The following is a 71,217-nucleotide window of genomic DNA, read 5'->3' as shown; positions in this document are numbered from 1 at the left end:
GAGGCTGATGAGAAACAGAGACATAGGCAGCTTGAGTTGCAGCGGAGGTGCCCCCCTCCATTTTCAATGAGGGTGCAGGCTTAAACCCTCCCAAATTCTGCCTTCCTAATACTTCTCCAAAGAGATGCCACTTACTCCAGTCACCCCTGAAAACCAGCTTGGTTTTACTGAACTACAAAGAACTGCGAAACACCACCCAGATGGTTTGACAATGCAGCGAGGGTTTCTGGCCTCGAGCAGGACAGAGAAACAACTCTGCTGGGATGAGAGCCTGGGAAGTCTGCTGGGTTGAGCTGAGCTGAGCTCACTCTGCTGCCAAGGACCATGGTCCATAATTTGGTAGCCGAGGTAGGACTTCCACCCCACTGCTTCTGCAATCACAGCACAGTCTCTCTGTCCAACTGTAGACCTAGATTACAAGAAATTGGCTCGAATAGATTTTTTTATTTTAGTGCATTTATCAATTTAAATACATATATATATATAAGTTTTTTTCCAACTTGGCCTCAGGAATAACAAACATACGAGTAGGAGAGCTGACAGCCTTAATTTGTGGTTACATTTCTACAGCTTCATCTCGATAAGGACTCTGGATACAGGGGAGGCAAATAGTATTCCTACCCTGTAAAAGAGGTACAGGGGGAAAAATGTGCTCCAGTAATTATAGAAATGGTCTGGAGTCAGAAGGACTCCGCTATGAGCAATTAAAAGGAAAATTAACTATAAGAAAAGTTTTCTTTCAGTTTTATAGCTAAACCCACAAATAGAAGAAATACTGTACACTCAAAACTCCAACAAACAAGCATGCCTGATTTTAATGAGCAAAATGAAGGGCTTGTTTTATGGGAAGTGTAACATAATAGTCCCATGGTAAGGGAGCTTATTTCTCCTCTGCTCTGCACTGCATGCAGTTATTCCAAGCAGTGTGAAGAGAGTGCAAGATGCTACTGAAACTGAATTTCTTGCTTGTGTCCTCCTCTGGTCATATTCTTCAGCCCTTGGAGCTTCCTTGTGGAATCTACAGGCTCTTGAGGTCTCCCCACACACCTTGGGTTTCCACCTGCATGAGGGCCATGCAGAACCAGCCACACAAGTCAGCAGCTACATCCCCCACCAATTCTCCCCATACGCACTGCTGTCATTTACTGAGCTCTCACTTACCAGTTGAAAATGCAAACGATGCTCACTCCACCCCCCCACCCTTTGCCCCAGAGACTAATCCATTCTTGCTTGCTCAGAAATGAAAAGGCATCTTGGTGTTTATAAATGCAAAAGAAAATACATAACTCATTTGCCAGGGAAAAGGTCTTAGGTCTATATAGCAAAAGTTATTTCTAATTGACTCCTTCCACCCCATCAGTTTCAAAGAACGAATTTGTTGGCGACTTTGTTGCTTCATACAAAGAAAAAAGACTTTTAAAAAAATTCTTGTTCTCATTTTTCATTTCATTCTTCTTGTGGGCAAGAACAGAGCAGAGACAAGAGTAGCATAGAGCAGAAGAGAGAAAGGTCTGAGCAGCAGCTGGCCGTGAGTGAAAGCAATAATATTCAAAGCTGGCTTTTGTCTCTCATAGCCTGTATGATACAAGACAGTGATCTTAGTCAGATCCACACTTCTTCATTTTCCCTCTCTTTCTCCTTCCTTCTTTTCTCTCAATTTTTGGGTATTGCCAGGAGAAGCTGTCGTGTTTAGAGAACTATATCCTGAGATTGTACCACTCAGCTTGCTATGATGCTCATGAGCATTGTGGACAAGCTCTTCCACCTCTTGTTGGAAAGATGCATTTGGCTGCACAATGAAGTGGCACAACAATACATCCAGGATCAGCTCCAAGCAGCTTACATCACAAGGTCTGAGGGCCACAAGACTTGTGGAAATGGGTTCATAACCATAATTCTTGTACCTTATTCATCCCATCATAGAATCATAGACTCATAGAATCACCAAGGTTGGATAGCCATCACCAGCAAGCATTTATAATTTTTACTGAACCATAAATCCCTCCTACCTGTGCCTGGACTCATTGCTGCTGCTGATGAAGCACATGCCGCACTGCATGCAAACCATGAGGCACCATCTGCAGAGCAGCAGCTGGCTCTGCCAGAGAGGTCCCAGCTTCTGCAAAACCCATCAAAACTCTGTAAATACATTGCACCAACAAACTTGCTGGAGTTGCTACTCCTTCATGAGATCAACCAATCATAGAATCATAGAATCATTAAGGTTGGAAAAGACCACTAAGATAATCTAGTCCAACCATCAACTCATCCCCACCATGCCCACTAACCCATGTCCCTCAGTGCCATATCTACATCAATGATCTCACTGACTGTGTCCCCCTTCCTGTATCCCTCGGGAGCTCCTGACTTGGAGCTAGTGAGCAAGATCCTACGCCCATGTAATGTGCTGGAGGCTTGGATTGCTGAGTGAGGGGACTGCAAAGCAACATCAATTTGGCATAGCAAGTATGCCAGAAATCAAAGAGTTTGGAAGATAAAATTCGGATTGCAAATTCAGGGTCATCTGAGCTAACAATTTCAGCCAGAGGGAAAAAAAGAGAAAAAAAAAAGAAAGAAAGAAAGAGAAAAAAGTAGGAGGGGAATTCTGAAAAAAAAAAAAATTGAAACATATTGTTTCAACATCTTCTAAACAAAATGGATTGTTTTCTTTCTCAAATACAAAAATGTTCCATTTCAACATCTTCACATTCATATCTCAAAACAGCTTTTTTTGTTTTAAAAAAGAATATAAATTAAAAGAAAATAAAAGAAGCTTGAATGAAAAGGTTAATAAACCCAATAAAACATTTTGGGTTTGGATTGAAGAAACTATTTGAGGTTGACCCTACAATAATCTTTTTCATTTTTTTTTAAGTTTCCCAGGAAAACTCAAATGATTGCTTTGGTTTGACCCAAATAAATTTATTTATCATTCTTGGAACCCAAAATCAACTGTTTATGTAGAACAACACATCAGCTCCCTGACACTTTTTTCTTGGGGGAATTAGGAAGACCAAGAGGGTTAAAGAAGATCACACTGAGTCGTCTGTGAAGGGGGTTGAAATCAGATCTGGATTTTCTGATCACAGTCAAGGTGGTTTAGTGCCTCTGTAGCCACAGTGCCCTCAGGACTTAAACGAGATATGGGGAGACGTGGGATCTTCTATGAGACCCAAATAAAAGATCTAATAAAAAAATAATCTGCACACACAAGACTTACTTTGCTTGGAGGATGAGACATGGTCACTGCTGAAGCACAGCTCTGTCCCAGAGGGCATCATAGCATCCTCACCAATTTTTTGGACATCCAGAAACAAAAATCAGCAGGGTCAAGTTCCTTTGCTTGCCCTCTTCTTGGGAAAACTAGGAACAAACTCCATTCCAGCCTAGCCCATTGAAGATGTCAAGCATCCCATCCCAAGTATGGTGATGATGTGGAAGCCCCAGAAATGGGATCCAGCCCTAGGTTGCACTCCTTGCTGTGCCATGCCAGGGACTCTTGCATGCATGCTATTCATTTTGATTGCGTAATGCTGAGCTGTAAGATCTCATCAGCTGCTATTCATTACACAGGCACAGCCCTTCTTGAATAGAAACCATAGCAGAAAATAGATCTTGGGATGTAAAAACTGACATCTTGAATTCATAAACGGAGCGACAGCATTCTTGTTTAGAGTCTGAGGGTGGCCTGTTCTGAACTTGCCTACCAGATGAATCTAACCTCAGAGTCAGGATGACTCCAGCAAGTATCATTAACCTCAAGCAAAGAAAAGAACATGACTCAAGTCGACATGCTAGAGTTGCTACAAAGAGCCCAAGCAGGGGACACAGAGTCTGATCTTGCCATCTATCCAGCTCCATTGCCTCAATCTCCCCAGTCTCACAACAGCAGTAACAAATGGTCTGGGCTGCAGGCAGGCTGCTTTGCTCACACATGCAGATCTTCTGACTAGGGAAGTGATTTGGAAAACCCCAGCTGCTAGGAAGAGATGGACAAATAAACCAAGAAACTGCCCACTTCCACCTACCCTACAATCAAACGAGCTCCATGTCTACTCCAGTCAACCACCTTGGAGTGGTTCCATGGTCAATGGCCCTCTCTGCTAACACAAGGCTAAAGGAAGGCAAGTTCTGAAGCAGTCTTCATCCGAACAGCAGGCCTAGAGACACAAGACCTTGCAAAGCTGCAGTATCTGTCAGCAAAGCTATGACAACTCCAGTCTCATCACTGAAGTTGCCTCTTCTTTGCTGCTATATAAAATCAGATAAAGGAGATAAATCATTCCTCCCCAGGTAGATAGAAGTCCAGTAGCAGTTTTCAGAGTGTAGTTGGAATGAAGGATGAAAGGCTGCAGGAATCGATACCCATTACCTCCTGCACCCAGAGCTGTGTAACCAGGATAATGCATATTGATAGTCCCATTCATGTTACTGAGGTACTTGGACAACTGTGCTGGAGACACACGGCAATGCAAGTCCCTTTCTCACCTACTTGGAGGGAAGAAGACAAATATACAACATAAAAACGTATCCTGTGCAGCAGCTTGGATTAAACATGTTGTCACTGACGTCTGTCTATTTATTCTTTATCGACTTTCTCTACTTGCGCCATCTTTCCTCACATATTTCAAATCTGTGTCTAATCCAAGTACTGAATCTATTTATTTTCTTAATACTTTTATTCCTCTGAACAGTGTTTTTATGGTGGGTAGCCGTTGCTGCAAGCACAGTGCTGAAATGAGGCACTTATTGGCTGCAGCTCCAGGGATTTTAACCGGATATCTGCCTTTGTTTAAAGTAAGTAAATCAGGATGTTCCCCAAACACCATATGGACAGAAGTTTAGACTTCTACTGAAATCAACTTTTTGACCTCAAGCCAGCAATGTTTCAGTCGAGGATATTCCCTGCATTATATCCAGGGAGCATGAAAATCCCCATCAGAAGGTCCCAAGAACTCTAAGGCTCCCCTGTTGGAGACACCAGCCTTGCTCCCCTTGGGGGAGATGCCTACCCTTATCAAAGTTAAAGAGACTGCTCGAAGATGAACTTGTAGCCACTCAAGACTGACTGAGATACATTCCACCCTTCAGTTTTTTATCGAATGTTTTGGTGCAAGGCTAGTTCACGTACTTAAAGACATACTCATCCATACCCCCAGATGAAAAAAACCTGCAGCACTGATGGGGTATAGCTTCAAACATTGCTATAAACCTATAAACACATCTTTGATATGGGATTTGATGGAGCTATGAGATGGCAGATATTGCCTTCACTTTTTACTTGGTGAGTAGTTTCTAATTGTTCAAAACTGGTCGTAGTAATAAGTCAAAATAAAATAGAGATTTCTGAGTCATTTCTTGCACTGGTATCTTTCCAGAAGCCCAGAAGTTAGACATGTAACTTCAATGAGGAAGAACAAATGTCAGATGGATAAATCTTCCAAGTAAACCCATGGCCTTTGGAGACTAGAGTCCCAACAACTTTACAAAGGATCTGTGCATCCTCAGACATGCAGCCTGATTTCCTTCAGAGTAGCCAACTGCAGTGGGCCAGCCATAGTCCATGGGCACCCAAATGAACCAGCTGGGGAGTTTCAGCTCACCCAAAGGAAACAGAGGCTGCTGCAAATATCGATGAATAATTCCTACCAGAAATTGGCCAAATTATTGGAAATGCTGACAAAACTAAATGCAAAATAAGCTACAGTTGTGCCCAGCACTGAGATGCTCTGAGCCAGCAGTTTTAGTGTCCTTCAGCCAGAGGCCACCGACAGAGAAAATAGAAATTGCTGATGAAATTAATCATTAATTGCCTTAATTAAACAATCAAGAAAAAGCTTTGTCATCAAAGATCCACCTTTGTATTATTAAGGAAAGCTAACATGTTTGTAATACAAGACTGGGAGAAGAACAATCTCCCAAGGGCAGATTTAGACAGGTTTCTTAAACCTATTCCCATTTGAGACTTCAAGGTGCTCAAGTCAGTTGTTTCAGTGCTTCACCCCCAAACTATTACTTGAGTTTATTCTTCCAACCACTCCTTAAAGTTGTCTGGTCTATGTAAGGTACAAGGTACTTCTCCTTATGGATGATATTAGTAAAATATGACCAGCAGTGTTTACTTTAGTGTACCTACAGAGGTCAGTTGGCTTTGAAGACCTTCTTAAACATGCTTTATTTATCTCAGCTAATATCATTGTGGTGATTCAACCTGGAACATCTCATCGGGTTCCTCCATGCCAGCAAAATGAATGAGTATCATTAATGCTTTAAGTGAAGGTGCAGAGTTAATGTAAAGTTGGGCAAATGCTTTCACACAGGCACTGACATCACAAAAGGATGTTTTCCTTTACCTCTCCTCCTTGGAACTGCCCAGGCCTTTAGTGAGAAAAAAAGGATACATAGATGCAACCCAGGCCCACTGTGGCTCCCCAGCAGTCTCTTACATTGCTAGCAGTTTTACTATATGTTTTACTAGCAGTGCAGTTTTCTAGATGAAAGCAGTACTGACATATAAGCAGAGCTCAAAATGTTGTCCAGATCAGCAAAAAAAAAAGAGGTTAAGGAATTAGCTATAAAAAGTAAACTCAGTTAGATTCCAGGTAATGCCTAACTCAATGTGATGTTAGAAAGCAAAGGAATCACAGTGAGACGATTTACATATCTTGGCAGCAATGTGCAGATCAGTAGGAATGTCTGGAAGGAAATCTCATCCACAGTCAGCACAGCACTGTTAACCAAGATGTAAGCCTCAAAAACACACAGCCGTAAGTACCATCATTCTGGCTCTGTTTTGTATGTTATCCCCATGTTAACAAATGGGTAGAAACCCAGAAAAACCCTTCACAGGTCCAGCCAGTTGGCCTGGTGACCTTGGATGCAAATGCCTTGGGAAGAATGATGTACCTGATTAACTGAATTTATTGAAGAAAGTACAAAACTTGATCAAAGGCTCTTCTATAGAGGAGATAGCCAGCAGACACACCTTTAAACATGCTAAGCACTGCATCAACAGCAGCCTAACCCAGCAACATTGTGCAGTAACTGCCCACATCCTTACTATGTTCTCTGGATGGATTCTGCTGCTATTTTCTCTGTATCTGCTGCTATGGATGCCTGATTTGAATCCAAGGCAGAAGTGTCTGCTCTGCGCTACAGCCACACCTGTAACAGCAGAGTGGACCCAGAGAATTCAGCACAGCTGAGTCTCCAGCATCATGCAGTAAGGGAAAAACATGCAGCCAATGTGTGCTAACACTGAAGGCAAAGCATCTGCAGAGGCCATCCTGCCACCAGACAACTGGAAGAAAACCCAGATGGAGGCTGCTCTAAGCCACTCAGCACAACAAGCTCGGAGGGAACGTTTATGGGGCTTGAGTAACTCAGAGGTCGTGCAAAGAGCTGATCAAGCTAGACAGGGATGACCAAGAAGTTGCCTTAAGCCTCTGATGGTGAGGGAGGCATTCAAATTCAGATTTTTCAAGTCCTGTAAGTGGGCAAGAAGAAGAACTGAAGACAGAAAGAAATAATTCACTTTTTGGCTAGTTTCCACTACTGTCCTTCAGTGTTTTCTGAGCTAAAATGACTGAAGCTCAGCTGGGTAAACACAAACCAAATCCAAAACCAGCCTGCTTTATGAAAATATCTCCACTAGCCGCTCATTTGCAACTATTCTGATGCTCAAGCCTACACTGAATTTTAAAACTTGACAGACCTGGGGACAGGGAGCAAAGGGCTTCCCCAGCTCAGCACTGCCCTGCATGATAACCCTTGAGCAAACACGCTTTCAAGGGCAAATGCCCTATCTTTTTCTTTTGCTTCTTTAATCTTATCAGTACTGCCTAAACCTGGTCTAACAGGCCATCCAGGGGACAGCAATTGCCTCAGGGGTGGACATGCAACTGGAGAGCACCAGCCAAGTATGCAGATGGTTGTTATCTACAACAGCGTTGCTGTACAACAGGCTGAGCCAGGATTCTCCGGCCACCTCCTGAGGAACAGTGTGCCCCTAGAGCACAGCATTTGTCTTCAGCTTTTCGAATTTGGCCTCCACAGAGGCTGCCTTTGATCAGAGCATCACCGAAGCATCGCCAGATGAACCTCCACCAGCCAGACCCTCAGATGTGGCAGATCAGTGCAGCTCCCCCGGGTCAGTGGAGTTATGGCGTAACCCCCTGCGGAGGATCCAGTCCTGTCTTTTATCCATCTTGAGCGCTAGTGATAAATGCAGCCCATTTTAAATGCCTTTGTCCGTTTCACTGGAAGAATGCTGATTGCGAAATGGGAATCTGCGATGCTAACAAAATCCTGAGACAGGCAGAGAAAAATAACTACAAACACACTAGGCCAAACTGTCTCCTCACTTCCAAAATCCACAGCATCCCAAGGAGGTAGAGACAGCATGTGAATCCATCTCATCTCTTTAGGAGGAAGGGCATCTGGTGCTATGGAGGCCAACTGCTGTGCTAGACTGCAGCACCGAGCCATAGCGTTGCGTTGGTGGGTGTAAATGATCCCCTGTAAAAAACATGCCTCTGTTCTTCCTCTGCCCGCTCAATTCTCTCTGCTTTATTTCGCCGCCTCTAATTTCTCAGAAACTTGCCCCAGGCTCATTTCCTCCATCTGCAATGTCTTTCACCTGGAATTAAAAATGGGGTTGATGCTGGCAATTCCTTAAATTCAGCATGAATATGAAGAGGTGAGAAGTGAAAACTAGCTTCCCATCAATTCTAGCCCAAACAGCATGGATCTTACTTGTGTTTTCTGCCTGATTGAGAGGGCTGTGCTACAGGCTTTGGTGAAAAGTCAGCTTCATTGCTTCGTCACAGAGGTACAGTCCACAGGCTCTGCCCTTTTATCATAGAATCATAGAATCACCAAGGTTGGAAAAGACCTACAAGATCATCCAGTTCAACCATCCACCTATCACCAATAGTTCTCACTAAAATAGCAACACAGACCAAGGTGAGACACATAGAAAATGACAAGAACAGATGATCCATACCTCCTCCCCCATGTCCTCTCTCATAATAGTTCTTGTGCTCCCCATAGCCATGGGGCAGGTGATGCTTTCTTGCGTTTTTTCACCCAAACAATGTTATGTCTTCTGACTTATATTTGCAAACAGATCTTTTAAGGTTTTTCAACATCATCAAGCAAAAAGATAAACATTCTTGATAGCAAACAACGTGGCAGCCATGTCATAACATGAAAGCCTCTCTGCCTGCAAAGTGTGTGGTGTGAGGTGATGAAAGACTCTACTTAATTCAGCCTTATTGGAAAGACAGACAATTAGGATGGAGTGAGGAATCCAATTGAGCTATTATTTGTTCCCTTTTAGACTCCCGTTGGCCTAAGGTCATGGCCCTATACTGTAGCTTCCAACTGGATAAGCCATTGACAATGTGGACAAACTATTTGCTTTGTGCAATTCAGGTATTTCATAGAATTATAGAATCATAGAATGATAGAATCATCATGGTAAGCCACAGCATCTTATTTTAAATTGTGCTTACATTATACTAATATTATTTTTCCAATCATTTCATGAAATCTTTCACTGATACAACAGAAACAGACATTAACTTCATGTTCAGCCCCAACAGGACCAATATTTACAAGGTTTCTGAAATCTGCCCAAGCCTATTTACATGAGGAAAACATATTTTTCAAAGCTGTGGTGAGGTAGGAGTAACATATGATATATTTCACACATTTTAAGAGACAGAGAGAATTAGAATTTAAAGCTGGAATATTACTTCACTTCCTAACACAAACCTCATGTATTCTCTTCTCCTTTATGACCCATAACTAGCCATTGGTCTGACTTCAGACCTCTCAGTAATGCATATAGTTTCCTCAACAGTCAACATTTATTTACAACTGGCTGAGTCAGGCTACAGCTAATTTATTGGCTGAAATCAAAATTTAAAGTTGGGTATTTTGAAAGATAACTCTGGATGAAATCCATAGTGCCATGATGTGTTTGTAGATGGTAATAATACTTATGACCAACAATTGTCATCATTTGTTGTGCTTATCCCTCAACTACAGGGTTAGGTCACATATCTCTGCACAGCCAAAACCCGTATTTTAATTTTAGAGCTGTCTCACAGCATACCATGAAAGAAATGTATGAGAAAAAAGTAGCATACTTTAGTCATCTAGCATGTCTCTCCATCGACTTTATCTTTCTTATCTTTAAAGAAAACTATAATTGGATAATCTTTACTTAATGTAAACTTCTGAAAGCTGGAAGCCATTTCAAGATCGCTCAGATTAACTGCAGCTACCTGTGAGAACACGCTTCCACATTTCTATGAATTCAGGGAGGATAAAACCAAGTATCTCCAGTATTTATGAAACTATTTTGGCAAAGAAGAGACTGGAAATTTGTCACAAAGCCTTCAAGAAAAAATGATAATTTCTCTGTAGTGTCCTTGTCTTTCTTATTATCTCGTGAGCTGCTCAATTTGCTGGGAGCAAATACTTGTTCTCTTTTTCCATTGGTTTGCAGATAGAGTGCTGCCTGGCTCCCAGTTTAACTCCAGCACGGAGAGGAAGATATTTTCAAACTTTGGACTGTTTGATTTGGATACACTTTTTACATCTGCAGATATCTCTTGTAGCCCGACTGCACAGCTGCCTGGAGAAATCGGGCTGGCAGTGGATTATCCATCCCCCTTGCACTGTGTAGTGAGATACAAACTATTACAAACATTTTCTTATTTCTACAGTTTGAGGCAACAACAGCCACAGAGAAAATACGCCCTTTTCAACCAACTTCTTACTTGTGTACTCAATTGTAAGAGGAGCTAATACGTTCCTGGCAATGTGCAACCCTTTTGTCTTAACTGTGGCATAGTACTAATACTATGCTTGAGTTTTGTAAAACAACACAAATTTGCTGTCCCAGTTGGGTGACTCGTGTGAACACAGTGGATGCTGCAGCTGCCCCTCGTTGCTCTTTCTGAAGTGCTCACCTCCGTATCCTCCCCCTCTCCCACACTGAAATCAAGGCTTGCGCTCCAGATCTGGGCTGGAGACATTCCTACGATCTGCACTATTTGCATGCTGCCTCCCATAAGCCTACCAAGAGCAATTAAGAAGCAATTAAGCAGCCATTTCTGGGTAAACTACATCAAGTCTTTCAACAATTACTGCTATTCTCCTGATTCATTTGAACTCTTCTCCACTCCTTGCATCTACTTTGGCAACAAATGATTAAGTGGAGCAACTTGATTTGTTCATCAGTGTTCCCAGCTAATGTCATAGTTACTGTCCACATAGGGATATCACTAAATCAATTGAAAATACCTAAATAATTTTTCGATTATGCCTTTGAGCAAACTTCTGTCCCCCTCACCACCAGGCCCACAGATTCCAGACACCTCAAAGGCTGAAGTAGACAGTCTGTATAAATGCATGGCCAAAAAAAGATCATATTTAGTTACAGAAGAATAAATATATAACAGTTTTCAATCATTTTCATTGTAGTCTGTGGGTCTCCGGGGTCCCCTGACTTCTTCTGAATGGTCTACAAAAGTTTACAAGAAAAATGAGCCTATTGTCAGTAGGCTTCAATTTAAGTATACAAGGGGCTGAACCTCTGCTGGAAAAAATGTGGATGTCTGCAAATGAAAAAGATGGAAAACCACTGACTGAAAACCACTGGTTATTCTGGCTGCATTTTTTGGTTTTATTTTTAAGGAAGACTGGGATTTTACTGTAGATATGCCTTCAGAAGTACGTATTTGCCTCTTGGTACTACTGAAGGCATGTTTGGTTATGATTCGCAAATAAATTGATATTTTTCAGATTTAAAGATTTTGCACCAATGTGAAACAGTTGTGGGCACTGAGCTTGACCTCGAGCATGTTTGGAGAACTGAAGCTTTCAGTGATAGCAGCTCAAAATCAGAGGGACAGAGGTGAAATCTGCCCCTGTCATTCCCAGCTCTTTTCCTTACTCATGGCCAGATCCTTTGGCTGTTGAGCATCCACGACCTCTCCATTACCACTATAGAGAGACAGCCACCATGAGAACCAGTTTAAGTTCAAAAAAATTATATTGAAAGCATCTCTCTCTCTCCATTGGCCATACAGATAGCCCAGGTCCATCAGGTTCCTAACTCATGCTTTGCTAATTTCACTTTTTCAGCTTACACAGAGAAGGGTGGCAAACTGTTGCAGTGGCACGAGATGTTCAAGGAGGGTGTGAAACTTCCAGAGTTATGCAGTTAATGGTAAATCTGGGAGTAAACTGTGGGTCTTCTCCACAATAAAACAAAATCCACCTTTGACCAGCTGGTCAATCGTTGACAAAGTTCTCAAGACAAGCAGTTCCTGACATCCCATGTTTCCAAATGCTCATCAATGATTCATCCGATCTATTGATTTAAACCAGAATCAGTGAGAAAAGCATGGCAAAGCCTCACGGGGCTGATCTCAGAGATACATTTGTCTCCTGGAACTTTTCTGGTCACTTTTGAATGACTCAGTGTTCCTTTTCAGAACAGATAGATGTGATCTGTGTCAGTAATACACGCAAAAAAAAAAAAAAAAAAAAAAAAAAGGGGCAAAATCCAACAGATGAAGGGGAATAACCACCATGTTCTGGACAAATGCACAATGAGCAAGTCCCTATGATCATAGAATCACAGAGTCATAGAATGGCTTGGTTGGAATGGACCTTAAATGTTATCAAGTTCCAACTCCCTCTGCCATGGGCTGGGTTGTCAGCCACTAGGTTGGGCTGCCCAGGGCTCCATCCAACCTGGCCTTGAATTCTTCCATGGATGGGGCAAATGATGGAAGGATAATCCAGAAGAGAATTCCTTGGGAGAAGCTTCCAGCATTGAGCTTACCTCTCTTCTAACATGCCTGCAGGATATTTTGTGAGGATGAAAGCAGTCCTTTATTAGAAGCAGACACCTGCCCACCTCCAGCAGTGCCACCAGGGCACCCTCAGCAGCCTCATGATGCAGCATGTGCTGCCAAGGCTGCTCATGCACAGCAAAACCCAGTACAGCTTGAGCAATCAATTACCTCCCCAAGAAACCCACTGCTAGAGCATCACAGTGTTCCTGGAATGTTTGGAAATACTTGTCAAAACATGATTCTGGTTTCATTGTTAGTTCTATTAACATTCAAACATTTCCCTTGTTGATTAAAGGCACTGACTCCACACAACATCTTAAAGTGAATACCTACCTGCCTCCTATCCAATTTCTTATGTAACTGCCACTTTCCACACTGCAAATGTTTTTCTCTTAATGATGAATGAAACGATTTCTGCCACAATTGCTACACAGAGGCCCTTCTGGGCTGGCGGAGGCCAACCCCCCCACCCCAACCACAGGTTGCATTCTTCGCTGCGTTTGATCTGGGCATCCGTGCACTGCGGGAGGGGATCACATTTCTGCAGCAGCACAGGGTCCCTGAGCTCAGTATCACTTTCATAGAATGGAGCTGGACATGGTCTCACAACCAAAAGCCACCAACCAGGAGTTGGCTTTCAGGAAGGCTGCTCACTCTCCTGTGTTCGGTAGTGATCATTTGTGATGGGGTAATGACACTCAGCCACCCCCAAGAGCAGCTGCAGGAGTTATCTCTGTTTGTAAACTATCCTGAGGCCCTCGGTTGCTTTTCCACTGCAAAGCTGCTGGATACACACATTGGAGCTCAAACACAGGCGCATGTATGAAGCCGCTCAACTCTATAGCACAACCTATATGTTGAGCGCAGCAAAGACTAGAGATAGAGCAAGAGGTAATGGCTTTAAGTTGCACCAGGGGAGATTCAGGTTGGATATTAGGAAAAATTTCTTGGAACAGGCTGCCCAGGGAAGTGACGGTGTCACCATCCCTGGAGGTGTTCAAGAACCACGGGGATGTGGCACTGAGGGACATGATGAGTGGGCATGGTGGGGATGGGTTGACGGTTGGACTAGATGATCTTAGAAGTCTTTTCCAACCTTAGGGGTTCTATGATTCTATGAAGATATGCCTGATTCAGTGTGTTTTGCTCTTTGGAAAAATAAAGCCCCGGCAGGGACTGCAAGGAGGTGGCTGTACAAGTGAGCCTGTCAGCATGGCAGGGCTGGAGGCAGGCACTGTGTCAGCTCTGCCCTGTGTAGCACACAGGCGGTATTAAGGCAATGCAAATAATGAACAATTTGTCCCCGTGTTGAAGCCTTTGCCTGCAGCGAAATGTGCCATCCCTGTCTCCTCCCCTCCAGGCTCCAAGGCATCGCTATCGTTTACTCCAAGGACTGGGAAAACCCAGTGATTGGCATCTCGGAGGAGGGGATGCTTGTTGGGGACCGGCCCTGCTGAGTCAGCAGGATTTGGGGATCAGCTGGAAATCTGTGCTTCTCACACCCTCCTCAGGCTCTCTCCAGGCTTTTTCTCACCGCTCCTCCAACTGTTTGCTCTCCAGGCTGCCAAATTACTGTACCTCTGCCAGCACCTCCCCATACACAGCTCTTGCAGCAGAGACGTGCGTTTCTCCGGCTCGCTCTTCTTACTTCACTCCAAATTTCTCATCCTGATAGGATTCAGACTCATGTGACCACATCTCTCTGTAATTCTGATCAATCATGCTCAGCACATTAAATCTTACTAAAGTTAACTAACTAAAGTTTAACCCTCCCCATTGCTCTGCTCCAGCTCAGTGTTGATTTGGGCACCGCTTTCTGCAGTATGCCCTTTGCATGCCATCCCCACCTGCATCAGCACACACAGTGTCACCAAAGAGGACTCATTAAGATCAAGGGCTTTGGGACATCTCACAGTCCATCCGGTCCCCATATTCTGGATGGAGAGGAAGAAGGGGTGGCTCCAAGCACTCACAAGGCTCCCCAAATCCCCTTCCCAGGACAGTGATGGTGACAGGCTATAACACTGAGAGCATCGCTAATATAAGGCTTATGGCATTGAAGTCCTAAAGAATGACAAAGCATACCCAGAAAATCTGCACTTCATATAGGTTCTGCCAGGTGGTCACTCAGCAGGAAACTTAAAGTGTCCCTGCTCCAAGGGAAAGTATGAACCTGAAGTCTTTCATGTAGGTGTACCCCAATCCCCCTTTGATTTCCCGCAGAGATCAGAACTCAGCCTCTTTTTTCCAAAAAGCCACCTCAGTGATGGTGTCATAACCACGTTGTATTTCTCCGTCTGCTTTTCCCTCCTTTGTCTTCCTTTAAGCCCACTGGTGTCACCGGTGAGGGTCTGTCTGCCATGGAGCATTTCCTCTCTGCACTCACACAATGCGGTGCTATTGAGATGTCAGACCCCCGCGCCTGATGAAGGTGTCAGGACAGAGTCTGGGAGCTCTGAGCCCTCCCCAGCTCCATGCGCATCGCCGGGACCCGAACAGCCTGGAGCTTAGCTGTTATGCTCAGTCTTTGGTGTATTTGGGCCCCCGATGCCAAGCGTTCCCAGCTCTGATATTTGCATCTATTTTTGGTGAGTGAGCTGCTGCGTCAGGGGATTAGAGCAGCGCTGTGATTTCTCCTAGAGCAGCGCTGTGATTTCTCCGTGAGTGGAGGCATCAAGCAGTGCACGTCGCTCAGGTGGGGCGGCTGTGGTGGTGCGGGAGATGCCCACAATATCCCACATGGGCGCTGCTCACACACCGGTGACACTGCGTCAGATTTCACCACAGCACAGAGCCCGAGTAGGCTGTGATTCCTCCTGTCCATGACAAACTTCTGGTCCTTGGTGGGTGAAGGAGCGCTGGCGGCTTCACTTTGGGGTACAGTGGACAAGTTCCCTTTCACCACGCCCAAGCGCTGCCGTCCCGGGTTGCACGGACCCACAGACCCCTCTTCAGCCCTATCCTCCCGCCTCCCTTCAGAAAGCACACTCTTGCCGTTACAGGGCCGCAAAACAAAACCAACGTGCGGACGTGTGTCCCGGCACAGAACTGCCGCGGGACCCGCAGCCAACCCACGGCCGTTCGCTTCGCTTCAACCCCGGAAAAAAAAAAAAAAAAAAAAAACGTGCGCTCCCTCTCCCTCTCCCCGCTCCCACCTCCCCCCTCGGGCCCCCGCTGGGGCCGGGCGCGGAGCGGAGCGGACGGCGGGCGCGGCCCCCCGCGGCGGCAGCGGGGCGGGGCGGGGCGGCGGGGCGGGCGGCTCGGCCCGGCGGGCGGGGACAGCGCGGCCGCCCCGCTCCGCTCCGGAGCCGCTGCGGGCAGACGCAGGAGCGCCGCGGCGGCGGGCGGGAGGCGGCGGCTCCTCCATGCGCGGTGCGCGGGCGGCCGCGGGGCTTGCGCAGGTAGGGAGGGCCCCGCCGCGCTCAGAGCCTCCCCGGGCGCTTCTTGGATCTCCCACTTTTTAATCGCTATATTTTTTTTCCTTTTATTACTTTGTTTTTTCTCTTACTACTATTTTTCTTCTGTTACTATTTTTTCTTTCTATTACCGGTTTTCTTGTATTACTTTTTAAGTACTATTTTCCCCTTTTATCACTTATTTTCCCATTTTATCATTTCTTTTCCTCTTTTATCACTTATTTTCCTCTTTTATCACTTGTTTTCCTCTTTATCACTTATTTTCTTGTTTTATCACTTATTTTCTTGTTTTTAATCACTATTTCCCCTTCATATCCCCATTTCCCTCTTCTATCCCCGTTTCCCCCTTTTATCACTTATTTTCCCCTTTTATCACTTATTTTCCCCTTTTATCGCTTATTTTCCCCTTTTATCACTTATTTTCCCCTTTTATCGCTTACTTTCCCTTTTTCTAATCCCCATTTCCCCCTTCTGCCCCCATTTCCCTCTTTTACCCCCATTTCCCCTTTCTACTCCTATTTCCCCATTTATCCCCATCTTACCTCCATTCCCCTTTCTATCCCCATTTCCCCTCTCCCCCCCCCCCTCGCCCACCGCCACTCCAAACCCGGGAGGACCGTGCGGAGCTCCTCCCGCCTTCAGCTCCTCTCTCCCTCTCCCGGCAGCGCAGCAGCGGAGCGGAGCGCTGAGCGGCGGCAGCATGCGGCCGAGGGATGTCTGAGGCGGGCGGCGGTGCGGCGGCGGCGGCCTCGCTGCCCCGGAGCCGCGCCGGAGGGATGCGGGCGGCCTGGGGCTCCGTCTGGTGCCTGTGCCTGGCGGCGGCCGTCGGAGCGCTGCCGGCAGCGCGGCGGCGCGGAGCGGAGCGGAGCGGCGGGCAGGCGGCAGGTAAGGAGGGCAGCGTTCGCGGGGCGGATGGGAACGGCCGGAGCGGGAGTTATGAATGAACACGGTGGGATCCTGCGTGGTGGTGGTGGTGCTCCGGAGGGAGAATGGTTTTTGAACGGTTGCTGAAAACGCTGTCGCGGTGCGGAGTGCCCTTCGGGGATTTGTGCCTCCTGTTCTTCGCGGACCTTGGAGGTGCGGATGCTTCTTAGCCACCAGCAGTCGCAGCTCATTGACTTAGGGACGAGGCGTTGGGGAAGGAGCCGCTAAATATCTCCTCTCGAGGAAAAGTCGGACAAAAGCTGCCTTAAGGAAAAAATCTCTTAGGGTGGGTTTGCAACTTCTCGCTGATCCGCCTCGTCTGCTCCCTGAGCCTCTGTTTGTTTTTCGAAGGCCCCTCGCAGCCCCCTGGCTCCGGGGTTGCCTGTACCCGGCAGAAAGTTTCCATTGTTCGCCATTGGGTTTTGGAGCCCCCATTGCCAAAAAAGTGACAGGGGAATAAATGGGCTTCGCGGAGGCCGGGGGTGGGGGCATTACTTTCATACTCCTTTTGGTTAAAGCCATAAATCACGCCGGGGGTTGGTTTTGTTTTCGAGAAAGTCCTAATAAAACCCCAGATTCTTAGTGTAACTCGTTTGGCTCATTTTTCACAGCCAAAAGAATTGATTTATGGGGCAAACACGGCAGTGAGCGCATCAAGGTGGGCGTCCGGGAGGAAGCGAAGGGGCAGGGAGCGTGTGTCAGACTCTGCTCTGTCATCTGTTGGACAGTTTGGAGGGGTTAACCTGGAGGGACATCACTGCTTTGAGATTTCCAGTGGAAATCATAGAACTGTAGAATCACTTGAGTTGGAAACCGTCAGGATGAGGCTCTCTTGCTGGTGTCGGTGACCATATGGGTGTCAGTATCAACCTGACAGTGGCCATGCGGGAGTCATTGTCAGTGCCTGGGAGTGGGATGAAGCTCTGAGCTCTCTGGGCTTGGTTCCCCATGGGCCAGCCAGTGATGTCCCCGAAGGTGACACAGGCCACGTGGATGGGGATGTGGGAAGCCCGGCATCGCCCATTCCGCAGCACCCACTGGAGGGGGAAAGGTTGTGCAAAAGAAACTGTAAAGAACATAAACTCTCTGAGCCGGGTAAAAACATGTTTTGCTTTTCACCTTTTGAATGGAATGGTAAAAAGCAAATTCTTTCTCCTGGTCAAATGGGCCATGGGGTGTTGGCTCATTACTGAGGGTTGTTGTTCACCGGGCTTTGCATTTACAGTCTAAGGCCTTATTTTCCATAAAGGGGCTTGGAAGGATTTTTCCCCAGTGATCTAATTCTCCACACGGGGCTGTGAAGGCTGTAACAGCTACTGCTTTGTGCCTATCCCCAGCTCCATAAAACGCACATTGAGGGGAGGCGTTCTGGAGGTATGTGTGTGTTTGCTAATACGGACGCGCGCTGCTGGCGGAGGTGGAGGGGTGCAGGTTTTAACATCTCCGCGGGGAGGTGTTGGGCTGCTGGCAGGAAGGAGGCAGATGGCGGGGCTGTTGCTGAATAGAAGCTCAACTCAAAACACCAGGGGCCTCATCTGGGCTGAGTTTCTCCCCTCTCCCTTTCTCGGGGCTGCCGCAGGAAGAACAATGTCAAAATTTTCCCCCCTCCCCGTTGTGTTTTTTCTCCTTTTTTTTATGAATGAAAGCAGAGAGGCAAGGCAGGAATGAATGTGTGTGTCATTCAGGGGCTATGGCAGAGATGATTAGGGAGGTCAGTGAACTCCTTTGCAGCCCTGAGCATGCGGTCACTCTATTCAGCAGTCACAGAATAGACATCCCTATAAAAAAGCCCGTCCAATTTGCATTAGTATTCAGATAAAGATATTACTGGGTACGATTTGTGCATGTCAAGTGACGCTGCTTGCTCTGAGAGCAGGGCTGACCAACGGCAGCGTTTCGCTTTGCAAAACTTCTGATACCCATCCCATCTCCCAGAACTGTATACAGGAAAAAAGGGAATTTCTGGGATTCCTGGTACCGGTGCTATGGAACTGTGTGTGCGCGTTGAGCTCTGAGGTTTGTGCAGAAGGCTGAGCTCTGCTGGGAGCCAGGACTGATGGTCCCCTGGCTGTGGTCACGTCACTGAGCAGAGTGTGTGAATTCAGGTTCCAGCCCGGCAAGGGCACGTAGGGGCTCTGGTGACTTTCCCACTTGGAAATGACTGGGGATGCACTGGCTGGGGCTGATTGGCTTTGTGCAGCCGATGGCAGAGGTTCAGGCTGCCCTGCTGGGCTTTGTGTACCCAAATGTTCCAAAGTTCACCCTAAACTGCCCTTGTGCTGAGTGAGTGCCACACGGCACCGGAGTGGTTCCCTTCAGGAAAGTGTTCTGAAACCCTCTACAAAAGGCCCTTTGTAAATGGGTAGTGCTGCCAATCTTGTGCCCGAGACCTGAAATCCTTCAGATTCAGAGCTGTGAGTGATACGATGCTGAGATAAAAAGTTGATCCATTTGTTCTCTAAGAATAGCTGCAAAAAAAGATAATGAAGTCCTTAATGATGAGTCTAGCATATTTTACTGAGGAATGAAATAAGAGGACAGAGGAAAAGGTGATTAAATATGGCTTTTTTTGGTTGTCCCTTACCTAGCAAATAGAGTACCAGAGAGCCAGTGGCAGTGCAGGGACTGACTCATTACGGCACCTGATAGCGGCTCTATAGCACTGCATATAGACAAGGGTCACTCCAATTAAATCCGAGGGTTTTTTTCCTTTTAATTAAGACTTTATGAACAGCCACTAGGTAGGGAACATGATGAAAGTAAATCTGAAGATTGTGTAGCAAAGTGCTGATCTGCTAATTAAATCCTGCAATTAAACTAAGCCACTCTGACCAGCACGTTCACTTTTATGACTCCCCCTGACACCGTTGGGAAGTGTCCCTGTCCAGCAGCCCCAGAACGGGTTTTGGGCTCCTGGCTGCAGCACCCACTGCCCCAGGACCGATCCCATCCGATCCTTCTGCCTGGACAGAGCTGAAATGTCACGTGAAGCTTGGAGAGTGCTTTCCCCCAATCTATAACTCTGGTAAACAATTTTTTTTCTTCTTTAGTGAGCTGCGATGGCCAACTGGGGGACATTTGAGCGGGCGGGAGCCAGTGCCACGGTTTCAAAGGAGTGGGGGATGTGGCCGCATCGTCCTCAGTGTCTTTGGCACTTTGTAGTATATGTGGGTGCAGATCAGGAATGCTACAAATTTGCAGTAGCTCTATTAAGGATACAGTGAAATCCCCTCCTAGTTTGGTGAGATTTTCCCAGCTAGCCTGAACCCAGGCGTCAATTAAACCCACTCGATTTTTATTTCCTTTCCCCATCTGAGAGGACTTCCCTTTCTCCCGGTGTGCTGCATGCTCGTAACTTTCCCCGTGCCCTGCCAGTCAGTCGGTCTGGCTCTGCATAGTGTTTTGTCGGCTTTTTGAAGCAGCCTGCTGACTCAGCACCCTCCAGAGGAGTAGTCCCACAGCACCCCCTGAGCAAACTGCCAGCTCAACCATGTCTGAAGCCATGTATGAGGTCTTTCATTTGCCTTGTGACACCCAGGCTTTTTCTCCTGGGCCTCCTCCATAACTTATCAGCTCCCTGTTGGCCACTCTTGGGGCTGTTTATCTGGTGATCTGGTGAAAAAATGGTGCTTTTTCTCTGAATTGGAGCTGTCGGCCCTGGTGCCCCCTTCCTGATAGCTCACAGCTCAGGTTGCCAAGTGCCAGAGATAGGATGTAGAACCCTGCATGAGTGGAGAAAGGCTTTTTTTCCTGCGGTGATAGCGCTGTGATCCTGATGTGCTTTCCCCTGAAGTATCAGCTCCTTGGCTCGAGTGACCAGGAAGTTTCCGTAATATCAAAAGCAAACAAAAAATGTGCGATAGCAGCGGAGTAAAACCTTTGGTAAACTTGGTAGTTAAAATGTGAAAGGTAATGAGACGTAAACCTGCCCTGTATCACCCTGACAGGGGGGTTGCAGTGCCCAGGTGGACGGGGAGGTTAGCTCTTATTTTCTTCTGCTATGACACTCAGGTTACACGGTTTAGCAAAGCTTTTTTTCTTTTTTTCTTTCCCAAGAATCATGGTGCAGCAAAGCGAGAAAACACTTCTCCAGTAACTGCTTCAGTTTCAGATGTATTCATCTAAAAAAGGTGCGGTATTCATAGCGGAGGGGGAGTCAGCTTTAGTGAGCTGGCATTGCTTTCCCAAAGCCACAGAAGGGAGGAAGATAAAGACTTGGTAGAATAAAAAGGTTCTATTAAAACTTGGAAGCGCCTTGGAGTTTCTTTATCACGCAGAACCGTATGCAAAACAATTACCATGTGCTTACACGTTCAGCATCTGTGAGAGTTTGGGGCCGTGCCATCTCCACAGGTTGCGAGGGGTTAAATGTATTAATGACTCAGAAGCAGAGGCTTCCAAGGCTGCGGGTGAGGGAAGGACGCAGGCTGGGGCTGCTCTCTGCGGCTGCAAAGCTTTGTGCACTGCCCCGCAATGGGTGCCTGCACCCGGTCCTAAGAGTTGTGTAACGCATTCTGGAATGTGCCAGCATATTTTTATTTGTACTGCTTTTGGGGTGGCATTTTCCTTGGGAAACGCCAGATACTCATGCATGGGGGCAAGGAGGTACAGGAGATAGTCCTGGATTTAGATGCTGAGATCAACTCTTACCAACTCCATGCTCTCCCCATCCAAGGGCTGAAAATCTCTCTAGAATTGGAGTTTTCTTTTTACTTGGATGCTTGGCAGAGTTTATAAAGACCCTTTGGGGCAGATTTTTCAGAAGTTTCGCTGTCCACTGCTGCTTGTTGTCCTGTAAAAGTCATACCAAGGTCCTCATCTCGTGCCTATTGAATCCCAAGCAGAAATTCCTGAGGGAGCTGGCTGTAGCCCTTCATAGATTGTGGTGGGAGCAACTGTTGAGCAGAAATAGAGATTGTTTGGAAAGTTTTCTAATGACTCAAATGAGGAAATTCAAGGGTGGGGATGTGCCTGGCTCTACCTGGCTGGGGCTGTCTGCATCCCATCCCATCCCATCCCGTCCCATGTCATCCCACCTTCACTGTGTACCAAATGAGGCTAGCTCTTGTCTCCAGCTCCATCCTGAATGCCAACGGATGGCATCACAGTGACCTGATGTCATCCTGTGGGTCTGCAGGAGAGCAGGAGCTGGTGGCATTTATGGTAAAGCAATGGCACTCAGCAGTAAACCCACTAAGAGCTCCCCTATTTCTTTGTGCAGGCATGGAAAACCACTTTTCTCAGAGGATTATTGTTGTTTTTTTTTTTCCTCCTATTCCACCCCCTTTCATGTGCAAAACTCAAGAGCAAGAAATTCCCTCCCAGCAAAATATCTCAGCAGCTTATTAGGAGACTGTAGGTCTTGAAGTAACTGGTTATTGGATTTTTTTTTCCCCCCTAAATTTTTTAACTTCTCTGAATAGATCCTGAGGGCAAGAATTGTACTGCTTGCCAATAGCAGGATCTGGGCGAGACAAGCATGCTGCTTCCCCACCGTGTGCTTGGGATATCAGAGCTAAAGATGAGGAGGGAAAGCAGTTGCAATGGGAAGATTAAGGAGTTAGGTGCACGCTGACAACTCACATGTGCAACCCAAGATAAACCCTGAATGAGCCCGTCTTTAATTAAAAGAATGATCGGAATTAAGCACAGCACCATCTCTCCTGATCTGTATCATGCGCATCCCTACGAATAAAGCATTTCTGGGGAGGGAGAAGAGAAAAACGCCAGATTCTAATCTTCCTTTGCTAGCCGATAGGTCCGCCTTTTGAAAGGGCATATTTCTCCCTGTCTTGGACTACCCGGGCATGTTGACAGTAAACAACTGTCACTTGGCAGTTTATGAAAGAGGGGGAATGTTGAAGAAAACATGTCCAGTTTAAATAGTTATGTTAATAGGCTGAGGATTCATGCAGGAGTGGGGCGGGCGGTAAATGGAGGTGCATAACTTAGCTGGTATTTACTGCATTAGACACGAGCTGCAGATGAATACTGTTGGAACAGTAGGGAACGCTTGCAAAATCAAATAAAAAATGCATTCATTTTACAGCCAGCGTGTTACGCATGCTCCCACAGCTTTGCATGAAAGCATGGGGTTTTTTTTGTTGTTTTTCCAGGGAAAACTCAGAAAGCCTCTTTTTATGCAGCGCGGTGGGTTGGGCACCTGGTGAGCGGAACCGCAGGGCTCCCAGCCCAGAGCTCCTTGGCCATCACCTTCTTTGCTCCTTGCAGCCTCCTTCTTCCTGAAGCTGAAGGAAGAGCAAGCTGCTTGGAAACTCGGCCTCTCTCTTTGCAAACCGATAAATTACAGAAAGGAAGGCAAAAAAAAAAAAAAAAAAGAAACAGCAGGTGGTGTCCTCTCTGCATCCCTTCCTGAAATTTCTCCAAATCCATCACCCACCTTCTTGCAAATGGAGTGCGTGTTGATCGAGCGTGAAGCATTCCTTCCTGGTCATCCCAAAGGCATCAGTGTCAGCAGTGTAATGGGTGAGTGCTGAGTGTCGAGCACTCAAGATCTGTAATCGGGCATAAAAAAAAGTTTCAGGCTTTCCAGGCTGCTGATTTCCCTGCCTTGGAACCAAGGGCGTAAGCCACTGTTGGAGTGTGCTGATGTTGGCTTTTGGATACCCTGTAAACGCATGTTCTTGTCTTCACCCTCCTGTACTCCTAGCTTCCAAGCCTGCTGGGATACAGTATAAATACAGTAAATACCATAGAATTTGACTGTAGATACTACGTTACAGTTACCCCATGTTTCACTTAGTGTTGGATATCTCGGAGAGGGGTACCTTGCTGCTGGAACCTTCTCTTGCCATCATTTCTCCTGTGTGACCCCACACAGCATAAACGCTTCCTAGGATGAGAGGTAATGGTGTTAAATTGTTCCAGGGAAGTTCAGGTTAGATTTTGGGAAAAAATTCTTCTCAGAAAGAGTGGTAATGCATTGGAATAGGCTGCCCAGGGGGATGGTGGAGTCACCATCCCTGGAGGTGTTCAAGAAACGTGAAGATGTGGCACTGAGGGACATGAGTTAGTGGGCAAGGTGGTTATGATTTGTCTCTTGGACTAGATGATCTTAGTGGTCTTTTCCAACCTTAATGATCCTATGATTCCATGAGCCTATGCATCTGTGTGCTGTGTAAAGGACAGGCTTCGGTGGAATGTGTTAGTCCTGGCAGAAAGCACCTGAAAGCTTCTCAGGAGCTTTCGAAACCTGTGTAAATGTTTGAAGTGAGATTTTCATCCCGTCTGCTCCCCTGCTCTCAGTGCATAGCAAATGAGGTGTGGACAAGTGATGCAGTCTTTGTTGGAATGGCTTCGCCCATTGCGTGTGCCTGGCTGTTTTGGGATGAGGAGGAGCAGCTGTAGGAGTAGCACACAGCAAGGAGGTGGACATGACTTTGAATTAGCTGCTGGTCCTCTGAAAGGGGCCAGAGTCCAGGCTTTGGGTCACTGTGCTCAGTGACCTCGCTTCTTATAGGTACATGTGTCTCCGTGGAGAAATAGGTGAAAATATGAGGTGGTTGTCCAATATTATGTCTGTGCAAGTGTTGCCGTATGGTGGTTCATCCACCCGTCACACCCATCCTGCCCAAGGCAGCCCACCTGGAGCTTGCCGCCTGTGCCTGACTTTCAGACAAGTCCAGACTGCTGGCCTTGGTTTTTATCTTCCATGTTTTTTGTCGGCAGAAGAGAAATGGCTGTTGGCTTCCTCCTTGCCCTTGCCCATTGCGATGCACAACCCTGCTGCCACAGTGGCACCCAGTGGCATCTCTCAGGGAACCTTGGGCACTCGTTGGCAGAGAGCAGGAGGTTTTAGACATGTTTTTATTGGGGAAACAGAGGAAAGCTGGGAAGGTCAGACCCAGGAACGGGGTCAGAGAGCCTGAGGAAGGTCCCACAGGCAGTCAGGACCGGCCGTGTCCCAGCACAGGACCCTCTGCAAAGCACACGTTTCCTTACAGCAGCATTAAAATAGCTGCATGTGGCGGTGTCAAACCTGCTGCTGGCATTTCTGGAGCCCAGCATGGCTCAGTACATGGAGGACAGTGATTTGGGAGCATTAAAACTGTTTGAAGGGAGTGGGAACTGAGACACGCATGACTTCCTTGAACTCTCCCTTAATTTATTACGTGCAGTCCAAAACCTGCTGTAATAGATACGGTTGCACGAGACCATTAAAAGGCCCGTTCTGCTGAACCCGATGCCCCGCTGTTGCTGCTGGAAATGATAAAACACCACACTTGGGCAGGATGGTATGCAGCCCTGTGTGAATGCCTATGCATGTATGCTGGTAAGTCCTGCTAATTTAGGGATTGTTTTCCAAGTCTGTTTTCTATAAGTCCGTAGACTTAATACAAATAAAGAGCTGAGCAAGTTTCCTGTGAGAAGCACAGAACAAACGCTAGCGTGGGATTTGAATGCAGAGAGGTGAAAACACAAATGTATACAGAAACAGCAAGTCAAACAAGCTGAAAAAATACGGTAACGTTGTTTTAACAGAGCAGTGAACTCCAAACCTCCTGCTCCCTTCAGCAGCCTTCTTTACAGAAGAGAAATAAAAGAATTTTTGACGTCCACTGTTTTTACCATCTCTGAAGGGTAGGAGTTGAGTTTAGCACAAGGACAAAGCGTTCCAGTATTAATGAGATGTGCTTTCTAAATAATAAAATCTGGGTTTGCTGCTCGTGACTTCAGATTGAACTGGCTCAGACTTCATGAGCAGGAGATTAGTGTTGGGCTCCTGCAACTTGGGTACCTGGCACCTCCATCCCGCTTGAGGCTTTGAAATAACAGGCTTGGGTTTGAAAGATGCTGAGCCAGATCAGGCTCTGCATTTCAAGCTCTTAAGCACTCTTAAAATCTGGTTATTCATTTTGATGCCTAGATATGGATTTCTGGGCTTAATCACTGACCTTTGCATTTCAAATGTTTGGCCTTTGTTTTCTTTGCTAAGTACGCAGACAGAGTGGCCCCCAATATTTTTTTTTTTTTCCTTTTACACAGCTGAAAACAGCCGTTGGAGAAGCCTGGAAGTTCTGTGTCTTATTAGTGAGAAATAGGGATCTTTGAAATAAGCCATTTTATGTAACTCAAGGGAAGCTTACAAAAAGGGGAGCATTTACTTATTCATGTAAACATGATCCGTAATATATCTAAACCCCACAATCAGTTGGAAAAAAAACCAAACCAAAACTACCCTAAACCTTTGCCCTCTCTTAATCCATGTACGAGAGGGTTTTTTTTAGATGTACTTTTTTTCCCCCTGAAATAGAGGCAATTGATAGGCTCATAAACAAATACCAAACATAAAGTCCTAATCTCCATATAGAGGGGCCTGACCCTTTTTATGGAGAGAGAGGGTAGAGGGAGGAAACAGGGCCAGGAGTTTGAGGTTTAATGCTTATTAAAGTTTTAGTGGGTGGGAAAATGCAATCAATAAATTTTGTTTAATGCCTCGAAACTGGTGTTGGTTTTCACTAGCTACGCTGCAAAGTAGTTTTCATTTTGAAACTAGGACACTCGTAGTTGGAATGACAATTAATGTGGAGTGAATATGGTCCCAGTTGGAAGCCGGTTTTTGAATAGCATGAAAACTCCCCCCACCTCCCATCGCTGGCTCAGGAGTATGGTAGCTTCCGCTTTTAATTAGCGGGCCAGGCAAAATTTAGCTCATTGTGTCATTCTGCTCTTTTGGCCAAATGGCTAGCTTGGGTTTCTCCATCTTGCTGTCATGAGGCTGTTCTTTTCATTTTTCTTCAGTTTTGGTGCGGGGAGGAAGGGGGGCTTCAGGATCCTTAGGATTAAAGTCATTGTTCTGGGGTATTTACAGCCAGCTGCCTGCATTAAATGAAGATTAGAGGAGCACACATTGGAAGTGCAAGGGAAACACGGAGGAGCTGGGATTTGGTCACTGCATAGCTGTGAACCGAAGGGGAAAGTTTGGGGCGGGCTTTATGGCAAATTTTTTCTGCTGCCGCGTGATCTCCAAGCCCACTTCAGAGACTCATTGCGTTTGACCATGCTGGGAGTTGTAGCGGGGCTCCAATTCTTTGCGTCCCATGGAAAGTTATTCTATGGTGAACCTCAACTGGTGGGTCTGGTGACTACGTAGTATGTCAAAAAACTCATCTGCAGAGGCACTGAGAAGGTGGTAAACGTTTGGCTAGAATTCACCAGATAGCTGAAAACTTGCTCCAAGCTCAAGAGCTCCAAAAATGATAAATTTTGGAAGGGTTTTAGGAAGAAAATAAGGCTGGAGAGAAGGAGCCCAGAAGAAATAACCCACTGATTTTTTAACAAAACTTAAAAATATTCCCAGAGATTCAGTTTCTCTCCTTTCTTTGTGCCTCATGGACCAGTCATCTGTGTAAAGTGTAGTTCTGGTTGCTGATTGCCTACTGCATGTCACCTGTAAAACCCAGCCAGGTGGCCTCCTCCAGGAGGGCAGCACAGCATGCTGATGCTTGCAGAGCATGAGTTTGCTCAGGACCTATGCCCCATGGGGGTTTTGGTCATTTCAGCATGTTGCTGGAAACAGATCCTGCTGCAGTGCAGGCTGGAGATGAGTTTTGCTCTAGCCACTGAGAAGCCCCAGTCTTTGCCTCAGTTTCCACAGGTTTCCATTGGTTTTAGTAGGGGGTTGTGGTGGTTGCTTCAGTACAATGATGAACTTTTTGAAATTCCTCAGGCACAAAGAGTGAAAATGTAAAACCCCAACCATTTTGTGGTGGGATTCATCTATTGACACCAGGCCAGGACAGCCTGGCCATCCTGTGCAGCCAACGATTTTATTTGGCCTCCTTTCTCCCTTACAAGTCACTCTCCATCTAAAAGCAAAGGCTGAGTTGGCCATCATTCTGGAGTGGATGAGAGGCAGACTCCAAGGGGATGGCCAGTGGTCATGGTCTCCTGTGGTCCTCCTAGAATTAGTGCAAAAAAGTGTCCCATCACTGCGCTGTGTAGGAAGCAGTCAGGATTGATGGTGTTTGGCCACCACAGTTGGGTGAGGTGGTCTGGTGGAGGACATTTCATATCAATTTTATTCAGAAAAAAGAAGAAGAAAAGCACGCAGAACTGTAGGGATAGACGTAGGTTGTAATTGGTAGTTGCTGCTTTTTTGTTTGTTTTGCATTAGAAGCTAATGAAAGTCTGGCCAAATTTTAAGGAAAATACCCATCAGTGTCTTCTCATTTAAGCCAGAAAACTCGCAGCTGAAGGTTGTTCTTGGGACAGCAACCAAAGCTTTGTGTTCCTGTTCCTGGGGTTTTGCATTCCCATGTTTGTTGGGTGTAGCCAGGAGACCCCTTTGATTTGTTCTCTTTTTTACTCCTTAGGGCTTTGCCAGAGGGAAATCCTCCTGGCTAAAGTGTTTTTGTAACTATTTCAGCTTTGTGACGATTTATTTCTCCTTCTAACTCTCGGCATCTGAATTGGGTGATTGGAGAAAACAGTCCATTAAAAGGAGGATACTGTAGAGTCCCGATGAATCCTGTTTTCTACTTGGCCGGTGGAACAGAAAGCTAATTGCCAGTAGTAAATCCATTCAAAGGAGGGCTGGAGGGAGGGAGAAAAGCTAATATTCCTCCTTGAATGCCATTTAATCTCTGAAACCTTTCATGCAGATGTAAATTAGGATTTGCACAACAGAGTCAACAGTTGCTCCGTAGATAAGGCAGATTTGCAACATCTGCTTTTCCATTTGAGAAGCCCTTCCAAAGTCGCTGTTGGGGATAGCCAAGCTAAACACTAGAGATTTTTTTTTCTCCCATAATCTCTTGCTTTTGGAAAAAAAAAAGAAAAAAGGCATATGACTTGAGAACTAACCCTGGTCATCATTCTGCAGATTCTCTAGGAAAAAAGTTTGCTTTCCTTCTAATGCACACACACATATATAGAGATATATATAAACAACCCTGGGAGGTAATGGAGTGCAGCACACTTCTTAAGGTCTTTGGAAGAAATATTGGCTGGTAACAGTTGCATAGACACTGCAGTGGTAATACTGAATAAACTGTTTACCTATTATTAGGAAAGCTATTTTAAGTTTTTCCAGGGGAACCCTCACCCCACACTGGAGCAAACATACAGAACAGGTGAAAGATAAATTGACCCTTTCAGATGACTGAGGCAAACTGTGGATATGGTTTCCTAAAGGTAATTTTCTAAATCACAGCTTAGGTTTTTACAGGAGGGACCAAGTCAGTTCACTTCCAGAATTGCCCAAACTTTGGGGAGAAAAGAGAGGTTGATTCCCATCTCTGACAACAGGGCTTGCTCTTCCTGGCACAGAAGCCCTCAGCTCCCAGTGTGAGGACACACAGGCGAAATGGCAACTACAGTTTGAACAGAGGAAAATATGAGACACCAGAGAGCCTCTTGGTCCATGTCACAGAAAAACTTCACTGGAATTTTCGGGGGGGGATCAGTATTCTACTCAGAGCTGCTACTGAAGGTGCTGAGCCTTGAGCCCTCCACCGTGGGAGTGGCAGTGGCAGTGTGGTCAGGACCATTGACTGATCAGATGCATGATGAATGGCTGTGCCCCGGTTTTGTGGTGCTCCCTTGAGAAGGTGGAGCTGAACAGGATGCTCCCAAACACTGGGTTTTTTGGAAAAGTGGAGCTGTGGGAAAATATTCCAGTGGGAACATCATAGGCGAAGAGAAATAGGGGAACAAAGTGTCCTGGAGCTGGGGGTGACTGCACTGTGCAAGGTGGTGTGGGGTCCGTGAGCATCCCACAGGCTCCATTATCCCTCACTGCCCGCAGCAGCCCTCGTGCTTCTGGCATTGCACCTACAAATGGTCCTCAGCCCTAGAGAGGGCACCAGCCAAGGTGCAGGTTGTCTTCAAACTTTTGGGGAGCCACAGGCAGTCCAGGAATACCCCCATCCACCTCCTCATCCTTTCATGCATGAAAAGCCAATCCCTTTAAGCACACCCTTGAGCACCTGGAGCTCCAAATCACACAGAAAGTGAATTATCACTGGGGTAATAATGTAAAATGAAGTATCTTACCCGTAGAAGTGAATCCACACAAAAGCATTTTAGGGTTGCTGGGCCAGCTGCTCCTCATTGTGGAAGGTACTTACCATATGCCTTTTTGCTCTGCCAAAAGGTCCAAAAATTGCCAAATTGCTGAAAATTCCCACTAACTGCAGCCCATGTGCTGCAGGGAGCAGTGGTAGTGCTGCAGGCACTGAGCTTATTCAGAAGTGTTTCTTAGTGATTCTCACTTCATTACTGCTTTGGCTAAACTAGTAAATGGTTGAATTTAAGTCATATATTGGGAGTCCACAACCTAAATTCCCTCTTCCTCACAGAGAGCCCGTTAAAGCTGCAAATCATTAATCCCATTGCTGCTGGCAAGTGGCAGAGGGGACTCTGGTAACCCATAGAGGAGCTAACCCCCAGTAATTACAACTGTGAAAACACATGCTGTCTGCTGTAGGTTTGGAAAAGATGACGTTATGGTCAGTTAGATATCCAGTGGTAGTTCCTTGTGGGCAGTGGCATGGGGTGGGCTTTTGTGACTTGACTTGCAATAGAAGTGCTTTATAGAATCATAGAATGTCTTAAGTTGAAAGGGACCTTAAAGATTATCAAGCTCCAACCCCTTGCCATGGGCTGGTTGCCCCCACCAGATCAGGCTGCCCAGGGCCCCATCCAAACCAGCCTTGAATACCTCCAAGAATGGGGCATCCACAGCTTCCCTGGGCAGTAGGGCTTTAGAAAGGTTTAAAGTGGTTTGATCCTTTCCCACAGTGTGGATAGTTTGCTTAGGACCTGGGGCAGATGCTTGGGTGATGGATGTTATAACCTCTGTCTTTGCTTTTGCATTTGTCATATTTGAAAACTGTATGAGGTGTAATAATAATAGCACATCTTCATTCTCTAAGGTCTCAGGCAAAATGCTGAAGCACATTCAACTTTGTGGAGGTTTCTGACTTGGGTCCTGTTTAGTTTTTAGCCATAGGTATGTAAACTGAAATTTGAAATGCTGTTTAAAGAATTGAAAAACATCAGTACCGTTCTCCTTTTCAAGTAGCCACTCCTTGAATCTCTGGATACTTTACTCAGTAGGAATGAAGTTAGTAGGACTGAATACAGTCAGTAGGACAAGGTGTGCATACAATGGGCATCAAGATATCTGCTAGGGACTGGCTGGGCTGACTAGGGGCAGAGATGTCAAAATGAGCAAGTAATGAGGTTCCTTTCCACAGAAGAAGCTGCATACCCCAATTGTTCTGTGTCTAAAGTGAATTTGCTCTTCACTTTGGTATTCCTTAGCGATGTTTTATAAAACTGCTTTGCTGCTTTGTCGTTAACGCAGGTTAATTATCACTTTAAAGAGTGACTTCTTTTTAAATGGCTAAACTGTGTGGTTTGGTTTGTACTCAGTCTGGGCTAGTTCCTGTTCGTAGGTTTAAGGTACAAAAGCCAAAATACACAAGTCTTGATCACTGACCAAAGAGGTCAGGTAAAAGCGTGCATGCATTTTGTATGGAGGAATGGCACAGCTGCATTGGGTTTGTCTTCCAGAAGATTAAATTAGCAACAGCTTCCATTAGAGTCAACAAAGATCAGCACCCAGCCCTGCAAGTGCAAAGCTGTATAAGGGGCTTTTAATCTAAAGCCAAAGTTGGTGCCATTGAGAAAATCCTTGTAGTACAGAGAAGGAAGGCGATATCCTGAAATCAGCAGCTGAAACAGAAAATACTTCTTTACCTGGTGCTGCAAGTTTCTTCTTTTCAACTGTGTTTTCCCAAGGAGCTCCTAGATGGGAAGAGACAGACCGTGGGCAAGCACAGAACTGCAGCAGGAGCTGCTCTGAAAGGAGGGAGATGCTGATGCTCCTTTGACTTACTTTTTTTTTTTACTAAAAGCATATGCGTTCAGGGAAAATCTTTTCATTAAAAATAATAAATATTTTTTTAAAAAAAGAAACCATTGTCTATATGAACACCACAGCATTCTGGCCAAATCCAGATATATTTGAGTTGGAATTGCTGCCAGAGTGTCAGGGAAAGGTGCTTTGTGACCTCGATGTGTGTGGGCTTTGCCTACTGTGGGATGATATCCACATGAAATACCACATTTTCAGGTCCCTAGAATTCATCAGTTTCACCAGGTAAGACTACTGACTGAAGCATTTTTAGATTTTTAAAGTTCCACGAGAATTAAAACTTGCATGGCAGGAGGAGAGAAGCAGTACATTCTTCTTTTATTAGCTGCTCCAGTTCTTTGACTTAATAGCAGAAGAACAACTTGAAGATAGTTCATCGTCAAAATACCATGCTCAGGTGTTCTGAGTTGCTGTAATCACATTGGTTTTACAGTTAAATTCTAATCTATGCATATATGTGAGCAGCAGTATTAAGATCTCTATTCATATCTGATAATTATCAGAGGTAAAATTGGGCCACCTGAGTTTGGATCATGGGAATAGGTCTGTTTTGCATTACCTGTTTGCTAATTATAAAATCATAGCACCAGAGAATCTTCACTATGAATTGGGTTCCCATAGTATACAAAACCGAGAAGACTTATGCCTGGCAGAGCATAATGTCTCAGAGCTGGCGTAAGCCGGGAGAAACAGATGGGACTTGTAAAGATGAAGTGTTGGTTGGCATAGACAAGGCAATGGTGCGCATGCTGTTGGAATAACTGGATTGAGGGCAGCTATGGATGACTGAGTCTTCTTTTTCAAAATGGTGTAAAGGAGGAATAAACTACTGGATGTCTGAAGTGAGTTTATATAGGACTGCAAAACGAGTTTGAGGACTGTCAAACCATCCTGCTTCATGTTCCTTTGTGGGAAGACTTCTGAGCTCAGACCTTTCCTCTTGTCATTGCTCTGCTGTAAAACAGAATTGTGCAGCCCATGACAGGATTTGCTGTCATCACTAGCGTGAGAGTCTCCTGCGCACGTGGAAGCATCTGTAGAGCAAATAATAGATACGTTTTAAAATATTCTTCCATTCTCTGACACATGCTCTTACTTACTCATTTCCCTGGTCTTTTTCCCTTTGCAGAATACTTGAGGAGTGAGACCGCCTTTCTGGAAGAGTTGGTGTTTGGAAGTGGAGATACCATTGAACTTTCCTGTAACACCCAGAGCTCTTCTGTGTCAGTTTTCTGGTTTAAAGACGGTATTGGGATTGCACCTTCCAACAGAACTCACATTGGACAAAAACTGTTGAAGATAATCAATGTGTCATATGATGATTCGGGGCTGTACAGTTGCAAGCCAAGGCATTCCAACGAGGTCCTGGGAAACTTTACAGTCAGAGTGACAGGTACGTGCAGAAATAGAGTTGATTTGCTGATTTTTTTTTGCATTTTTGACCCTTTTCTTGTCCAGAACACCTGGTGGTTTGCAGTTTTTTGTCCCTTCTTGGTTGGTCTGTGCCTCCCCAGCAAGTCCTGGCAGTAATCAGTCTGATAAAACAAAAAACAATCAAAGAATGCTTGTGTGTCTGTACCACGTGTTAAAGCTTGGTGTTGAGATTGAGAGAGACTTGGAAATGGTGCTGGTCAGATTAAACCCCAGATCCCCCTTAACACTCAAATAGATGCAGTGCTACGTCTGCCTTTGAAGTCTTTTATGAGTGAGTGAACTGGGGCTCAGGGATGACTTTTTCTGCTTTATGTGGCAAGTCAGTGCCAAAATTGTATGTAAAAGCCGCAGGTTTCTAAAACTGTTTCCGTATTGTAGAATGGGTTATGGAATAGCTTAGTTTGGAAGGGACCTTAAAGCTCATCGACTATCTCCTCCTTCCATCCCAGTTGTCACAAATTACTAGTCTGTTTCAAATGTAGCTTATCTGCAAACTGTCTATATGTAGAATATGTGCTTCATCAGAGGAGCTTTGCTAACCATGTGTTACAGACAAGTGGTGCATTAGCAAAGCACTTGCTGTTATTTGTGTGTCTGTATTTTCCGTGATGAGGACAATAGGACAGAACAGCTACAAGCTGTGCAAGCCTGGATCACTCAACAAAAGGTGCCAAAAAAAATCTGTTATTCCCAGATAGCGAACAAATAATGCTAAGATCATCATCTTGATTTCAGCCTGCTGCATTGGTATAATGCCCATCACTCTGAGCTGATAGAAAGCATTCTGATCACACAGATTCGAGGCCTGAATTTTTGGAAGGATTAACCTCTCGTGGATCTAAAGTTTTGAAAACTTTCCCCATAGGTTCTTGTCTCCAGAAGCTGAGTTCGCTCAAACAGCACCAAGCTCTATGTGAAAAGGTTGTGGCAGAGTGGGGGGGTCAGCCTCTTCTCCCTGGGTAGCTAGAGGTATGATGCAAGGGAATGGCTTCAAGCTGTGCCAGGGAAGATTCACGTTGGATATTAGGAAAAATATCTTGTCTGAAGGAGTGGTCAGGCACTAGAACAGGCTGCCCAGGGAGGTGGTGAAGTCACTGTCCCTGGTTCAAGAGAGGTGGAGATGTGGTATTTAGGGACATGGTTAGTGGGCAGTATTGACGGTAGGTGGATTGTTGGGCTAGATGATCTTAGAGGTCTTTTCCAACCTTAATGATTCTATGAAAACTGAACACAGAGGTGTCTATGATAGCAAATCGTGTCCATTCTGTAAAGTTCTTTCTCCTGCCAGAAATAGGATTTGTGTCGTTGAGACAATCAAACCATCGCGAGAATAAAAGCCCGTTTCAGCAAGCCTTCACCAACATCTGCTTTTCATTGAATGTTACTGGAGAGTGCTGTGAATGCTTCAAGGTCATATCAATTAAATGGTTAAAGAAGTATTTGGCCCTTGAAAGGCTTTCTTTAACTAGGTACGATTACTGGGACTACCCAAGGAACTGCAGGTTGTTAGAAACATTACTCTCTTTTTTTTTTAAGTGACATTAAAATGCTTTTGAGTTCAAGGGGCAGCAGGGAGGCAGAAGAGGGCAGCTGGTTCCACATTCAAATGAAACAGCTGCCAGCCCCAAAAGTTTGTAAAGTGAGAAATTGTTTTTAATAGTGGAAGGGCTGATAATCCTCTGCTTTTAAAAAGTTTAAGCCCCTATGTTTTTCCTCTTCGCTAATAATAGCTAATAACAGCTTAAGAACAAGTGAGTAACCTGAACCTGCTCTCTTACAGCGTTCGGAATCTTTGATTCTATTAGCCCGCTGTCATTACCACCGAAGTGCTGGCAGTGTGGGAGTCTCCATTTTAGCTGTCAGCAGCGCTCCTTTCGAGCTTTGAAGCCCTGCTGTATGTGGCAATAGTGGTGCCTCTTGTGCGCGCAGATATTTCTTGGTAATTATTATTGATTGCTCTCCGTTCCTCTGCAGAGAGGAGATCATTATCTGAGATTTGTGGTTTGCGTTCCCACTTTGTGAAGGTAACTCCAGCGATGAGCTGGGATATCTGGTTGGGTGTTTATGTGGTTATCTGATGTTCGGGATTGGAGGTGTTCCATGTGTTAAACTGGATTAAATCCGTACTAATGAACGGGAGTTGCTCCAATCTGTACTCCGAAGTGAGCAAAAGCAGGCTGGGTTGACAAAGTGTAATGCTGAAAATAGCCAGTTGGCACTTCAGTCCCTTTTTATGAGCTCCTTGCAGATCCTGGCAGGGCAGCAGACTTGCTGAACACACTGTGCAAACCCTTCTGGGTTTTGTGATGGGGACAGAGCGAGGTTGCGAAGGATGGACTGCACAGAGCAGGTGTCGGCATTAGGAAGCAGCATGTACCTGAGGAGATAGAAGCTGCTACTGTATACTGAAAACCAGGCTGATAAGTAACAGGATTTGATTTCTTCAGAATGCCTCCATTGACAGACGTGGGCTTGATCGCATTGAGTTTACAAGAAGAAATGTACTGCCCTCTTAAAACATGAGCATTTGGTGTGGATCACAGATAGAGCCTGCATGCCCAAACCGATCTCCTGTTGACAGAAGCTCTGTTTCTGTAGCCATTTCACACACTCCCTTGGGATTTAGTGGCCAAGCAGCACCCCTACAGTGAGCAGCAGAAAGATCTTCCAAGGTACCCAAGTTCCCTCGTGCTCATAGAGCCCTTTTGGAATAGTGTCCAGCAGTTCCTACAGATGCCAATACTGGTTGTCTTTTGGAAGGGAATACAGTTTTTGTAAATGATTAACAAATAGCTAATAGATTTTTAGTCACTTATTGAAGAAGGTGGCTTTCAGTAACCTGAAGAGTGTAGCTCTGAGCATGGGATATTTTGTGTTAAAACCCAGGCTGCAGCTTCCCTGCAAAGCTCTCGTGGGAAGCTCAAGCAAGGTCAAAATCAAGGAGTGGAGAGTTGGACTCCGTGATTCTTATGAGTCCCTTCCAACTCGAGATATTCTATGATTCTCCGATTCTCTCCTTTGATCTTGTGGAAACATTTCGAATTGATTTAAAGATTGATTCTGCTGTTTTGGTCCTGATTGGCTCATTTGAAACCAGAAGAAAACTTCAATGGCATGTTAATATACAGGTAACCAAATTGTGGAGCGCAGGGCTGAGAACGTACTCGTTCATCCAGTGTTGGTGGGTGTTTGGCAGGGCTTCTGCCTTCGCCAGGACTTGAATAAACCTGCTGGTTCAGCCGAAACACCTCAACAGACACTTCACTCTCAGCAAGCCCCATGGCGTTTCCCTGGTGCTGCTGCCAGCAGGACCTCAGCTGCAGTGTGCAGTTGGGTATGTGCTGCAGGGCCGGGGGCTGAGCCAAGGAGAAGGTGCAGAGCACGATGCGCAGCCGCGTGCTGATGGAGGAAGATGATTCCTGGCTTATTTGCTCCTGTATGCGGTGAATACATTTGGAAATTCCCTCCGGATTCTGCAGAGAAGTGATTTTTATTATTACCTTTCCCCTCCTGTTGTTTTTTTACCTCCATGCTTTTTTATCACTTGGAGAAAGGGCGTCCAGTTCTCCAACCAAAATGCAGGGCATTGTGGAAGGAAGAGCTCTGCCCGGCTCAGCCTGAATCAGTGCTTTGCTGTTCTGGCACGTGTTAAACGCTCATAAAGTTTCCTGTTGGCTGCTGTTTCATGCCGAGTGCTTTTACCTTGGTCTCAGAATATAAAAGCTGTTGCGTTGTTCGCATTCTGCCTTTATTTAAAAAAGAAATTCCTGGAGATTATGTAAAGTCAGAAGACACTTAATCTTCCAGACACTGAATTGTACTAAATTGTGTAAACTGAATCAAACACTAAGCTGCTATTTTATCACGGCGTTCACATCTACAGTAGGACTGAAGCTTCGTTGTGTGCAGCCTGGAGAAGGTGAGATGTAAGACCACATTTAGAGAATGAGTACAGAAAGTTTTAGAGATACACTGATGGAAAATTCCCACCTGCTAACCTGGATTCAGTTACAGCCTCGAGGTGTGTCTGTAGAAGGAATATAAGCGAAAGGAACTGGTTCACAGAGCAGCCATCAAAATGTCTGTCTAGAGAGAGGTTCAATTTCAAGGGGAAGTTTTAAAAGCTTAAGTTGAGTCATTTAGCAAGGAGTTAACACGGGAGGATGTAGCAGCAATGTATTGAGTTAAAAGACTACAGAGTGAGTTGGAAATGCTGACCTGTCATTTTGAGGCTCGGTGAAACAAAAAGTCTCTAAGAGTGAATGCTAGTGGAAAAAAAAACAAAAACGGGAGAGAGCTTGTTCTGCAAAAAGAAACCTCCTCTTTTGGAATTGCCTTTGTATTTAGGTGAAGAGCTCTATGCACATCGAAAAGTAATTGGCACCAACCCCTGCTCTCTGGTAGCAGAGCACTGGCAAACTTGTGTCCCTTCTCTCCTTTTGGAAAGCTGCTGGCTGCTCACCCCAGGGTGGTGGAGCTGCAGGAAGGGGGACATGTCACCTACACATCACCCATGTCCCCCTCGCTGGAGCCTGCTGTGGCATCCACAGCCTCATCCAGCCTCATCTCTGTGTGCTGTCCTCTTTCTGCTTCATGTCTTTTCTCCTTCTCCTTCTAGATTCCCCTTCGTCGGGTGATGATGAAGATGATGATGATGAGTCAGAGGATACAGGTAATTTGTTTCTCCAGGATACAGAGGTTTTTTCTAATGGAGATGTGGCTGCCATGTGGCATGGCTCAGACATTTGCCTCCATCCGTGTTGAAATGGGTGTCCTTAGGAGCGCAAACTCCTGGGACCTGGCACCAGAAATTTAGAAATAGCTGCCAGAGTGATGTAGCTGCCCCAGTATCTTGTGGCTTAATTTTTTTGGCTGCTTGATTCTGTGAGTTTGATTTGAGCTTGAGTTATCAGTTCTCCTTGCATCCGAAGTCCAGAGTAACCCACTCTGTCATTGTGGTTTTTTACAATGCTGAAGTTACACCTTGCAGTTACACATCGCAAACCTCAGCCTGCCTTGTTTTTATTGGGTTTAACTCTGGTCCTAATGAGGATCTCAGCTGGAGGCAGAGGCAGCTCAGAGAATAAAATTGACACCAGCCAAGCACCAAATTTACTGCTGCTGTAAGCAGGAGCTATAAGCAAAGCCCCTTTGGATTTTCTATAACTTGTATTGGGAAGGGAGCCCCAGAAGAGAGGCTCAGTGCTTCCACACTAAACCTCATTCAATCCCAGAGCTTGTTTCTCTAAGTGCAATATCATTAATCAGGATCATTACATGCTTCATAGGTGTTAGTATTGTGTTTTATTATGCTTTTTATATTTCTGAAAAGCGAGCTGCCTGTGCTTATGTATTTTTAATAAATAAATGTCTTGCATTTGAACTCCAAATCAGCTATGTACATTGGCAGAAATTCAGCATGACTGGAAAATTTCTCCTGCCCACAGCGTTGGACATGGAGGACTCCTTAAAACAGGTCTCCCGCTGTAATAAATTTGTGCCGCTGTGTTGTGCAGCGTGTGGACAGTAATTGTGAGGTACGGTGCCAGGCAGCCGATCAGCAGCAGTTAGTGGTTTTCTGATAGCCTCTAATTAGGGGCTGGATGCCGTGAGTTGAAGAGCACCTTTGCAGAGGTGCTCAGTGCTCCTGATGCCAACTGCAGCCCATTGGAGACATGGGAAGGGGCAGCTTTGGTCAAGGTTTTCTCCTCTGCAGAGCAGCTTCTGATGAGCACAGTACATCGCTCTGTGCTTTTTTTATGTGATTTGTAGTAAACTCCATCTCTTAGCAACAGGTATCACAAAACATGAGCTGTTTTATGGTACAGAAAGACACGTTTCTCTTCACCAAGAGGGAAAACACACATTTTGCCACACGTATTTATAGCCTGTGTTCTGGGTCTTCTTGACTTCAAGACGGTCTCTTTTTTTAGATCCAAAGGTAACCACTGGCTTTGCTTAAAGGTCTCGCTATAAAAAGTTGGATTCTCTTTTGCTTTAAAAACTGTTGATTAGCTTAACATACCAGAGAGGTGAAGCCTTGTGTTGTGAAGTGACAAGAACGTGGTTTATGTTGCTTTGTTTAATGTCAGACCTTCCAGTTAACATTGACAAATCTTCTTTTGAATCTAAGGAGTTGTGTGTTAACCCCAGCACCACTACCACTAGTGGTACATCTCACTGGGGACAGGGGCTGCTGGATCATCCCAATGAGGGGGACATGTGGCTATCACCAGTGCCATGTCCCAAAGTCCCATGTCCTTCATCTCTTGAGGCAAAAACTACTCTAATGAGGGGCATGACCTCTTTCCTGGCCATCAGATATCACTGTGGTCAAAAGTTAGAGGAGTGAAGGCAAAAAAATGCCTTTCATGCAAAAGCATAATATAACCAAGAGTTATTCTTATGCAGAGAGAGATAACATGTCCAGGAGTGACTTACTGCATGTTGCCGTATTTTGCACATCACTGAGTAATAATATATCCTGTTCTCAGGTAACGCTGTGTATATTTTCTGGCTTGCTCCTGTTGTTCAAGAGTTTCTTACCCTCATATTTATGGAGAGGTGCTTGGAGAGCTGATTTTAATAGTGTCATGAGTTTGAAGCCAGTCTCATTAATTTTGGAGATTACACCCAAGACTGCTGAAATACAGGCTGGAATTACCAAAGCCAGGGTGATGAGAGGAAATTCCACCTAGAGGAAATAAGTATTTGGTTCACCTTGGAGAGCACGGAGACAGCATCTCTTAGAAAGAGGCAGCCAAAGAGAAGAAAGAGGAAGCTCACCAACTTCATGTTGTCTCATTTGTTGCAGCCTTGTCATGAACTGCAATCTGCCTTTGCAAAAAGAGGCTTCTCAGTACCTCTGTTCTTTACAGCTGTTTTTCCTGGCCCTGGAACAAAAAACCAAGCTCCATTTTCACACAGTGCTCTTCTGCCCCAGTGCTCCCTATCCCTCTGTATCTGTTTGTTTGGAGCCCCTGCTGTGTAGCCCCAGCACCTTCAAAGAGCCCCTATAATCTCCAATTAAATCTGGCTGTGTACTCAGAGGCGTCAGCTGGGAAAATTACACAATTAGGGTTGATTCTGTCTGCTGCAAAATTTTGTGGCTGCTCCTAATTGCTAAATGAGCGCTCGGCTGTATTAATTATTCCAAGTACTGCTCTCGGTTTTTTAATTGGTCATTCCAGGTGGATGGGTGGCCGGTGTCTGACGAACAAAACGGACTGGCAGGCTTAGTGCTTGATGATGGGAAAGGGCTGGCGACAGTCTTTACGGGTCCCTTTTTTCACACCTGCACATGCAGAATCATTGCTTGTCATTAACTCAGAGCAAGCAGCTCAAAAAAAAATTTTTTTTTTTGCTGTCTTCCATTCTTTCTTGCTCCCAAAGCTCTCTGGAACTTTGCAAGCTTTGTGTGAAAAGAAGAGTTAAACAAAATTTTCGCCCCCTTTAAAAAGCAGCGATGAAAGGACTCTGGGGGCACAGTAAACCGAGTGCTGATGTTTTGTTTGCTACTCCTGAGGGGAAGAACAAAGGCACTGTTCTGAATGCCTTGGCACTTCTTGCCAGTTCCAGCTTGACATGTGCTATGCGCCTATTGGTGTGTTAATCTGTGGGTGCTGAGCCCTGCAAGCCCTGAATCACGTGGGTGAGGACCCAAATGGCAGAGATGCACTTGGGGAAGAAGCCGTGTCTAATGACAGGAGCCCATTTGGAGAAGATCCCTGGATGCTCAGTAAAACAGCGAGTAGCATAACATGAGTTGGAAGGAACTCGTAAGGATCATCGAGTCTGATGGCTGGAAGAGCTTGTAGAGCTACTCTCCTCCACAGCAGTGCATGGGGACATCTCCATCAGCGCCTGGCCTCTCCCCGAACCCACTCTGTGTGTGAAGTCCCCAGGAATTCAGGGTGCACTGCCAAAAGGAAGCATTCCAATGAAAAATAGCAGGAAGAAGGACAGGGACGGGTCTGTCCCCATGCCCACATTCCTTTGATGCATTCAGGTGACTGGTGGGGTTCATGACACATTGTGTGAGGCAGTCTGAGGGCAAATGAAAACCCTTAATACTGAATTTTCCCCCCTGGCATGGCTGTGACGCTACCTAGGCACCAATGTCCAGCAGCCTGACTACAGCAATGTGAAAGCGGATAAGACACAGGAGCAACACACCCAGATGTCAAAGGGAAACCAGGCTACATGGAATGCATCAGCAGGTGTCAAAATGGTGAATTTTGGAGCTGAGCTGTATGAGCCTGCCTGCAGCATCCTTGGAGCTGAAGCTAGACAGGGCTCTGAGCACCTGATGGAGCTGTAGGTGTCCTTGTTCATTGCAGGGCATTTGGTGTAGGTGACCTTTAAGGGTCCCTCCCAACTCAAACAATTCTGTGATTCAATGAATGGAATCCATTGGGAAGCTCTGATGTTGGTCAGGCCTGCTTCATTCAGTCATGTTTGTCAAAGGCTTTCAAAACCCTTGTTCATTCCTGGGAATGCAGAGTGCGGTGATGTATGAACAATGTTTGTCATGCCTTTTTTGTCTAGTTCAAGGCAGGGATCACCATTGGCTTACCTAGAGTCACAACAGGATGGGTCCCATGGAGCCAAACATGTCAGGGCCTACTGCACTGGGGAGCTCCTGAGAAAGTGAAGAGCTTGGTTGCATCTCAGAGAGGCTTGAAATGAGAGAGAAGACCTTGCACATCTTGTAATGAAGGGGGGCTTCACTGAGGTGGAGTTTCTTTGCTGTTTTGCAAAGTAAACACCATATGCCTCCATTTCCCTTTGGCTTTAGCTGCAGGTGCCTCACCATGGCATGGGAAGATCGCAAGCTCAGCTCTGCACTGCTTCCTTAAACAGAAATGAAAGCTTGTTTTTAAAGCTTTCTCTTTCTTCCTTTCTGTCTTTCTTTCTGTCTTTCTTTCCAGTATAATAAGTTTGCTGCCGCTGCTGCCCTAATTTGGAGTTCATATGTAATGTTTGTAACGATGCCAAGAAACATTGCTGTACTTTAGGCAGATTATAAAAGTATCTCATGCTAACACTGGTATTTTAAAACTTATCCCTGTTCAAAGGTAACATGAATCTTTAAAACTAAAATCACTTGAACTTTCTGAACATAAACGTGATAAACCAGTTTGGCACTGGCTTCTTTCCCTTTCCTTCCCTTAAGGAGGCTGTACTACGTTTGTGCTCAGCGAGAAGCAAAACTTTCCAAAGCACTCAGCTAATTCTTTTTCTCTGCTCTCTTGCTCTCTGTTTTTACAGTTCCAACATCTTTCGGCTGTTCATGCTTCTTGGCTACTATTGTCCCAGTGGTACATCTGTATCTTTTTACACACCAAGGCTAGATCTTCACTCTGATAGCACCCTCCCTGTTGATTTAAAAGCAGCTACTCTAGATTTATACCAGCATTACCAAGACAAGAACCTGGTCGTGAACCTTTCATCACAGACCTAAAATGCAAACACCCTGTCTACGTACATAAGAGTCATTTAGCTGGAAAGCATTTCTGTGTCATTTATCTTAACTGCAGCAGGTAGCAATTTAACTGTCACTCCGCACATGCCAAAGCCTCTCAAACGCATCTGCTCAGCAGCTGATATCCTCTACTGCAGAAATGGGCTTTCTCAGCTTGTCTTCTTTTCCTCAGGTGTCCCCTTCTGGACCCGGCCAGATAAGATGGAGAAGAAGCTGCTGGCAGTTCCTGCCGCCAACACCGTTCGTTTCCGATGTCCAGCTGGTGGAAACCCAACTCCCACCATCTACTGGCTGAAGAATGGCAAAGAGTTCAAGGGAGAGCACAGGATTGGGGGCATCAAGGTAAGGCCTCGGCTTGGGTCTCTATCAGAATTTTTCTACTGACTGTAGGGAGTGGTGTTTTGCTGTGATGAACGTTGGTGGAAGAGCATGGTGCCAGCTGTGCTGGGAAAGGCATTTCTGGCAGTCCTTGCAATTGCTCGACGTGGAAGTGTTAGATAGGGCTGCTGTCCATTGGGATTCAAGACTAGTTGCCTGTGAGTTTGTCTACATTGGCTAGTAATGGATTAGATAAAAAAAGGATTAGTGTATTGGGTGCATTGTGGACAGTAATGAGAAAGTAGGAGCAGGAGCTTCCATCCTTTTTTATGGAGATTCGCCCAGTACACTGTGCATGACCAAGCTGTAGCTACTCCCATTTTCCAAGGAGAAATGACTGAGCCTTTGTTGAAGATGTAGGAAAGACCTCACCAGAGGAGTGGACAGTTGTGCTGGTGGTCATTAATATACTTGTGGTATAAATCATTGACCCTCGATCAAGTGTTGGATCCCCATGTATCCATACTAATAGCAATCTGCTCCTTGGTTTCTTCCTTCTTCCTCTTTCCTTTCTACCATACAGTGTTCTGGAAAATATTCTGGCTTGAGTGCACAGCAAAACCCAGCGCACTCAAGCGATTCAATTATCCAGAAGTTTCCTTGCTACAGTATATGACAAATAAGAGGATTTTAACTAGAAAATCAGCTGCTACAATTTTTCTGTTGTTTCTTTGTCCCCTGAAGGTCACAGTCAAGACATTTTTGGGGAGAATACAGCTGGCGATAGCTGGATGTAATAATATCAGACTCGAGCAATTATTTTCAGCTTGCACTCTGCCAGCCCTGGCATCTCTCTGAGCTACTTCTGAGGGAAGAAGGGGATTTTTCAGAAGGCACCTTCACCAGTACCTTAAATAGCTCTGTGCTGATGCTTACCACATCTGTAACTCTGAAAGGGGCTCGGCATGTGGAGCGTGCAGGTCTCCAGAAACCAGAAAAGGATTTGAAAAAGCATTCCCTCCCCACCGTTTTCGGACTGTTTCTTTCCTGTTAGCTCAGGCCCATTCCTGAAAGAGCCCATTGTGGTTGTTTCAGTGAAGCCTTTGAAGGTCCCTCCTCAGCCCTGTCCCAGTTCCAGCCTGGATGAGGCTCAGGACACGCTCGGTTTTAGATCTGAAAATATAAGGAGAACAAAAATGTGGGGAAGCAGCTCCTGTCCGCAAGCAGTCTTACAGCAGAAAGCATTTATGAAGCACAAGCATCTTTTACTAATTGTGTGCTGCAAGGATCATCATGAAGTGTTTTCAGGCTTGCGTGCGCTGTTTAAACGGCTTTTTACAAAACTATGTGACATCAGCTGCACTAAATTATGCCTGCAGAATAAAATGTAAAGCTGAAAGCTATTCCCCTACCCGCTTCCCAGTGGTTTTAATCTATCCTTGAGTTTAAATTGACACATTTCATCCTCTGCAACATGGTAGTGAGTCTTTGGCATCACTGTGCTTTGTTTCTCTAGGGGCACCTTCCAGCAACAGGCTAATGCTTAAAGAGCTGTTGAAGGCAAGGTCAGGCCAATTACAGGAAGATTGGTTTAAGCTTTTTGTCTAGTTACAGTTCTTTGTCCCTTTCACGATATAAAGACATCTTTCTCTCTCTGTAATTTTCCTTCTCATATTTGCTTGCTTTTGCTCTTTAGCCACAGTTAGCTGTAAGTAGTCTAATGTAAATCTCATCCAATATAAATATACAGATAGATATCAGCTGAGATTTGAACCAGAAGAAGAAGTTGAAAACCTGCTCAATATCTCATGTATTTAAGATTTAAATTCCCTGCTACAACTTAGCTTCATAACAGGATTAGGCAGCTTGAAAACAATGGGCAATATCCAGGTCTGGCAGAGTTTGGTTGTCTTGCTTCATCTCAAGATCTGGTCTTAACCCAGAAATCTTTGAGCTGGGAATTTTTTCATTTGTTCTCAACGTGCGAAAGAATTTAAACATTGATTATGAAAGGTCTGTGGTCAGCAGTTGAAAGTTGACCACTGTTTCACTTCTACCTCTTGCAAATGGCATTTAGATCCTGTATGATTGTCAGAGCCCCCTGTAAAGTCTGCAAGAGAGAAGGGCAAGTGTTGAAAACATGAAGCCTGGGTTAAACTGGGCTTCTTACAGTTCATCCTTAACTAGTAGAGGAAAGAAATTCATATGACTTATCATATGAAATTTCCCAAAGAGCATTAATGATTAAATCCTTGTTGGAATCTCTAATATTGTAAGCTTGTGTGTGTTAAATGACCCTAGAAGGAAAGATCCAGGGGGAGGGGAGGTAGGAGATTATCCCTTCCCCAGACCATTGCACTGACTTGCATACCAGTCTGGCAAACACTCACTCAGTTTCCAAGTGTGTCTGCAAATGTTTGTTTCACAAGAAGCCAAGAGTGACAACACCAAATAAACCAGAGGGATTTTTAGTATCTCACCGACTTGATTAATAGCTGCACTAAATCATTATCCATTACATCTAGACCTTGAAAAAGCTGTACTGCTTCTAGAAGAGTTTTATCCCAGAGTTTGTGCCCCCAGGTTCAGATCTTTGTTCAGAGTCCAAAGTCCCTGTCACAAACCCAGTGATAAGAAGAGCCTTGAAAGTAAATACAAGACATGCTAACTAAAAGACTTAATATGGACGTGGTTCTATAATACATTTTAGACTAGGGAGTTAGCCAGGTGTCTGGAGTCCCAGTTCCTTGGAGTATCTCCTTGGGGTTTCATAGGCAAATGCAGTGCTGAAGAGTGGATTAAAAGAAGTACTTAGATACAACTAAGAGACAAACCAGTATGGAAATAAGCTACTAAGCAGCCACAAATTTGCATTCAAACTTTCTTGATAGTCTGGTACGTTCAGATGTGAACTCAGGGTTCAGCCCTTACAGCTCTTATTGCCCTGTAACAGCACTGTTAGAGATGAACCAAGTGGGATGTTACTTTACAAAATGTGAAATGTTGGTTCTGCATTGAGCTCTGTATGTGCCGTTCTGGGTGGGCAGAGGGTACGGCTGGACATCTGCAACAACCACAGCTGCTCTGAATACTATAGCCATAGCCTCCTGCTACATATATAGAATCGCAGAACCATTTGAGTTGGAAGGGACCCTTAAAAGTCATCTAGTCCAACTCTCCTGCATTGAACAGGTACATCTACAGCTCCATCAGGTGCTCAGAGCCCCACCCAGCCTGACCGATGCTGAAATGAACAGAAATCTTACATTCACGGATCTGAAAAGCAGGATTCTCAGCACTACTATTCCCAGGAACATAGAGATGTACAAAGCAAGGGGCTTTGTCAGAAGGGCTTTTTGCTAAACAAGCTGTTTAGGCTGTTTGGTTGTATGACTCCAAACCTTCTCTTTCCAAAATTCTGCTTTTAATTGCAACTTGGCTCTTTAAAGGAAAGCATGTGGATGCAATTTATGTGTAGCAAAAGAGGTTAAATAGCTTCATATTTGAGTTCACCTGCTGCAGCGAGGAAACTCCAGGAGTAATTACATCCTTGTTTTTTCCATGAGCCTTTGACATTCTGTAGCACACCATTATTGTAATCTCCAGCTTCTGTGTCCTTGGAGTCACCTCCACAATGTTTAATAAAGATAAATGTTCTGCTCAGAGTGGCAGAAGGCATCAAATGAATACCCAGAGATTTGGAGAGCTTTTATACACTGTGCATCTTGAAGTCATCTTTGTTTATGTTGGTTGCTTTCTGTATTAATTCAAGATTTACTTTCCATATCCATTATTTCCTCTGCACTTGTTAGAAACAAACATTCTGTCCAGGAGTGCAGGGCAGTGGGTCAGACTGGAGACATGGGTTCTGCTTTCTCTTCTGCTGCAGAACAGCCAGTAACTCTGGATATAAATCACATTCAGAAAAACAACTAGCATAAAGGCTTAGTGCAAAATGAGAAGGACAGACCAGACTTGAGGCTGGGCATATTTTCTCCTCAGTTCTAGACAGAAAATATGTGGGACTATTTCAGTTGTAGTCAGCCATTTCTGTTCTGACGGCCATGCTGTCCCCATAGCATAGATGTTCAAAATATGTTAGAGGTACTGTGAGAAGTATGATCTTTATTGTTATCTTAGCTATCTTTATGGGTTATGTAGCAATTAGTAAAGATCTGCAGACAAGAGTGCAGTGTTTTGAGCTGATGAAGTCTCTGGACCTGAGTGGTCTGGCAAAGGGGACAAGCACATCAGAGCTATCTGAACGGATGCCTTCTAAATTCATTTTTCTAATGGAGGTGCCACATCCAGTGCAGATGTCAGCAGGTTTCATTGCTGTTATTATTTTGGAAGCATCTACAGGTCCTCAGTGTGTTACGTTTTGTTGGGGCTGTTTATGCATTGGTCTTAATTCCTTTTCAAAGTAAGCTTTTCGATGCTCCTCGAAATGGGTACCTGTGATGTTCAGGCCAGCTCTGGGGTCCATTCACACTGGCTGAGAATCCAAAAGTTCACTGATTGCTCACTGAGTTGTAGGGTCTGGTGATGATAACACTTGACCATGGGATTGATGGTTTGATTTCTCCTTCCAGTTGCGACACCAGCAGTGGAGCTTGGTGATGGAGAGCGTTGTGCCGTCAGATCGAGGAAACTACACCTGTGTTGTGGAGAACAAATACGGCAATATTAGGCACACATACCAGCTTGATGTTTTAGGTGAGATTTCACTGTTTTCCCTTGGCAGCTGATCTGTGGTGATGGTGAACAGGAGTATGATGGGATGCAGGAAGCAGGAGCTTGTTTTCTTTCCCCAGTAACTGGAGCCAAGAGAAATCCTTCTTTTGACCAGCAATTCAGTCTCAGATTGTGATGAATAAATTACTTAGAAGGTCTAGAGAAGGGCCAGAGAGGAATGGTGTGAGTGGGGCTGAGATTCCTACTCTGTTCCTCAAAGTTCCTCCTCGTTTGGCTTGTGGAGCACTGTCTGGTGAGGTGGGCAGGACACCTGGGATGACACTCCCAATCTGCACCCTTTCCGCTAAAAAGCAAGGAGATTCCCCATCTGGAACAACTCCTGCCAGATCACTGTGCGCTGCTACCACTGAGCAGTGTTGTCTCTTCCCATGATGAGCACTGAAGGATGCAGAGAGGAGTCCTAGATGGAAGAAGAATGGATGAGTTCACATTTCCCTCTCCTACATTTTTCAGAACGGTCACCCCACCGACCAATCCTGCAAGCAGGACTCCCTGCCAATCAGACCGTGGTGGTTGGAAGCAATGTGGAATTTCACTGCAAGGTTTACAGCGATGCCCAGCCTCATATCCAGTGGCTGAAACACGTGGAAGTCAACGGCAGCAAGTATGGACCCGATGGGACGCCCTACGTCACAGTGCTGAAGGTTGGTGCTCGCTCCTTCTTTTTACTGTCAGGGCAACCCTTCCTCTGCCTTGGTCTTAGTGTTAGAGAGACCAACTGCATTGTGGGGTTACTTCTCAAAGAAGCCCACTGTCTTGTGGCAAAAGGGATTAGCACTGAGTAAAGGTGCTTGCCATCAATGGAAGCCATAAAACTTTATAGACATGTTCATAAATAAGGCCTAGACTAGCAGTGCAATGCGAACCAGAAACTCTTGACAGAGTATGCTCAATGCCACAGTTCCTAGAAGGGTGTTTATTATTTAAATCAGATTTTTGTGAGCTCCGGGTTTCAGTTTATATGATTGTTTCATGTCTGTGAGAAAAAAATAATGAGAATAAGCCAAGGACAACTGTTGGGATTGTTCTTTCCTTCAAGGCTGTGCAGTGGAATACTCTGCTTTTGGAGGGGGTACAGCAAAAATGTCCTAATGTCAATGTTCCAGACTCTTCTGTTTGCCAGAGATAACACAACTACTGTAGTGGCACAGATAAGCGAAGTAGTTGCAAGGGCTGAGGCAACTGTGAGAAATGCAGCATTATAAAAGGGAAGCTGTCAGATTGTATTTGACCTAAAATTGTAAAAATAACCCTTTTTTACTGCTTCAGTGGAGGTATTTTCAGGGCTTATTAAAATGAAAGGCTCCCAACTAAAACACATTCTTTCCTTTTCCAAGTAAGTACACTGCAACGCACATGTACTAAATAATGCTCAGATCCCAGCACCTGAGAGCCAAGAGAGCCTTGTTCCAGCCATGAACATTTGTGAGCGGTGCTGTTATCCGTGCTCAGGAAAGCCTATACTTTATTGAGCAAAAACTCTCTTAGTAAAACTCCACTTTGCAAATGCTTTCTAGAAAGGGAGTTTCCAGGTTGTGAGCAGAACAAAGCCAGCAGGTCTGGTTTCTCCTGAACCAGTGCAGATATAAAAGTAGGGAAAAAAACATTGGACTTTGCAGCCCCCCTGCCCCTCTTTTTGTTTGATAATTGAAGGCATCCTGTGCTTATGTGTATTAAAATAGGGCCAAATCCAATTTTTCTGTTTCTGGAAATGGTTTCTGTCCCTGCAACTTAGAGCTGAGGTTGTCCTCATGGACATCTCCTGTGCACATCCTGCTGCGTACACCCTTCTTTCTCTTTGTATGAAGATTTTTAAAAAACAACAACAACAACAAAAACAAAAAACAAAACCAAAAAAAACTTATCAGACAGCATCTACGAAACTGTAACTCAGCCAGATACATGATAATAAAAGCCAGAGACCCTGGAAATAATTACACAGATTGAAATAACAGCTTGGTTGGAAGAAATGGCTGGAGACAGCTCTTCAGGATTGGCAGCAGGCGCTTCTCACAAGTTGATAAAACTTTTTATTTTCTGTCTGCGTTTCCAAATGTGTTTGAATTATGCATATTTGAATTTCCCCCTGGTTTCACAGCCCAGCACCACGCTCTGAATAGCTGCCTGTGTCACATGCCATCTCGCATAGTCTCTGAGCTCCGTGTGTGGTCCCCGTGGGATAAAGTGGTACCTTTTGGAAGTTCGCAGAGCTGCTGCGAACAGTGCCTTGTGTCACAAGCACAAGCTCCCATTTTGCTGTGGCAGAGAACATATAAATAGTCCATATAAATAGCGTTTTAAAATTACGTTGAAGCGGCACCGGGGTGGCTAGGTAATTAGAATTGCCAAATACCTCTTCTTCTGTGGACGCATTCCTCGAAGGGGAGCACAGGCAGGCGTTTAAAAGCAGAAGTTTTGTTTGGTTTTATTTTTGCTGAATAGGACCAGCACACGCCTATTTACTACTTCTGGTTAATCAGGAATGCTTTGAATTGTGTTAATGCCGGCATCGACACTGGGGCACGGAGCATTTCCATTTTGGGATGCATCTTTTGTGTGCCAGTCCTGGGCCTCCACAGAGCTGTAGCAGGCCCAGCCTTGCAGAGATTCTTTAGTTTTTTTGGAGGGGTGTATGTGTTTATTTTTTTCAAAACTAAAGATGATCTTGCTGTCATCTTCTGGCCAGTCCTTTGGCTGCATGGACTCATTGCCCTTATGTCATACAGTGCAGTTGCTTTGAGGCAGGATCCTCTTTAATGGCTTTAAACAAAAAGAGGGGAGATTTAGGTTAGATGTTGGGGAGAAGTTCTGTACTCAGGAGGTCGTGAGGCCCTGGCACAGGCTGCCCAGAGAGCTGTGGCTGACCCGTCCCTGGAAGTGCTCAAGGCCAGGTTGGATGGGCCCTGGGCAGCCTGAGCTGGTAGGGGCAGCCAGCCCACAGCAGGGGGTTGGAGCTGGCTGATCTTTAAGGTCTCCTCCAGCCTTAGCCATTCTGTGATTCTGTGATCCTGGCCATGCTGCAGGGTCCTGGTATCGGCCCTTCTGACCACAGCTTCTTGAGAAAGGGCCCCGCACTGCCCAGTAATATGGTGCCTGCAGGGAGATAAGGCTTTTTTATCAAGCCTGCCCTTCCCTCCTGTTTTTGGGAGATGTACTGGAGCTGCTATGGGGCAGTTTGTATAGGAGGAACATCCTGGTCTCCATCAAGGCAAGGAGAGATGCCCAGCACATGAAATTTCTCCATAAATCTAAATTGAGGACAAAACCCACCCCAGACCAGATGGATAAGTTGAATGCTGTACTTTCAACCCATTTTTCAAACAGCTCAACAAAACCAAGCCATCACCTGCGCCAGTTCCTGAAAGCTGGGGCTCATTTGTGATCAAAGGCGAGCCCTTGTTCTTTGCAGAAGAACACTAAATGCATTCCAGTTTTGAAGGGAGGCTGGCAGCACAGTGCCCAGGCTTTGTCAAAGGCTAAATTGCACATTCTGCATTGAAACATGCCTGGTTTAATTATAAACAACGCAGCAACAGCAGGCAGGCGCATTTCCCCGCTGGTCAGGACAGACAGACCTTGCAGCATGTGAGCCTGAGAGATGAGATCAGGTCAAACCCAGTGGTGTTTGCCATCAGGCGTGGGCATGGCAGCTCCGCATTGATGCCACCTTTGGGTTGGGCTTCCAATAACCTATGAGATCTGTCAGCCCCATTGATTTTAATGGACTGAGAGCCACATTGGCAGGATCAGGCCCTGAAAATGGAAAGCACTGAGGTGGGGCTGGAGAGCATAAGAACAAAACTGAGAAATGCAATCGGTTTATTTTCATTTCCAGGACTGAAGCTGATACTTTTCTAGACTTTCCTCAAGCTAGTACTGAGGCCACCCAAAATAGTTGCTTCAAGCAAAATACAAACAACTGTTTAGAAACAAACTGATGTGCAGTTGTGGCAGCTTGGAAGAAGAGAAATGAAACCCTGCTTAACAGTCCGAAGTTTGTTTGATTTATGTGCGCCACTTTATTTAGTAAAGAAGAGGCTCCTATAAGCAGTGGAAAAAATTACAGCTAATTTCTGAAAGGCAAAGTCAGCAGCGAGTTTCAGACCGCCACTGCTTATATTTTGTTTCCAAATTCTATTTTGGAATCTGATAATTGAAACAGTATTTGCCTAGCCGGGTTGCAAACACAAATCTCTGCTTAAGCCCTTTCTCTGGTGCTCCTGTCTGCAGAGTTATTAAGGAACTGCTGTAGGGTCTTTACTATCAGATGGAGAGTGGGAAACTGTTCTGTTTTGGGAAGAAATGGCATGTTCCAGCAGCAGGAACACCAGCGCAGGGCAGGAGGGTGACCTGTGTGTGGTTTGGGGCCTTCTCTTCACCCGGGTCCTGGGTCGGTTGTTCACCACAGGGTGATGTGGGGATGTTGCTACAGCCACAAGGAAAGTAGGCTTGAACAGTCAATCCTAGCTAATGTAATGTATTGTTTGGTTTACTGAAGTTCAGGTTTCTGTCTATTCCTGCAGTCTTGGATCAGTAAAAACGCTGAAGCCGATGCTAACCTAAATCTGTTCAATGTGACAGAACAAGATGAAGGAGAATATCTGTGTAGAGCCAACAATTTCGTAGGCATAGCCGAAAAGCCATTTTGGCTCCACATTCGCAAACCAAAACCAGGTAAACCACAGACTCTGTCCCAAGGCCCTGGCAACTGCAAGAATGAGCTATAACATTTTAAGAAGCTAGTGATTAAAATTACTATTCATTTTGTATTACACCCTGTCAACTGACAATGAATGGCTTTATCTTATTTTCTTGCTATTTTTTTTTTACAAGAATGTAACGCCTATACAGCAATTGCCATGGAAAAATTCCCACAATAAAATGACTGTCAAATTTTGCTATCAATCCTTCATGCTTTTATTCCTTTCCTTTCCTTTCAACTGAGTGCTGATAACAGAACTGCATGCTAATGACCTGTGACGTTCAGCACCCTGGAAAACCAAGCTGTTGCAAGGTTTTTGCCTCCAGAACTGATATAGTCATTATGGACTGACTTCTGTCCCTTGGAGAAGTAATTGGGAAATAAGTTGTACATTGGCTTGTACAAGCAAACACATCGAGCAGAGAGTTGCACGGCATGGTGAGCTCTCTGGTGTGACTGCAGCTGTTGCACCCCTGGAGGGTTTGACACCTTCTTGTGATCAGTGGTACTGCAGTGTCAAAGGTTGGAGAATGGGTTTGAAATGCCCGTTCTGAAAATAATTCTAAAAAAATGGACAATGCAATATTCTTCAATGAATTCAACGTTCGTATGTTTATCTGATCAGCACTTGAGTCTTTCCCCACCACCCCTCCCCTCTTGTCTTATTTCCTCTCATCTTTCCCCATTACTTTCTCTCTCTCCCACCCTGTACTCACCCTACTAACCAAAGGCAGTCATATTGTAGGGGCAATTTTTCATTTGGATGCTTTTGCTTGCATGCTTCTTTAGTGGGACAGAGTAAGAACCTGGTGAAGGGAACTTTTTTGCTTTTGACTGCAGGTTGCAGAGGGGAATGAGTGAATATATGTGGAAGATGGGCCAATAGAAAAACAACAGCAACGACGACAAACACTTTAATCTGCTTTTGAAATTTGCCTGTGGTGTCCTCACACTTGCTGGGAATGTGGCTTATTCTCTTGTTTTCCCTCTTTCTATATGTGTGTGTTTTTTTTCCCCTGTAGACGGCAGGTGTTAACACAACGGATAAGGAGCTAGAGATTCTGTACTTGCGAAATGTTACTTTTGAGGATGCTGGGGAATATACTTGTCTCGCAGGGAATTCTATTGGGTTCTCACATCACTCTGCTTGGCTGACGGTGCTACCAGGTATTTCCTTCTGTGCTGGCCTCTCCTTCCCTCTCCAGGGTGCTCTGACATTTGCTTTAGAGATGCCAAGTTCCTGCAGACATGTTACCCAGGGAGGGCCCCCTCTGCGATTTGCTTTGCCGGTGGCAAATTGGCACAGCAGAAGACCCCTGTTGCATACTCACAGCTGGCAGATTTTGCATTTCCTAGAATCACAGGAGTCATTATGGTTGGAAAAGAACGCTAAAATAATCTAGTCCAACCATAAGATCATCTAGTCCAATCATTTCATCCCAGGATTTAAATTCTTATTGCAGTAATGATACAGAATGGTCTGTATCTTCTTAGATGGTGCTAACCTGAGGTGTTCACAGCCTCTGCATTAGGAGGCTGTTGTTAGGTACCAAAATAGACACTTTGGCTTCATATGCTGCCAGTGTACTCAGTGGGAGAAAGAAACTCCTCATCAGATGGTCCAAGGCATCTAAACCTGGCATGTACTGTGGATCATTTTATGGAGAAACCTTTCCGTTCAGCCTCATATCTCAACCTAAAATCAGATGCACAGCTGGTTGGTATGAGTACACCTGTCCCCTCCTCTAGCTCCCAGGGCACCAAATGCCCCAGCTGAAAACGATGAAAGCTGTTGTAGACTTGAAATCTGAGGCCAGACTGACCTCAATTTTGTGATCCTTTCATGTGCAAAGCTCTCACTGACAGTGAAGTCAGCACAGAATATGCAACAGGAGAGATCTGCCTTCAAAAAGAGTTCAAGGCTGTGCCTTCACCTGCAGGATCTGTCTCTAGCTATGGGGACAGCCCAGGAAAGCACCAGCAGTGTTCACGTGGAAGCTGAGTGGGTGCTGTGCCTTGCAAAAGGTGCAGCAACAGCCTTCAAGTATGTTTTGTAGGTCCTTTGTGAAAAGGCACCTAAAACCCCCCAGTTTGGCTCACCCAGTTGTAGATCACACTTACGCCTATCTCACAAACACATCTGTCTTGAGATGTGTTTAGCAACCAGGAACTTTGGCATCTCTAATCTTGACTTTATCTGTGCGGGTGATTTGGTCTTAAACATTTCTCCTGGAGCTGAAGAGGGTTTCCTCCATGCCTGACCCTCTGCAGGTAGGATCTGCTGGTCTTTTTTTCTCTGTTTATTTGCCAGCTCTGAAATAGCTGATCTGATCTTGTTTCTGCTTCTGCCATCCACTGGATCAGAAATCACTTAATTTGGTTAGAATACTAATATCTCTGTCATTTAAGAATCTCCTCATCCTATTTCATTCAACCATTAGATTGCTTTTAAAATGTATGAACCCACACTTCCTATTTAAGCAAATTAAAATGGGAAGGAAGAAAATCACCTGAATTTTATAATGAAGTCAGTCATAGAGAAGGGCAGCCATCTGTGCAGCAGCAGGCTCCGAAGCACAGTGAAGGAGGAGCAGGGTCCAGCCCTCCTGGGAAACCTCTGCTTGTGAACCTCTGCCCTTGCTAAGGGAGGAAGTGGAGCAGAGATGCTGTGATCCCAAGAGATCTGGAAACCCCTCCCCATAGGAAGAGATCATCGCCTGGCACACGGGCTCATATGTGCTAGTGCAACTTGTATGGTCACCCATGGCTCTTTCTCCATGTGTATCCAGGACAACAAAGACTTGATTTGGAGCCTGCTGCTGCCAGTGGAAAAGCTCCCACTGCCTACAAAGTGTGGTTTTAAATGAGACATTAGCAAGCTAACCATGCTGGCATGACTTCATTGTAAAGTTTTCCACTGCTGACTGTTCCTCTGATGCTGATCTACCTTTAGGGGACAGAAAACTGGTTCCATCATGGCCCCTCCTGTGTCCTGAAGTGAACAAAGTGCCTGTCCTGAAGGGAACAAGTTGAGAATTGCATCTGAGCCTTGCTGGTCCTAAAAATGTGTTGGTGGACTCATGCCATCGCCCTCCTGGCTCAGCCACCTCTCCAAGCCATACCCTCCAACAGGACTGAATTTTCACAAAATAATTGTATAGATGTCTCTCGTAAGAGCTTTTCCTTTTGTGATGCATTACCCCTGGGTGCCCTTTGAGCCCCTTGGTCCTTCAGAGGACCTCCTTCAGAGGCACTGATCTGATGGAGATCCTCACATGAGGTCCAGATGCACACACTGGAGGGGCCAGATCAGCAAAGAGCAGCGAAGCCTCATCCCGCAATCCTTGTACATCCAAGGCACCCCATGACATGGTTTGGATGTGTGGGGAAAGCAAGATGTGGTTCAGAGGGACAGACGCATGAAGGTGCCTGCAGTCTAGAGCAGTGGTTTTCAACCTGTGGGCTGAAGGCTCTACAGCATTACGTCAAAAGACAGTAAAATTATCCCAGGAAAAGGCAAACCAACATGATATTTTAGCTGCAGCTGCATGTGGAAAACCACTGGCCTAGGAGGGTCGCCTCACTGTAGTTGTTCAGAAAGTTTGCGTGAATGAGCCGGTCCTCCCCAGATTCTTTGTGCTGTGTGTGTGTGTGGTTGTGGGCAGGCAACGCTGGCCCTACCTGACCGCTATCTCTTGTTGCCCTGCAGCAGAGGAGCTGATGGAAATGGATGATTCGGGCTCAGTGTACGCTGGCATTCTCAGCTATGGCACTGGCTTAGTCCTCTTCATCCTGGTGCTGGTCACTGTGATTATCTGCAGGATGAAAATGCCAAACAAAAAAGCCATGAACACCACCACTGTACAGAAAGTCTCCAAATTTCCACTCAAGAGACAGGTAACAGAAAGTAGATACAAGATTCCTATTCCCCCGTATGGTCATTCCTTTTTTTTTTTTTTTTTTCCCCTTGACATTTTCTTTATAGGTGAGAAACTCTACCAGAAGGACATTGCCCAAGAGCAACATAAGTTGGCTGCAGTGTAGGAGTTTATTGCCCTTTTATTCATTTGTTTTCGTTCCAGTGGAGCAATAGCTGGTGGCAGCTGCCTCAGGTTCATGAGCAGCTCCCAGTGCTCGCAGCGCACTTGTGGATGTCACAGAAAGCAGATCTTGCAGGGGAGCAGTTTGATCATGCTAGAGGAGTAATCTGGGGAGCAAGAGCTGTTTTCACTGAGGTCACTGGCAAACTGGAAACCATTTTCATAGAAGTGCATGAGGGTCCTCTTTCTCCATGCAGCTAGAGATGCTCTGATACATGTAATTGCAAAGGGGCTGGAGCAAAAGGCACTGCGTAAAAACACATAGTGAAGTATACAGATGTCCCAGCTTTGACTTCAAGCATGTGGTGGGTGGTTACTATGCCAGAAGAGAAGTCACCCCATAGCCTGTATGTGCACACCCAGACACGTGTGTGGAAGCAGACAGAGCAAATTAATGGGTTTTATCACAGCTGCCAAGAGTCTTCTTTGCAGGAGAGTCCTGGCTGACCTGTGCCTGCTTTCCACCAGTGAAGAATCTGACCATGTGTGCCGAGTCCAGCACAGTTTTGCAAGGGTGGGGGGCATTTCCCATATAGAAATTACCAGAAAGGCATCAGTGGACAGAGCTACCTCAAAACCCCCCATCTTGAGCACATTCCCACCTGCTTGGGATACAGTTGGCAATAACACTTAATTTGCTCTACCCAAGCAGGTGTCGTTGGAGTCCAACTCTTCCATGAATTCCAACACGCCCCTGGTCCGGATCACACGTCTCTCGTCCAGCGATGGGGCGATGCTGGCCAACGTCTCTGAGCTGGAACTGCCTCCAGATCCCAAGTGGGAATTGGCACGCTCTCGGTCAGTCAAACCCACCGGCAGGGTCCCCATGCCTCCTGGGAGTGTCACCTCCCCAGCACCTGCTAACACACCTGCTTGTTCCTCCCTCCAGCCTGACCCTGGGGAAGCCGCTTGGTGAGGGCTGTTTTGGCCAAGTGGTGATGGCGGAAGCAATTGGAATTGATAAAGACAAGCCAAACAAGGCCATCACTGTGGCTGTCAAGATGTTAAAAGGTATGGGGAGTCTGTGGATGGCGGAGCATCATATTGCGCTGGGGTTTCCTCTCTTCCTCTGTCTTTTAAGTCTTTTACACAAACAGATCCAATGGAAGAAAGCAAGAAAAGCCACTCTTCCGTTTCACCCACGTAGCCTCAGGGTGAGGGCTATCTCTTTGGAGAGGATGTAAAGGTGTAAATCCCATCAGGAGAAGGGAACGGGAATTAACCCAGTTCGCTGCCAAGGGGTAATATGATCACAGAGAAGGAGGGGAAGCACCTTCACTTCCAGCCAGCTCCAGGAACCAGTCTGCTCTTTACTCCCCCCATAACCAACACTGGCTATTGTAGCAAAAGCTTATGCAACAAACTCAGCTGGAGTTTACAGAAATTCAGCTGCCAAACTCATTCTGCCCCCTCGCTGAATAAACTCAATCCAAAACTGCCAAGAGGTGAAAGGGAGCCCAAAATGGGGAACGCACAGGACACCTCCATAGGAGTCCCTCTTCCCCATGCATAGACAAAATCACCAGGAGTTCCAGGAGTTCAGCAGGAACAGGCAGGGCAGACGCTCTGGCAGTGTGCAGCCCAGGTCTGAGCTTAAACAGGGTGACATTTTTTACACAAAAATATTTCTTATCAGAAGAAGATTCTTTAGATTTCTTTCAGTCCGTTCTGAAGTTGTTTTTGGAAGCAGGAACATTTCCATCTCTCCAAATCAAAGCATTCATTTGAGGAGATTTTCCCCCATTTTTCTACTTCTGTAGAAAATGTACAGTTTTCCATGCAGAAAAATACATTCCTTCCACTGTCCCCCATCCCAGCTCTGACGTTCCTGCATCCTTAACTCTAAGCCCCTGGACTTAAGAGAGGGAAGCAATCACAGAATCATAGAACGGCTTAGGTTGGAAGGGAACTTTAAAGATCATCTAGTTCCACCCCCTTGCCATACAGGGGATACAGTGCAAGAAAATGAATCCAAGTATCCAAACTGGCTTTTTTTTCTTTAATATTCATCAGGATGAAACAGAAGATGAACGATATTGTTGATTTAAATATGAGCATTTGTCTCCATTTATTCCATTTTTCTTTTTGAACAATTTTGTGTGTGTGTGTGATAGTTTTTGTTCTTAATTTGAGACTTCTTCCCAAAATAAAACAAAAACAAAGAATGACACATTTTGCATATTCTTTCCCCATCAGTCTTTGCATGGCTATGCCACAACTGTATTAAATGCTCAACAAAACACTCATTTTCGTCCTCTCTTGCTTTCTGCAGATGATGCCACAGACAAGGACCTTTCAGACCTGGTCTCTGAGATGGAAATGATGAAAATGATTGGGAAGCACAAAAACATCATTAACCTCCTCGGTGCCTGCACGCAGGACGGTATGTGCTGGCAGGGCTCAAGGAGCTGTGCTTCACATTCCTGCATTCACAGCATTGCTCTTAGTCTCCCGCATGGCTTTCTGGAGCTGTTCTTGCCCTGAATAGGACCAAGCCACTGTATTTGATCAGTGCTGAGGAACTTTTCCTCCTTCCTCTGGCTTGCACAAAAGCAACTGTGTGAAACTTGTCTGGGCCCTGCTAAGGGCCACATTAGCTCCTGCCTTGTTTCTGGTGTGGTTTGGCTCGAGTTGCAACTTTCCCTGAGGTCCACCTCTGCGTATTTCACCTTTTCTCATAAGTTTAAAATTATGTCCTGGAGTTTTGTGATTATTTAATTGCTGACTGACTGCCCAAAATGACCCAAAAGATGAGATTTTAGTGGTCAACCTAGCCTTTTGTCTCTTCTGGCTGCTGATGGTTCTCTTGCATGCAGGACCACTCTACGTGTTGGTTGAATATGCCTCGAAGGGGAACTTGCGGGAATACCTCAGGGCACGTCGCCCACCTGGCATGGACTATTCCTTCGACACCTGCAAGCTGCCCGAGGAGCAGCTGACATTTAAAGACCTGGTTTCCTGTGCCTACCAGGTGGCCCGGGGCATGGAGTACTTGGCATCACAGAAAGTGAGTTGAGAAACCTCATTTGATAAAAAACTTTGGTCATAGAATCACAGAATGGTTTGGGTTGGAAGGGACCTGAAAGCTCACCCAGTTCCAACTCTGCTGTGGGCTGGTTGCCCCCTACCAGCTCAGGCTGCCCAGAGCCCATCCAACCCAGCCTTGAGCACCTACAGGGATGGGTCACCCACAGTTCTCTCTGAGCAGCCTTTGCCAGTGCCTCACCACCCTCTGGGTAAAGAATTTCTTCCTACCATCTAACCTAAATCTCCCCTCTTTTAGTTTAAAACCATTCCCCCTTGCCCTATCATCATCCACCCATGTAAAATGTCAGTCCTCCTTGTAAGTTACCTTTAAGTCCTGGAAGACTGCACTTGAGGTCTCGCCAGTGCCTTCTTTTCTCCAGGCTCAACAACCCTTGAGAAGAGACCCATGTATTCAAAGACAAGCAGTGCTGTGTGTGTGCAGGACAGCCTCAGGTTTCTCTCTTTGGAGGCCAGCTTTTTTCAGTACAAAGGATCTTAGTTTCTTTGCGTAAAGCTTAAGCTGTAGAAGCTTGTTTCCATGCACAGGCTGCATCCATGAGCCATACAGCTGAACAGGTCTTGCTGTCACCTGCAGACTCTTCAGCCATCTCCAAAATGCTAACAAAAAACACAAATCACCCAGACTTTGGTGCCTGCCCTCAGAAATTCAGCATCTGCCACTTGTAGAATGAATTTGCTTTCATGTCCCGGGACTCAACCAGCAGTGGTCAGGGTGAATGTTACACAGAGTTGTGAGCTTTTACCTTGGGAAGCATTGCTTTAGAGTCAGGAGCTCCGTGCACCCCTGACGTCCCTTCCCATCTCCCTTGTGAGATTGCTAAAGATACAGAACGCCCAAGAGGAAGCCAGGATCCCTCTTGCTGCGCACGTGTTTGTGGTTGTCGCCAGCACGTGTAGGCTCATTGCAAGTGGAGCTGGCGGTGGATTTGGCACAGCCATGCCCAGGATGCTCCCTGGGGAGTGCTTTTCTGGCATTGAGCCTGCTGCTGTGTTTGCTTACATCACGCCCTGGGATTAGTCCTGATTTACCCTGACATCAGCAAGTGGAGTATCAGACCTTTGGGTTCACTAAGCTGTGCTCCAGCTGCTGTGATCCCTTTCTGTGGGCAGGAGCACTAAGGCAAGAGCATTGTCAGCTCCAGATTTCAGGTTTGTTGGCCTTGAGACTGCAGTTCATAGTGGCTTAAAGCTGCTCCCTTTCTGCACAATGCGGGCTACTTTAACTTCTTTCTCAGTTAATGACTATGATGTATTTATTTTTGGGTAAATTGGGGATATCTTTATTAATTTGAGGATTTTTACTCCAAATATCAACCAGCACTCCTCTTTGTGGAGGAAACACATTGGAGACAAATTAGTATCCCAGTAGGCATCTACATAAGAGGAAGGTTTGATTTCTTTCCCGTGCATTCCCTTTGGAGAGAAATGGTGCATGGCCATGTCAGTGCTGAGGCTTCTGATGAGGTGTTGCTAAGAGGTGGCTCCCACTGAGCATGCATGATGAGGCGGTGACACAGAGAGCCAGGAATTAAGCAGTACTCACAGCTTTATGAGCTTGGGAGTCAATGAAACAGCAGCTCATAAACCACACGTTGCTGCTAGTTCCAGACTTAAGCAGCTAACAAGCCCTTACTTATTGACTTGCTCACCTTTCACAGTGCATTCATCGTGACTTGGCAGCCAGGAATGTGTTAGTCACTGAGGACAATGTGATGAAAATAGCTGATTTTGGCCTTGCTAGAGACGTTCACAACATCGACTATTACAAGAAAACCACCAATGTAAGTACAGAACTGACAAGCACATGCAGCTTTCTTTCTGGCAAAGAACTGCTATCCCTGCAGGAGATGGCCCTCATTCCACATCTCCCTTTTTAGAGGGGCTAGAGGGGCTTAGAAATCTGCTGTAGCCTCACCTGGTGAAGAGCCATAGACAGGCTGGTCCCAGGCATCCACCCACCATTCATTTTCTTCCTGACAGATACTGCTGGTGCTAGCAGCTGGTTGAGAGGTTCTCATCTGTGTTAGGTAGACTCTAGGCTAAGAGAAACCAAGATTTTTACCAAAGGGAGCCTTTTCCAGCCTGTTGCTCTGTTGTTCATAAAGGTCCCAGGGAACCAACCTCTGGCTCCACCAGAGCCCTTGAGAGAGGAGTATCACTTTTTTTATGTTTCTGGAGCTACCTGACTTTCGTGTATTTCTCTCTACTTTTTACAGCAGAGCTCCATGTCTCCACTACCAAGGGTGAGAAGATGGTCCCAAAGCAGTTTAGATTTTCCATAGAGTTTAGGATCAGAGGGCAGGAGAGAAGACCAGTGTTGCGGTTCAAAACCCTACAGCAGCTGTTGAGCTCAGAGCGGTCCATGGTACATCCCTCTCCATCACTGCTGCAGTGCAGAGCATGACGCACGTCCCAGTGCTTCACAGCTTTGTAACTGCAAGGAGTCTAAATGCTCAGGCGGTTCTACCAAGCCCACCAGCCCATACTAATCCCTTGCAATATTTTTAGAAAATATTGGGAATTTTGCTTCCAGCTAAGATGGATTTCCCCTGTTTGAGCTGCACTGTATAGCTGAAAGTGTAACCCCATTTGTGCACTCTGCTTATGTCCCATCTCTAGCTGCCTATCCCAGTGAAATGAAGGGTAAGATAAGGACAAAACCCTCGTATAGCTGAATTACACCTCAGCCTAGCAGTAGTCCTTTCTTGGACTCCAGAGGATAAGCAAAGGCCAAAAGAATTATGATTAAACTAGTATTTGTTTCTCCTTTTCTTGTATGGGACAGGCATATTTTTAACCCTGATGTAGAACGGTCCCACAGAAACCTGGGATCAGGGCTCCTTTTCACTCCAGTGGGATGAGGATTTGATTCTTGGATGATCTGGCCCTGGAGAACACTCTCAGAAGTTCCCCCTGTAGTTCAGCCTAAGCAGGATTTGGGCTGGTCATCACATTATTTCTTCCAAGCAAAGAGATGAAAAGTGTTGTGCCATGCTCTGCTTCAGTGCTAGCTGCATATGTGACCAATTGGTGCAGTTCCCATGCTAAGATTTAGATGCTCTGATATGTTAAACCTGCCTTGGCAAAGAAATACAGTTCTGTGCAGAGAGCATTTACCCCAAAGATTGTCAGCAAAGATCCAGGGATCAAATGCTGTAATCTGTTTATATGTGGCCACTACTGCTTTGCGCAGTGACCGGGAAGACAGATGTGATTGTTAATGAAAATGTTTCAAACTGGATTAGAAAAGAAGATTCAGATGGTGCCGTTGTGGCTGGGGGAATATGCTGATGGGATGTTCCCATTGTCTTCCTAATCACAGGGTCGGCTGCCTGTGAAATGGATGGCTCCAGAAGCATTGTTTGACCGGGTCTATACTCACCAGAGCGATGTGTAAGCATTACCCACATTTAAAAAAAAATAATAAAATGACAGCAAAATAAACACTCCTACTATCCCAAAGACAAACGTACCGCTAAACTCAAGCTCTGTCTGGGGCGCCGGGGGATGAAAACGCAAATGAATCAATTCCAGGCTGCAGCTTTTGCACACGTGGTTCTGTTTTACTGTTATCTGGTTGCTTTTAACCAAGGATCTCCAGTAAGCTGTTGAAAAATTACTGGAAGGTAGGCAGGTATTTCTTGTGTGGTTTATAGATGAGGAGATTCATTCTGCAGGCTGCTCTCTTATAGATTGCTCTTTCGTTTTCCTGACTTGAATGGAAAGCAGAAGAGTTTGGGAAGCAGTTTCAGCAGTTTTCATCGCATCTGAACTTCACACGGACCAAAGTAGCTCAACATGCACACACTTTTTATTTCAATATTTGGTTAATAATGATTTTTTTACAGTAATTTAGCAGACAGGCTGCCTGTTCCCCAAGGCATGCTGCTTGCAATTGGACAAATGAATCATTTCTATTTCTGTAAATTTCACATACTTTGGCTTTATTGATCTTAAATCATACTTTCCATGCTTAGGTAATGCTGCATTGGGCATGACAGATAAATCAAAGCTAGAAAACGGGAGAGAGAGCATGCCTGAAAGAGAAACGGAGACAGATAATCCCTGTTTTTAAAAAGAAAATGAAGAAGGCAGAAGATATTTTTGAAAAGAGGACTTTTAACCAGAGCACAGCTGCAGGAGTGGAGTGTGTAACATTAGTGCTCTGCTGAATTTTGTTGGGGTATTTTTCTCTCAGCTTGGCCAGTGAAATGAGTGTTGTAACAAGCAAGTTTTGGTATCAGCTTGCACAATTAGTGGCCTGTGGTTCCAAGCCTGCGATTCAGTGAAGCTGTGCATGAATAATTTGATTTGTTCCATTCAGTGGAGCTGGTGGAAGACCTAACAAAGAGCTGGGGGTAATAGATGGGCTGTCACCTATCTGATTAAATGCTCATTTCAATTTCAGACTTGGTGCCTGGGATTTCTTTGCTATTGAGTTGGATCAGCGGAGATCTCCAAGTAACTAGTAAAAATGGCCTAGGCAATTAGTCATGCTATTGATGACTTTGTTAGCTATGCATGGCTGCACAGAAATAAAGCAGAGCAGGGGGAAGGGGATACTTGGGGGGGGAATGTGGAGGAAAAAAAAAAAACCTCATTGAATTTTAAAGATCTTTCTTTGGTTTCCAGCTGGTCTTTTGGAGTGCTACTATGGGAGATCTTCACTTTGGGAGGGTCTCCATACCCGGGAATTCCTGTTGAAGAACTCTTCAAACTCTTGAAAGAAGGCCATCGGATGGATAAACCCGCCAACTGCACCCACGACCTGTGAGTGGAGGGGGGTGACCCTTTCTCCTCTTCCCACTCCCCCTTCCCCCTGTGGCCGCAGGCAACCAGGGCCATGGCCAGGCCCTGCTTTGGGCTGTTGGGGTGTCACATTCCTTCCTCATTCATTGGGTGGCAGTTTGGTGTGCAGCTGTGGCATCTCATCCTTAGGACAGGCCCTTGTCCTGCTTTCAGAGCACATGAACACATGAGGCGGCCAGCAGTGAGGTCTCCACAAATCCCTCCTCCGCTCCCCTGGGAGCTGCAGTCTCACACCCTCCTTGCCCCACAGACACCGTCTTTGAAGTTATGGGCACAGCGCATTTCGTATCCCAGAAAAAGACATAATTATACTTAGTTCTTTCTTCATTACTTCAGCTCCAATGACTCCTCAAGCCAGCCCGAGTGGAGGAGGCTGTGCCTGCCCATGCTCAGAGGGGACTTGCTGTCATCCCCTCAGTGCTGGGCTGCCTCCCCGCTGCTCCTGACATGGTGATTGGGGCTGGGCTGTCTGGTTCCCCTTGCCCATAGCTTTTCTCTCAGGCAGACAGAATTTTAGGGGTGAGCCTCAGAGTGAGTGATGAGCACTGCCATGGGTGTCAGTCCCTCTTCCCTGTCATCCTCTTCCTGGACAGGCTGGAGAGTTGGGCAGAGAGGAACCTGATAAGGTTCAACAAAAGCAAGTGTGGAGTCTTGCACCTGGGGAGGAATAACTGCATGCATCAGTACAGGTTGAGGGAATGACCTGCTGGGGAGGAGCTCTGAAGAGAAGTACCTGGGAGTTCTGGTAGACAGCAGGTTGGCCATGAGGCAGCAGTGTGCCCTTGTGGCCAAGAAGGCCAAAGGGATCCTGGAGTGCATTAAAAAGAGCATGGCCAGCAGGTCAACGGAGGTGATCCTTCCCCCCTATTCTGCCCTGATGAGGCCACATCTAGAGTGCTGTGTCCAGTTCTGGGCTCCTCAGTTCAAAAAAAGATAGAGGGCATCTAGAGATAGTCCAGCGGAGGGCCACAGAGATGATTCAGGGTCTGGAGCATCTCTCTTATAAGGAAAGGGTGAGAGACACAGGGCCATTCAGCCTGAAGAACAGAAGTCTTAGAGGGGATCTCATAACTGTTTATAAGTATCTAAAATGCAGGAGTCAAATGGATGGGGCCACTCTGTTTTTGGTGGTGCCCAGCAGCAGGATAAGGGGCAGTGGACACAAACTGGAACCCAGGAAGTTCTACACAAAACATGAGGAAGAACTTTACTGGGGGGTGACAGAGCCCTGGAACAGGCTGCCTGGATAGGTCATGGAGTCTCCTTCTCTGGAGATATTCAAGACTCACCTGGACACTTTCCTGCTCAACCTACCACAGGGAACCTGCTTTAGCAGGGGGTTGGACTTGATGATCTCTGGAGGTCCCTTCCAACCACTGTGATTCTGTGCCCTGTAGGTACATGATCATGCGAGAGTGCTGGCACGCCGTCCCCTCGCAGCGACCCACCTTCAAGCAGCTGGTGGAAGACCTGGACAGAGTCCTCACCGTGACATCCACTGACGTGAGTGAGGTGTTGGTGTGGGAATACAGAGAGGGGTGGCTTGTCCCCAAACACACTAACGGGTCTGTCCCCCTTCAGGAGTACCTGGACCTCTCAGTGCCCTTCGAGCAGTACTCGCCCGCTGGCCAGGACACCCACAGCACCTGCTCCTCAGGGGACGACTCGGTTTTTGCACATGACCTGCTGCCTGATGAGCCCTGCCTGCCCAAGCACGCGCCCTGTAATGGCGTCATCCGCACATGACGGCCCCTCTGGACAGACAGATGGATGGACAGACAGCGTGCCCACCCTGGCGCAAGCGCAGAGCGCCGAAGACAAACCCATAGTGAAGGATGTTTCCATGAAACTGCTCAGTGATGCCGGAGGATTTTTTGTTGTTGAGCTGTTCAGGGTAAAAAAAAAAAAGAAAAACAGATTTTTTTTTTTCCCCATTTGCTGTATAAAAAGTCAAGAAGCACTGTTTGGCCTGAAGGAACTCATCTCTTGCCAAGATGATCTATCCTGTATGATTTTTTTTTTTAAAAAAAGTTTTTAATTTTTTTTCTTTTTTCCTAAGCAGAATGTTAAACCTGGGGGCACTGCCCTCCTGCCTGCGCTTGCCGAGCGCCAGAGTAGCCAATCTGTGCCTACAATACGAAGAAGAGGAAAAAAATCTTCCTTCTTTTTTAAAAAAAAAAAAAGAAAGAAAAGCTAATGAAAAAAAAAATGTAAAGAATGTAGAAATTCTTTGCTTATGCAATCTGTACATGAACCTTTTTGGTGGAGCTGAAAAGCCACGTTGCCTGCAGGGATTCATATATTTATAGAAATATCTATATTTTTGTTGTCGTCGTTTTTATAGCTTCGTGACCTTATTTCCCAACTACATAGAAGGAATCTTTTTCAGAAGAAGAAGAAAAATAAATAAAGAATACGCAAATCAACATGGAGGAAGAATTAAAAATAAAATAAAAAGACAGTCAAGTCATCCTATAGGAGAACAGCACTGCCTGGCTGCTGGCCGTGTCCCAGTGGGATCGCACACCCATGTGGCATCTCGAGCTGCGTCCCAACCTGCAGGAGCAGCCATTTTGGGGGAAATCTTGCTTTTTGGAAGTGGGGGTTTGCATACTTTTTCTTACAAAGGGCGAGTTGTAGGGGAGAAGCTCCTCCAGCCCTTGGCACCAGCGGTTTGGCTCCATCTACGTGCAGTGACTTGGAGAAAGAAGTTACGGGTACCTGTAGGCAAGAGCCTTTAACTTATATCAAAAAGGTTTATTCCAGAGAATCTGTGTATATATCTATAAATATATCCTGTATATATATAAATAAATATATGGGGGAAAAAAAAAGAATGTATAATACTGATTCAACATAGAGCAGTACTGAGAGAAAGTCTCAAAATATGAGCATTGCAATCTAGGATATACTGATCTGGGTGAGAGAGAAGAGTTGTGTTTGTTTTATATCTTCACAGTTTTGTTTTAAAAATTGTACGTTAACATGTATATTTGTAAAGTTATTTATAGACATTAACATATCTGTTCTTCGGTTTAAATAGAGTAGTGTTACTGTAAACTTTAAATTTCACCGAGTTTAAGGGTGTTTTTTTTAACTTATTAAAAATGGAGAAAAAGTATATTAATCAAGTTTTTCTTTTGTGTTTATGGGAAATATTGAAAGAATGTATAGATGTACAGTCCTTTAACAAATTACATTTAATGTTTTTTATATATATATATATATGTATTTGTTAAAAAAAATATTAGTTTATCCTGGATTGCAGTGAGCAAAGGTAAGTTTATTTTTCAATACATCACCAGTGGTTAAAACCAAACAAATAGCAGAGAGATGATTTTTACGTATTTCAGAAAAAGAGGGCCAAGGTTTCTTCCATCACTTTAACCACTGTGCATTACGGGGGCGTGGGTGTTTATTTTTCTATTTTCGAATGAAGGTATTCCTTGTGGTCAAGTCAATAACAAGCACGCAGCAAAGCAGCGTGTTGACTTTGGATGACGCGCATTGATTTTTTTTTTCCCCTGTGCCAGTAACGTTGTATTTTGGGCTTAAGAAATACCATACGGGCAAAATAGCAAGAGGAGCAACATTGTTTGCAGGGGAGATGCAACGACTGCATATTTCTTTCGCATCTAACACACTGAAAAATGCCAGTGATGCCGTTTTCTGTGTTCAAAATGCTGTGCTTTTTTGTTCCTGAACGTCAGGCAGTAGTTAAAAGCACATGAGTGAAAAAAGAACCTTCACGTCGCTCAGGCTGACAAGGGGGGAGGTTTGGGGTGGGCTTTTTTGTTTTGTTTTGTTTTGTTTTGTTTTGTTTTGTTCTGTTTTGTTTTGTTTTGTTTTGTTTTTTTGTCCAGAAGACTTTATCTGCTACCACAAAGAGGCAAGGAGAATTGCATCCTGAATTCCTCCTTTTTATTTTTCTCTGGTGCATATTACATATCAAGGTTTCAGAGTAGCAGGACGGCAGCATCTCATTTCTAAGGTGTTTTTTTTTATTTCCTTCTTAGAGCCACAAAATCTTTATCCTAAAATAAATAATTTATAGTTTGAGGTTATTTCAATGGAAGTTTGAGAAGGTAGATTTCTATAGAATTTTGTTTTGTTGGGATAAAAAAAAAAAGATGTTTTGGTATTTTCTTACAAATGTCTGCTAATTGTGTACATTCCAAGTACTTGAAGCGTTGAGTTTCATGTACTGAAAAAAGAAAATGTACAAAACTGTGCATGATTTCAAATGTTACTAGATATTATAAATATATATATAATTTATTGAGTTTTTACAAGATGTATCTGTTGTAGACTTGTTGACTTAACATTTCTTATTCAATGCTTATATAGTTTTATAGCCTGGACTATTATCTTTAAAAGCTTAAAAAAAAATTAAAATCCCAATTTTGTTACATTTTATACTGTTGATGTTACAATCCACAGGTTTGCATAGCGTGATTTTTTCAACGAGCAACTCTGTTCAGTTTATTTTAATAATGTACTTCTGTGCCTGACAGCTGCAGCTGTCAAAGGTATGAGACAAACACTAAATAAAAACTATTCTGCCTTTGTTAACGTGGCAAACTTAATTTTACAAAAAAAAATAAAAATAAACAAGTTGTTAAATTCTGGGGTTTGTTCCCAGTTGTGAGGGTCCTTTGGGAAAAAAAAAAAAAAAAAAAAAAAAACAAAAAAAAAAACCATAGCCCTAGCACAAAGGCGGGGTTTGCTGATGAAACCTGGGTTTATTCAGAGCAGGACCTCTCCTACTATGAAAGTGGTTGCTGGGAAAGAGAGCATGCAAGCCCCCAGAGCAGGCATCCAACGCACCGTGAGATGGGCATACAGAGCCCCATCCTGCCCAGCACCCAAGGGGCAGATGCATTTACTTCCTTTGTGTTTGGGAATGTGCAAGGAAGCTCTGTAAATCCGTGCTTTGCTGGCAGCAGATGGGGTGCAGGGGGTTGATGCAGCTCAGGGAGCACTGTCCGTATCAAATTAACTGACTCCTATGAGTGATCCTTTGAGCTGCTTCCCAGAAACCTTCTAATGTTTGCGTGCAAGTCTTACAGAGTGTGGCTGAGGGAGCTGGGATTGTTCAGACTGGTGAAGAGGAGGCTCAGGGCAGACCTTATCGCTCTCTGTAACTGCCTGAAAGGAGATTGTATTGAGGTCAGGCTCTTCTCCCAGGTAACAGCGATCAGATGACAGGGAATGGCTCTAAGTTGCACCAGGGGCGATTCAGGTTGGATATTAGGGAGAATTTCTTCTCTGAAAAAGTAGTAATGGATTGGAACAGGCTGCCCAGGGAAATAGTGGAGTCACTGTCACTGGAGGTGTTCAAGAACTGTGGAGATGTGGCACTGAGGGACATGGTTAGTGGGCATTGATCGGGATGGGTTGATGGTTGGACTAGCTGATGTTAGAGGTCTTTTCCAACCTTAATGATTCTATGATTCTATGTAAGTTTATCTCACTACAAGGCATTTGCAGTTTGAAGTAAGTGGCCAGGCAGGAGAGCACAGGGGTCTATGCATCTCTCTGCAGCACTGGAAGCAATGTCACCACTGCTGCTTCCTAGCAGAATTATTCTTTTTTTAAAGAGTGATTGCTTGGTATTTAGGTCATTTCCTTGACATTGTAGGAAAAACCTTTTTTAGCACTACCAAGACGCACTGCACTGTGGGAGGAGAAATCTTGCTCCTGCAATGGGTTGTTTCCATGCTTTCAGGACATGCTCTGATGGCCAGCTCTGAGCCCTGTCCCAGCAGGAGCGGCATGGAGTGAAGGACGATCTCTGCTTGTTCATCGTGGCACGGTGGTGAGGATGTTGTGCATCGCTGGCCACCAGGATGAGAAAGTGCAAGAGGGACAGAGCTGCAGTTAGCTGCAGTGTTTAGCACGTCTGTGTGTTACAGCTGCTGAGAAAAGTCCTCCGAGCACAGAAGACAAAGTTTGTCTGTGGCTGACCTGCACATGGAGCTGGCATGATGTTTGCTTTTCCTCTTGAGTTTCATGATGTCATTCTTCCTCTGCCAGCCTTCATGCACTGCACTGTTTGCTTGCGGGTTAGAGAGGGGGATAATACTTCGCTTTAATTGCCCTACCATGCAGTGAGTTCTCAGCCAAGGAGGAATATTTGGCTGGCTGCAGCAGGCGATGTGCATTTAGCAACTTGCAAAACAATCTCAAGGACCGTTGAAGCTGCTCAGGGGGGCTGTGTCACTGAGCATGTCCCAGACCGGCCATCACAGCTCATCCTCCCTTTCAGTGGCTGCAGCGTTCCACCAAAACCGTGTTTCCTTTCCACATGAAAGAGGTATTTTTCAAAACAGAACAAGTGTTTTTTTTCCTCTGTGGGTGACTGCACAAACAAGGTTTCACGCTGGCTCTTCTGACCTGTTTCATAGCAACATTCAAACAAATTACTAATATTGTAATATTTCA

At 45.3% G+C, this 71,217-nt stretch overlaps 1 protein-coding gene across 6 annotated transcripts; it reads left to right on the top strand.

The window, feature by feature from the left end:
- On the top strand, positions 16,993 to 69,345 carry FGFR3 (fibroblast growth factor receptor 3). Of its 6 annotated transcripts, none has more exons than XM_021395294.1 (17): positions 16,993 to 17,179; positions 33,253 to 33,516; positions 38,176 to 38,229; positions 43,214 to 43,383; positions 47,952 to 48,075; positions 48,568 to 48,758; positions 53,839 to 53,983; positions 56,526 to 56,713; positions 57,569 to 57,714; positions 57,806 to 57,927; positions 59,189 to 59,299; positions 59,733 to 59,923; positions 61,623 to 61,745; positions 63,287 to 63,357; positions 64,597 to 64,734; positions 66,171 to 66,276; positions 66,355 to 69,345. In XM_021395294.1, exons 1-17 carry the CDS (start codon positions 17,008 to 17,010, stop codon positions 66,517 to 66,519), a joined length of 2,481 nt encoding a protein of 826 aa, XP_021250969.1. In that variant the 5' UTR covers positions 16,993 to 17,007; the 3' UTR covers positions 66,520 to 69,345. The 6 variants fall into 6 exon arrangements, with proteins under 6 accessions (XP_021250969.1, XP_021250967.1, XP_021250966.1 ...); XM_021395292.1 differs by having other exon boundaries at positions 57,566 to 57,714; XM_021395291.1 differs by having other exon boundaries at positions 56,526 to 56,719.

Source organism: Numida meleagris, chromosome 4 (assembly GCF_002078875.1).
Source record: "Numida meleagris isolate 19003 breed g44 Domestic line chromosome 4, NumMel1.0, whole genome shotgun sequence".
Taxonomy (NCBI): domain Eukaryota; kingdom Metazoa; phylum Chordata; class Aves; order Galliformes; family Numididae; genus Numida; species Numida meleagris.
This window is presented reverse-complemented; position numbering and strand designations above follow the sequence as displayed.

Bases quoted from the DNA above. Each gene is read 5' to 3' on its own strand.
- FGFR3 (XM_021395288.1), top strand. From the start codon at position 17,008: ATGTCTGAGGCGGGCGGCGGTGCGGCGGCGGCGGCCTCGCTGCCCCGG. The intron at 52,789-56,525 runs GTAAACCACAGA...GTTGCCCTGCAG, and splicing joins CATTCGCAAACCAAAACCAG to CAGAGGAGCTGATGGAAATG. The intron at 57,928-59,188 runs GTATGGGGAGTC...TGCTTTCTGCAG, and splicing joins GGCTGTCAAGATGTTAAAAG to ATGATGCCACAGACAAGGAC.